The sequence below is a fragment of the Sorex fumeus genome, unplaced genomic scaffold (genome assembly GCF_029834395.1).
Source record: "Sorex fumeus unplaced genomic scaffold, SorFum_2.1 ptg000109l, whole genome shotgun sequence".
Taxonomy (NCBI): domain Eukaryota; kingdom Metazoa; phylum Chordata; class Mammalia; order Eulipotyphla; family Soricidae; genus Sorex; species Sorex fumeus.
The window spans coordinates 3,536,202-3,608,130 of NW_026606166.1; the positions used below are offsets into that span (position 1 = coordinate 3,536,202).

Here is a 71,929-nt window from a genome sequence, read left to right on the forward strand (position 1 = left end):
TGCCACCCAGACAGTGCTCCACCTGGTCACACATGGGTACTGCCCCAGACACAGTACTCCACCCAGTCACACACGGGTACTGCTGCCCCAGACACAGTGCTCCACCCAGCTCACACACAGGCACTGCCCCAGACACAGTGCTCCACCGAGTCACACACGGGCACTGCCGCCCAGTCAAAGTGTTCCACCCAGTCACACATGGACACTGACACCCCAGACACAGTGCTCCACCCAGTCACACACGGGTACTGACACCCCAGACTCAGTGCTCCACCCAGTCTCACACGGGTACTGTTGCCCAGATACAGTGCTCCACCCACCTCACACACGGGTACTGCCCCAGACATAGTGCTCCACCCAGTCACGCATGGGTACTGCCATCCCAGACACAGTGCTCCACCTGGCTAACACACGAGTACTGATGCCCCAGACACAGTGTTCCCCAGCTCATACAGAAGGTGCAACTTCCCCAGACATAGTGCTCTACCCGGCTCAGACACAGTTGCTTATCTCCCTGAAACAGTGCTCCACTGAGCTCACACATGGGTACTCATCTCTCCAGATACAGTGCTCCGCCTGAGCCCACACTCAGGATACTTCTCTCCCTGGACACAATGCTCTACCCAAACCACACAGAGAGCAGTACCACCCTTCTTTCATCGCTCAGAACCTTTGTTTTAATCAGTTCCATCTAGGTAATACTATCACTTTCTTTTAGAAATGAGGAGTTCTCACAGCCAGATGCCACAGTCTCAGGGTAAGCCTGATCCAGGAATGAATATGTTCAAAAACCCAGGTATGCGTGCTTTGTGACCAAAATCTCCAGACTTTCACGGAGTCAGGGATGGGCGACTTCCCCCCATCTCCCTGTTCTTCTGGGAGCCTTGCAGTCATGCCAGCTTGTGCCAAACTGTCGCTTTTTGCCTGGCTCAGTCTGGGGAGATGTTGCAGAGCTGACCCACCCACTCAGTGGTCATCAGGCTGCTGGTGGTTGAGTTTTGCTGGAAACTTCATCAAATTTCTATCTAAGAGGGTGGCCGTGGCACTCCTCATTCCCTCCCTCTCCCAATGGGTCCTTTTCCCCTGCGTCAGGTATAATGTCGCCATAAAACAGAAGGAGCAGTCAGCCAACAGCTAAATAGCACTTCATCGGGGAATTATCTCAACCCAGATGGTAGCAAATACTTAGAGGGGCAGCAGGAGGGAATCCTGGGAGGAAGATTGTCACGGAGAGGGTGAAGACTCAGCCGAAGGCCTTAAGGAAGGGACCAGGCATGGAGGCCATCTGGAGTGCCAGCAGAGGGACACCGTGTAAGAGAGTCACAAGGATAGGGAGGCCCTGAGATGCGTCTGTTCCAGACCTAGTCCTACTCCCAACTGGGCTTCACTGGACTCCTGTCTCCCCACCCCTCTGGGTGCATGAGGAGAGGGAGGGGTGGGAGTGCCAGGGGGAGGGTACAGGGACCCTACTTCTGCCACCAACCCAGACCGTTTTTTGTTGTTGTTGTTGTTTTTTTCTTTTTGGGTCACACCCGGCGATGCACAGGGGTTACTCCTGGCTCCGCACTCAGGAATTACTCCTGGCGGTGCTCAGGGGACCACCTGGGATGCTGGGAATCAAACCTGGGTCGGCTGCGTGCAAGGCAAACGCCCTACCCGCTGTGCTATCACTCCAGCCTGTGAGTCTTAGCTCTTTTCACTCATCTAATCAGTAATCAGTAAAAGTGGCTCTTCCTAATTAGGCAGGGTGTTTCTGACCCCCAAACCACACCCAGTCTGAAGCTTTCCTTTCCTTCTTGTGTGTTTCCCTGGCTTTCAGCTATCACTCTATTTTTGAAGGTTTTTTCCTTAAAAGAAAATATCAGTGGTGGCCCTTGTCTGGCCCTTTGAGGTACCTGGCTGGCCCAGAGGACCTTTTGTCCCCGTTCCCCTGGGACCTCTTAACCAGCTTAGGAGATAAGACCCAGGCACTTTCCTAAAGGGAAGTGCTGGGTACATTGATGGGGCTGAATAAATAATAATAAAAATTAATGCTGAGCCATTCACTGCAAAAGTAATCTATATGGCTGCCATAGGATTTCTGGATAAACAACATTTTGAATCTAATAAATAAGTGGTTATTTAAAAAAATAACAACGGGGTATGGTGCCGCCAGCAGGTCAATCTGTACCTGTGAGGCGAGTGCATCAGCAGCCTGATGGCGCCTTCAGACTTCCAGAAACCCCAAAATTGCTGCTGTGCCTTTGGCCAGACCCCTGAAACTTGGGGCAAGGTTTACCAAGAAAGTAAATGGCCAAAAGTTAGGTATGTGGGAAACACACCCACAAACCACCTCCAGCTCAGCTATATAACTGGAGGCATGGCCTCTTCTGGTTCCTGATTGAACTGCTTAATGGCCATGATCCCAGAGACTCAGAAACAAATCTTGAAACCCAATGGCTTTTGGCAGAAATGCATCCAGTCTCTGCAGTAGGTTACCGGTGCTGGGCCAACCAAGGTGGGAATAGGTTTTGTGCCTTGGCCTGCTCCCCCTGACGGCTTGGTGGCCGCCATCCTCCAGAGGCCACTGGACAGTCAGGTTTGGGCCCACAGTGACGAGACATTTTGGGCCTCACGGGATGGGAGTGAAGCTGGTCCTGTCCTCCCAAACCCAACTAGACCCCAAGTAATAGCCCATGAATGGCCTCTCTGGCTTCTGATCAAGCTGCTTAACGACCATGATCCCAGAGACTCAGAAACAAATCTCGAAACCCAGTGGCTTTTGGCAGAAATGCGTCCAGACCCCATAGTAGGTTACTGACGCAGGGCCACTCCAGGGGGGAAACAGTGTTGTCACTCCGCCTGCTCCACCTTGGCGGCTCGGTGGCTGTCATCCTCCAGAGGCCATTGGACAGTCAGGCTTGGGCCCACAGTGATGAAACTTGTTGGGCCTCATGGGATAGGGGTGGAGCCGGTCCTGTCCTCCCCATCCCAACGAGACCCCAAGTCATCACCCACGAACGGCCTCTCTGGCTCCTGATCAAGCTGCTTAATGGCCATGATCCCAGAGACTCAGAAGCAAATTTCGAAACCCAGTGGCCTTTGGCAGAAATCCCTCCAGATTTAAGTGTTAAAATTTTGGAATTTCAAAATCGCATGGCCACTACTGCAGCCACGTGACATCATATGTTATTCATAACCAGCAATAGAAAACAAATTGTCTACTGTTGCCTTTTCAGCAGATCTGAGTGTTGGGGTAAAATCTCAAATAATAATGGTGGGTCTGGTGTCAAAATATTGAATGTGATCAAAGTAGAGAAAGAGTAATCTGGAAATCATCTGCCCCACAGGTAGAGGGAGGGTGTGGGATGGGGGCATACTGGGGTTGTTGGGGGTGGAGAATCGTCACTGGTGAAGGTATGGGTTTTTCATTATATGACCGAGACTTAGACCCGAAAGCTTTGTAACTGCTCTCACGGTGATTCATTAAATAAAATTATTTAAAAAATGAAAAAATAAAGTAAGATGGAGTTCATGCACAATTCAATCAGCTAATCAGTGGCCTGAATAAATAGCAGTACTCCTACATGAAAAAAAATAAATAAAAATAAAAAAATAAAAAGCAGCACACAGTGACCTTTCTGTAAATCCCAGTCATGCCCTTATTTGTAGCCTAATGGCGCTCTCAGCGCTGCTTTCTGGTTCATCTCAACTTCATTTCTTCCCTGTAGCTGTTGCTCAGCTATGATACAGTAATGAGGAGACTGTCCTTGAAGTCAAATGCTGAGAGCTCAGAGACACTTACGCAGGAGATGAGCTGGAAGATACCATACACGTGGGCCACAGACTGCTGGTCATTTAACAAATTTTATTTGAGGACAAAAATGGTTACGTAGGGGCAAAAGGAATGTATTATGTGTGGAACAGGAGATGGGAAGAGGAAGGTGATCTCAACAGTGACATGGGCTGTATGGGACAGAGACGGGATGTCACAGGGCCTCTGTGATCTAATGCAGAGGTGGAACAGTACGTTTTACAGATATCACAGCTCCACCATCTCAAGTTCCGGCCATCAACAATTGCAAGCCATGAGGCTGTACTAATCATCAAGGAATGTCAGAACTCCTGGCACCAGCTCAACCTTATCAAGTCCAGGTCCCAGAACCTTCCTGCATAGATAATCAGGGAGCTATACCAGGGTAACTCCAATTCTCTCTCTCTCTCTCTCTCTCTCTCTCTCTCTCTCTCTCTCTCTCTCTCTCTCGTCCTTCTGAAAAGTCCCGGGGGGGGGGAGGGGGTGGCGCACTGGGGGTAGCTCACATGGAATGTCTGATGCTGCTTTTCAAGAAAAATGGAGCAGAGAGACAGAGACAGAGGCAGAGGCAGACAGAGACAGAGACAGAGAGAGAAATAGAGAAAGAGAGAGAGAGAGAGAGACGTACCTGCCACAAGGGCAGGCTCAGGAGGTGGGGTCAACTTGGGGGATGCGGGGACATTGGTGCTGGGCAATGTACACTGGTGGAGGGATGAGTATTGGAACACTGTAAGACTAAAGCCAAACCACCAACAGCTTTGTAAGGGTCTATCTAATGGTGATTCAATTAAAAAAAATTTAATAGGGCCTGGGCCAAACTTGTCCATGCCCAGCTTCTCTCCATCCCTCACAAGGCCCCCACAAAAGCCAAGAGAATGGGGGGCACATGAGAGGAACCCCTGGGGAAGACAGGGACAGGCTAGAAGCCCAGGAAATCGGGGTGCAAGGTCAGTTCTCCCAGGCATGCCTGGTGGCCTCAGTCTGCAGGCTATGTCTGCACATTGTGTCTGCACACCCATCAGTCAGGGTGACTGTGGGGAGGCAGGGGGAGGGGATGACAGGCAGTGGGTACTCTGGGGGACATGGAGGGCCTGTGACATGCCCTTTAAAATCACTGGACACTCCTTAGCCCCACTCAAGTGAGAACCTTGGGGAATTATGAGAAGGGAAGAGGGGGCTCTTGGTGACAGGGAGTCCCTCTCACTGATCCCGGAGCAGACCCCTTCTGTGGACACAGCCCAGTTGGTGCCCAGATGGAAGACAGACCATGGAAGAGCCTCTTTCCTCAGTCACCGCGGAGTCTATTCCACTGCAGAGCCCTGTCCTCAGGGGACGAGGAGCAAGGCCCAGAGCAGGAGGGATGGGTGGGACCAGCTCTAAAACCACAAGGTTCCTGTTCACATGTTCCAGCTCTGAGAGGCCATGAAGACCAGCAGGACCTCTGTGGGGGCTCTCGAGTGTAACTGCCCAGGACCCATAGCAGGAAATAAACACCCCTGAGGTGGGACAGTCACGGAACCCAGACTCCAGGAATGTGTGGCTCCCGGGCAGGTGATTTCAGAGAGCCCAGGCACGTCCTAGGCGGTAGGGGTCTCTAAATCCACATAATATAGCATTTCCTGCTACTGACCCCTCTGGGGCCACCATGAGGGTCCCCTTCTGTTCAGTGCTCAGACAGAACAGTTCCTAGTCAGAGGATCTAGGCCACTGTGTCAGAGCTAGGCCAGGGAACAGTGGCCACGTATATAGTGCCGCTCTGGGGAGCCATCCAGAGGCCTTGGAGGCAACCCAACAGAGCAGACGTCACGGACTAAGGCCATCTAAGGCCCTGAGGGTGGTTCATGGGGACTGGAATAGTGTAATGGTGATACCAGCAGTGAAAGAGAAAGCCTCAGTTTCCCCTTGCCTGCAGCTGGAGCAGTTCCATTGTAGTTATCTTTACTCCACACCCTAAACTCTCTGCAAAATTCTGAGCTCTTCCTGAGGAAAATTAGTGATTTCCCAAGACCATAAATTCTGCCCTAGACCTTAGGCTCACCAAAGACTAAGTGATAACGAGCAATACCTAAGACCAAATAGATCAATCAAAAGAGCTGAAGACAATACCTCTATAGCAACTCACAACACCCAAAAGGAGAGAGAGAGAGTGCAAAAAGGGAATGCTCTGCCACAGAGGTGGGGCAGGGTGATGGGGGATGGGGTGGGGTTGATGGGAGGAATATTGGGCTCATTGATGATGGAAAATGGGCACTGGTGGAGAAATGGGCACTCAACCATTGTATGACTGAAATGCAAACACAGAAGTTTGTAAGTGGGGGTATGGTGCCACCAGCAGGTCAATCTGTACCTGTGAGGCGAGTGCATCAGCAACCTGATTGCCCCTTCAGACTTCCAGATACCCAAAATTGCTGTTGTGCCTTTGGCCAGACCCCAACAATTTGAGCCAAGTTTATCAAGAAAGTAAACGGCCAAAAGTTAGGTGTGTGGGAGACACACCCACAAACCACCTCCAGCTCAGCTATATAATTGGAGGCAATGCCTCTCTCGTTTCCTGATCGAACGTCTTAATGGCCATGATCCCAGAGACTCAGAAACAAATCTCAAAACCCAGCGGCTTTTGGCAGAAATGCATCTGGTCCCTGCAGTAGGTTATAGGTGTCGGGCCACCCCAGGGAGGAAAAGGTTTTGTGCCTTGGACTGTTCCCCCTGGTGGCTCCGTGGCCTCCATCCTCCAGAAGCGATTGGATGGTCAGGTTTTGGCCCGCAGTGACGAGACACACGGGGACTCACAGGATGGGGGTGGAGCCGGGCTTGTCCTCCCCACCCCAACGAGACCCCAAGTCATCGCCCACAAATGGCCTCTCTGGCTCCTGATCAAGCTGCTTAATGGCCACAATCCCAGAGACTCAGAAACAAATCTCGAAACCCAGCGGCTTTTGGCAGAAATGCGTTCGAACCCCACAGTAGGTTACTGTCACCAGGCCACCCCAGGGGGGAAAAGGTGCTGTCCCTCCGCCTGCTCCCCCTTGGTGGCTCGGTGGCCGCCATCCTTCAGAGGCCACTGGACAGTCAGGTTTGGGCATGCAGTGATGAGACACACAGAGCTTCATGGGATGGGGGTGGAGCCAGCTCTTTCCTCCCTGCCCCAATGAGACCTTGAGTCACCACCCACGAACGGCCTCTCTGGCTCCTGATCAACCTGCTTAATGGCCATGATCCCAGAGACTCAGAAACAAATCTTGGAACCCAGCAAGTTTGGGCAGAAATCCCTCCATATTTAATTGTCAAAATTTTGGAATTCCAAAATCTCACTGCCATTACTGAAGCCACACGACATCATATGTTATTCATAACTAACAATAGAAAACAAATTGTCTAGTGTTGCCTTTTCAGCAGATCTGAGTGTTGGGGTAAAATCCCAAATAATAATGGTGGGTTTGGTGTCAAAATATTGAATGTAATCAAAGTAGAGAGAGAGAGTAATGTGGAAATCATCTGCCCCACAGGTAGCAGGAGGGTTTGGGATGGGGGGTATACTGGGGTTTTTAGTGGTGGAAAATGGGCACTGGTGAAGGTATGGGTGTTTCATTGTATGACCGAGACTTAGACCCGAAAGCTTTGTAACTGCTCTCACGATGATTCAGTAAATAAAATTATAAAAAAGGAAAAAAAGAGAAAGGTGAGTTCATACCCAATTCAATCAGCCTAACCAATGGCTGAATAAATAGCAATACTCCTACATAAAAAAAAAAGTTTGTAAGTCTATAACTGTACCTCAAGTTGATTCACTAATAAAAATAAATAAATAAATAAATAAATAAATAAATAAAAAGAGCTGGGGAGTTTCTTCCTCTTCTACTTACTTTCCAGTAAACATCCCTGGTTTCTAACTCTGAGTGGCTGAAGAAGAAGAAATTGGTAAGCGTTGATGGCAAGAGACCCCTGTCCCCACTCCTGTGTCATTTCTGGGGCTCATTGAGGAGAACATACACAGCAGAAGAGCAGGAAGTGTTGCCAGGCTCAGATCTGTTACTGGATACCTGGCCTTATAGCTCGACGGGGGAGAAGGTGGCACCGGTCCTCCAGTGCCAGGTGACAAGCACCGCATGCATTTCCTTCAGGAGGATGTAAGATCCTTCCAGCTTTCTCTGAGACCCTCACTTTCCCCTGGAAAGCGGAACACCAGAGTTGAGGGGGTCGGCTTCTTTCCTGGGAAGCCACAAAGGGCTGCCTCTCCTTCCTTGTATCTCAGAGCCCAGGAGAAGCACAAGTCCTAACGTCAGCAGCAGCCCTGCAACAGCCCTACCTCAGATTAGAGGCCAACGTCAAGCCCTCCAGCACATGCCCTGAGCCACCTTTCCTCATAATCTCCTCTCTGTTGCCCATCAGGATGCTCCTCCCTGACTTTGTAATTCTCTGCAGATTCCTGTCGCCTTCTCCTTGAGCTGCCCTTGGATGCCAGCTGTGCCCCCGGAGAGACCCAGAGGCCTATCCGCTGGGCCAGGATCAGCCTGTGCCCATACTCATGGCTCCTGTGCCATAGGCAGGGCAGCCTGTCCCGTGGAGGCAGCAAACGCAGAGGGTCAGCCTGGTCCTGCATCTGCATATGGACCCATAAACTGCCTGCGGCTGGTGAACCAGAGAGCCAATGTCCCTTTCCTCACACCTCTTGGCCTTCCTCTTCCAAGCTGTTCTATCTCTCTCCCTGAGGCCATTCACAATCTCTGTGTTCAGGAAGTAGGCAGCAGGCCCTGTCTATGTACCACTATCACCACCAGGGCCAGAATCTGTTTTTGTTGTTGTTGGTGGTGGTGGTTTATTTGTTTGCTTTTGGGGTCACACCTGGCGATGCATAGGGATTACTCCTGGTTCTGCACTCAGGAATCACCCCTAGCAGTGCTCAGGGGACCATATGGGATGCTGGGAATCGAACCCGGGTCAGCCGCATGCAAAGCAAACGTCCTACCCGCTGTGCTATTGCTCCAGCACCGGCCAGAGTCTGTTTTAAGGCCTATTTATTTCAGACCCTGGAGAGATAGCACAGCAGTAGGGCATTTGCCTTGCGCCCAGCCAGTCTGGCCAAGCGGGGTTCGATTCCTCCGCCCCTCTCAGAGAGTCCAGCAAGCTACTGAGAGTATCTCACCCACACGGCAATGCCTGGCAAGCTACCCGTGATGTATTCAATATGCCAAACACAGTACCAACAAGTCTCACAATGGAGACGTAACTGGGCCGGCCCAAGCAAATCGATGAACAACGGGAGGACAGTGCTACGGTGCGGTGCTATTTCAGACCCCTAGACAGGGTGCAACTACTGCGGCTGAGTGTCAGGGGTTCTTCTCTCCTGGTTACCTGATACAAGGGAAGGCCAAAGGCAACTTTATTGACGATGTTCAGACTTTACTCCTGGCACAACACCGAGGAGTCGCTGTGGGGGCACCACGACCCCCAGCAGAAGTCGGTAGGGCAGGCGCTGGGTGGGTCCGGGAAGCGCTGGTCGCCCCCACCCTCAGCCCCGCCTGCAGCGCCTCTCCAGACCCCTCCGCAGCGCGCCACCAGCGCCACCTGCTGGCAGACGCCGGACCACCCGCCCGGGGAGCCAGTCAACACCACCCCACCCGGCTCCGGAGGCAAAACGGACCTCGCACACGTCCGCACCAGATCACTGCCACCGGCCCCAGGGACGGCACCGCGACAACGGGACCGATGCGACTACGACTCGGACCTTCTGGAAAGCAGCCCGGGCCGAGCAACCGAATCGCCGCATCACCCCAGCCGCTATACAGAGGTGGCCGCCAGGAGGCGCCCGAGCACCGCTGGCGGGACCAGCGCGACCCGAGGGGGACTTGGGGCTTCACGGCGCCCCTCACCCAGGAACAGACGGACTCCCGGCAGGACCATCCCCAACCCTAAAGCCACACCCCACCTCTCAGCGGGTGTGCCTGTGCGTGTGTCTGCCTGTCCGCTTGCTTGGTTCTGTTTGGTTCTGTTCTGGGGCCGCAGACCCAGCCCGCACTCCCTGGCTGCGCGGTCAGGAAATACTGCAGCAAAGCTCAGGACTCTGGAGGTGGGGGGTGGGGGGTCTGGGGAGGGAGGGGACGGGAGCCGAACTCGGGTGGGGGCGGGTGCAACCCAATGCAAGCCCCCACCCACTGCACTGTTTTCTCCAGCACCCACTCCCACCATTCATTTTAGGTTTTCGTTTGATTTTGTTGCTTGAGGACCATACCCCCAGTGACGCGCAGGGATTACTCCTAATTCTGCACTGAACTCAGGGATTACTCCTGGGGCTCTCTGTCTCTCTCTGTCTCTCTCTGTCTCTGTCTGTCTGTCTGTCTGACTGTCTGTCTGTCCGTCTCTCCCCCCCCCCCCCACTTTCTCCCCACTCCAGTCCCCACCACTCAGTTTATAACAGACTTAGGTACTCTGTTACTGTGTGAGACAGAAGGAAATTAGTGGTATACAGAATGAAATCAAGCCGTTTTATTTGTGATGGTAAAATGGAAGAGGAGGAGGAGAAGGCGGAGAGGAGGTAAATCTATATCTATCACTGCTACTTCAGGGGACCATGCAATGCCAAGCATCCAACCTAGGGGTCCAGAGAGTCGTGGGGACATGACTACCTAGGCCACTGTTTGGGAGTCACCCCATGGATGAAAACTTCTAGATCATCTGTTAAAATTAGGATGTGAATTAGAAAAATAACTCAACAGACTAAGTTCACCAGGCCTCCTGGCGCACTAAGAAAGTCTGGAGGCAATAAGTGAGCCTCCTGGATCATTCTGAAGGCCTGTGAATGACAGTCACACTTCCTGGGGCACCCTGAAAGTCTAGGACAACAAAATGGACTCCTAGAGCACTCTGAATGTCCAAGAATGATGAAATGGATCCCTTGGCATCCCAAATATGTGCGGACAACAAATGGGCCTCTTGGAGCACCCTGACAGCCTGGGGATGATAAAATGACCTGCTGGGCCACCCCCGGAGCTGAGGACAACAAAATGATTTACTGCATCACCCTGAGGTCTGGGGGTGACAGGATGGCCTCTGGGAGCACCATGAAAGTCTGGGGATAACAAATTGGCTCCTAGAGTGCTCTGAAGCTCCAACAATGACAAATGGGCCTCCTGGAGGACCCTGGAGGTCCAGAGATGACAAAAGGACCTTCTGGAGCACCTTGAGGTTCTGGGGGTGACAGATGTGACTCCTGGAACATAGTGAAGGTCTGAGTATGACAAACATGACTCCTGGAGCACCGTGAAAGTCTGGGAGCCACAAATGGGTATCCTGGTATCCACCGAAGTTCTGGAGATGTAACAGGAGGCTCCTGGCACACTCTGATCCTCTGGAGGCAACAAGCAGGCTTCTTGGAGCGCTCTGACTGTCTGGGGCCACCAAACGGCCTCCAAGGGCACCTGAAGGTCTGTGGACATCAAACAGCACCCTGAAGGTCTGGGGGTGACAAATAGGCTGCCTGGATCACCCTGAAGGTAACAATCATGTCTCCTGGAGTAACCTGAAGGTCTGGAGGTGACAAAGTGTCCTCCAGGGGCACTGTGAAGATATGGGGGTGATAATCAGGACCCTGGAGGTCTGTAGAAAACTAATGGGCCTCCTGGAGCACTCTGAAGCTCTGGGGATGAGATGACAAACGTGCCTCCAGGGGAGAGATGAAGGCTGGGGACATCAAACAGGCCTTCTGCACACTCTGAATGCCTGGAGGCACAAACGGAATTCTAGAGCCTTCTGAAGGTCTGGGGAACAAGAAAAAAAGAAGAGCCTCCTGTAGCACCCTAAAGGTGCTAGGAAGAAATTGTGCTCCAGGAAAACACTGAAAGTCTGAGAACAATCAAATGGCCTCCGGAGAGCCGGATGGCCTGGGCACCCCAACCTGGCCTCCTGGAGCATGCTGAAAGTCTGGAGGAGAGAAACATGTCTCTTGGAGCAGCCTTAAGGTCTGGAGACAACAAGATGGCCTCCAGGAGGACCCTAAATGTCTGGGGCTTCCATGTGTACCTGGAAGGTGTGGGGACAAAGTTGAGAATCCTGGAGCACCCTGAGGTCTGTGGGTACCTAACAGGCCTTCTGGAGCTCTCTGAAAATCTAGGGACAAAAAACAAGCCTCCTAGAGCACCCTGAAGTTGTGGGGACAAAAAGCAAGCCTCCTGAAGCACCCTGAAAGCCTGGGGATAAGAAATCAGCATCCTATAGTACTCTAGGTCTGAGGATGACAACATGGCCTCCAAAGCACCCCAAATGTCTGAGTATAATAAAATGGCCTTCTGTATATACCGAAATGTCTGAGTATGGCGAATTGACCTCCTGGAGCACCCTGCTGGTCAGGGAATGACCACATGGCATCCAGGAACACCCTGAAGGTCTATGGAGCTGTTGAGCCTCCTGGACCATGCTGAGAGTCAGGCGGTAAAAGCCAGGCCTCCCGAATGCTCAGAATTTCTGGAGATGACAATCGGGCATCCTGGACAATCATGAAGTCTGATGAGGACAAATGGGTATCCAGGAAGACTGAAATTCTGGAGATGACAAATGAGTTTTGTGGAGCACTATGAAGTTATTTGGTGACAAATGAGCTTCCCAGAGAACTCCGAGTGTCTGGTTATGACAAACAGGCCTCCAGGGGAACCTTGAACTTCTGGGAATGACAAACATAACTCCTAGAAAAATCTTGATGTCCTGGGTGAGACGAAAGTGCCTCCCTAACAGTCTGGGGACAACAAATGACCACCTTGGGATACTCTGAAGGTCTGGGATGTAAACAGACTCTCTGGCACACCCTGAACATCTGAAGGCAATAAACGGGCTTCTGAAGCACACTAAAGGTCTGGGGTGACCAAATGGCCTCCATCAGCATCCTGAAGGTCTGGGGATAATAAGTGGGCAGCAGTCCTAATTTTTGGAGATGAAATCAGGTCTTAGCCAGTTGTCGCCCCCAATGTGCCAATCTAATTTTTCAAACCAGGTGTGTGGACACCAGGGGCCTGCGATGCCTATCCCTTCACCCAAGCTCCAGCCCCTCACCCAAAGGGAAGCTCCGACTCTCAGCAACTCACCCAGGAACTTCCCTCCCCTGGCAGCTGTCTCCCCCAATATGCCGATCTAACTTCTCAAAACCAGTGTGTGGACCCCCAGCATCGCCCCCGGATCTACCCCTCACAGCATACCTTGAAAATCTCTGACCACAAAAAGTTACTTCATCTCCATCCTACATTTGGGATATTAGTTAACCCAGGCCTCATATTTCTTTACCTATGCATAATCCACAGTAACACACAAAGACAGTCCACTGCAGGGGCCAAAGCATACAACATGCAGCTGAAAAACTACAAAACACAAAAATCATAATGGTAAAACAACGCAGAAACTCATCAGGCTTAGTGAGTGAAATCACTGGTCTGGATGAATCAAACAGTAATAATGAACTACATAACCTCTCAGATAAGGATTTTTGAATGGAGCTGTTAATGATGGAGCTCAAAGAATCTCAAAGGAGCTCAAAGAATCTCAAAGGAGCTCAAAGAATCTCAAAGTTCAAGGGGAATCAAAGAATCAATGGAACACACTGCTGATAAAACACAAGAGGAGGGGGCTGGAGTGATAGCAAAGCAGGTAGGGAGTTTGCCTTGCATGTGGCCAACCCGGGTTCGATTCCCAGCATCCCACATGGTCCCCCGAGCACCGCCAGGAGTAATACCTGAGTGCATGAACCAGGTAATCCCTGTGCATCGCCAGGTGTGACCCCCCCTCCCCAGAAAAAGGATATGAGAACAGAAGTGAGAAAAATGGAAAAGAAAAGACAAGCAAAAATGACAGACCTAAAAAACTTGGTGGGCCAAGAAAAAAAAACTCAGTGGAAGATCTCAGCATCGGAGTAACAGCTGCTGAGGACAGAATCAGTGAGCTCTAAAATGAGGTGCAGAGAATCTCCAGACAAGAGCAGAAAATGGAAAAGAGCCTCAAAATAAACCAACAGTTATCAAGAGAAAACCGGGATCAAGACAAGAGGAATAACATAAGAATCATTGGAGTCCCAGAGGGACAGGAAGAAAACCCAGATGAAGAAGGAACTCTCAAGGACATCATTGCTGAAACAGTCCAAGAGCTGGAGAGTGCATGCACACAGATTCAGGAGGCCTGAAGGGTACCAATGAAAAGAAATCTACATAAAAATACTCCAAGACACATCCTTAGCAGAATGGGGAAAAACACAGATAGAGATAAAATTCTGAAAGCAGCAAGATCAAAAAAGAAAATTTCTGATAAAGGTGCATCCTTGGTGTTCCCTTCTCTATCTGAGCTGTGTTTTCCCCCAGCATGTGCTGACAGCTTCCAATCTGTGGAGCAGACCTCCTGGTACTTATCTCAACTATTCTTGGGTGTTCATCTACCATTCTGTTACTTCATATTCCCCAGATGAGTGCAGTCTTTCTATGTCTGTCCCTCTCTTTCTGACTCATTTCACTTAAAATGATACTTTCCATGTAGAACCACTTGTTTGAAAATTTCATGACTTATCCTTTCTAACTGCTGCATAGTATTCCATTGTGTAGATGTACCAAAGTTTCTTTAACCAGTCATCTGTTCTTGGGCACTCAGGTTTTTTCTAGATTTTGGCTACTGTTGACAGTGCAGCAATGAACATACAAGTGCAGATGCCATTTCGACTATACTTTTTTGTTCCTCTGGGATATATTCCCAGGAGTGGTATTGCTGGGTCAAATGGGAGCTCAATTTCTAGTTTTCTGAGAATCGTCCATACTGTTTTCCAAAAGGGCTGAACCAGTCAGCATTCCCACCAGCAGTGAAGGAGGGTCCCTTTCTCGCCACATCTGTGCCAACACCGGTTGATTTTGTTCTTCTGGATGTGGGCCAGTCTCTGTGGTGGGGCGGGGTGCTGGGGGGGTAGGAGGGCAACTGGGTTCATTGGTGGTGGAGAATGGGCACTGGTGAAGGGATGGGTACTTGATCATTGTATAACTGAAACCCAAACACTAAAGTTTGTAAGTCTACAACTGTACCTCATGGTGTCTCACTAATAAAATAATAATAATAATAATAATAATAAATTTTTAAAAAGGTGCATCCTTAAGATTTACAGCAGACTTATCTGATGAAACTCTCCAGGTGCAAAGACAGTGGGGGGGATATAGTAAAAAAAAACTCAATGAAATGAATGCCTCACCAAGAATACTATACCCAGCTAGACTTTCATACTTGAAGGAACAACACAGAGCTTCGCAGACAAACAACATCTGAGAAACTTCATAAACTCAAAACCATGGCTGCAGGAAAAACTAAATGGGCTACTTTAAGACTAGACAAGCCCCCCAAACACACAAAACTGCTACAGAAAAGTGGGATAAAGTCGTCAACAATAATCTCTCTCAGTATCAATGGGCTAACCAGACCAATTAAAAGACACAGAGTGACAAGATGAATTCGAAAATTGAACCCAACATTCTGCTGCCTGAAACTCAGAAATGCATCTGAACAGTCAGAGCAAACACAGACTCATTGCTTTCAAAGGATGGAAAGCAATTCCACAAGCAAACAACTCCCTCAAAAAAGCTGGGGTGGTTATACTATTATCAGACCACATAGATATCAGACTGAAGGTTACAAGAGACAGTAAGGTAATTTCTTAATGCTCAAAGGATCTGTACATCAGGAAGAACTCACACTCCTAAATATATATGCACCTCATGAGGTACCAGAAAAATACTTAAAACAACTGCTCATAGACTTGAAGAAAGACATTGATAGAAACACAATAATAGTTGGTGATTTCATTCTCAATAGATCAACCAGACTCAAACTCAGCAAGGACATACTTTATCTGAGGGAAGAAATGGAAGACAGAGGTTTAGCAGATTTCATCCAAAAAGTCGCAAGGTTTAGACATTTCATCCAAAAAAGCTGAATACACATTCTTCTATATATAGGATATTTTCCAAGATAGACCACATTCTGGGCCACAAAACATACCTCCATAAAATTAAGAGGATTAAAATTGTATCAATGATCTTTTCAGACTATGATGCACTGGAAATAGAAGTGAATCACACAGAGAAACAGAAATTCAAATCAAACACCTGGAAACTAAGCAGCTCACTACTGAACAACCAGTATCTTAGAGAGGAAATAATAAAAACTCCTGGAAACAAATGAGAATGAAAACATGAATTACCAGAATTTATGGAACATGGCAAAAGCATGTTAAGAGGGAAGTTTGTAGCTCTACAAGTTTATTCCTCAGGAAGGAATGAGTAACTTAACCTCATGAGAAACTTAACCTCACAGTTTAGGATCTTGAAAAGTGACCAACAAAAGGAGTCCAAACAAGGTAGAAGAAAGAAATAATAAAACTTAGAGCAGAAATTAATGACTTGGAAACCCAAAAAACAATCCAAAAGATCAATGAAACCAAGAGCTGTTTCTTTGAGAAATGTTTTTCTCATCAGTAAATCACTGGCAAGACTCGGGGAAGGGGGAGGAGGGAGAGAGAGAGAGAGAGAGAGAGAGAGAGAGAGAGAGAGAGAGAGAGAGAGAGAGAGAGAGAGACTCTAAACAGATTCACAAATGAAAAGGGGACATCACAACAGAAACCACAGAAATTCAAAGGATAATCAGAGATTACTTTGAGAATCTTTATGCCAAGAAATAAGAGACCTCTAAGAAATGAATAAATTCCTGGACTCCTATAATCTCTCAAAGCTCATCCCAAGAAGACTTGGAATATCTGAACAAACCTATCACTATCAAAGAAATTGATATAGTAATCAAAAGTCTCCAAAAAAAAAAAAAAAAGGCCCTGGCCCATATGGATTCAGTAGTGAATTCTTCCAAACCTTTAAAGAGGACCTACTCCTAATCCTGTTCAAGCTTTTCCAGGAAATTGAAGAAAAAGAAACTTCCAAACAGTTTCTATGATAGAAGTATCACCCTAATATCAAAAGCAGACAGAAACACCACGAGAGAGAGAGAGAGCGAGAGAGACAGAGAGAGAGACAGAGAGAGAGTGCGCGCGCCATATCACCCAGCAATACCACTTCTGGGAATATATCTCGGAGATGCAAAAAAAAAAAAACAGTAGAAATGACATCTGCACCTGTATGTTCATTGCAGCACTGTTCACAATAGCCAGAATCTGGAAACAACTTGAGTGTCTGAGAACAGATGACTGGTTAAAGAAACCATGGTGCATCTATACAGTGAAATACTATGCAACTGTTAGAAAAGATGAAGTAATGAAATTTGCTTAGAAGTGGATGGACATGGAAAGTATCAGGTTAATCAGAAAAAGAGGGACAGACATAGAATGCACTCATTTATGGAATACAAAGTAGGATAATTATGAGACTAACATCGAAGGACAGTAGAGACAAGGGCCAGGAGGATCGCTCCACGGTTTGGAAGCCTGCCTCATGAGCTGGTGGAAAAGGCAGCTGGGATAGACACGGGACCACTAAGTTAATGATGGTTGGAGGGATCGCTCTGGATGGGAGATGATCATCTGGATGTCCCCATCTATGGAGGATCCTGGAGTACTGTCTGGGAACGAAGTAACAAGTCACCTGGAGCAGTCTGGAGGCAAAAATCAGTCCTCTTCGAGCAACTGGAAGGTCTCTGGATGATTATCCCCTCGCTTGGAATACTATGAAGCTCTAGGGACCACTACTCTTGGCTCAGTGTCCTGGGACAGGGGTGAGGGCAGAACTGAGACCCAGGGGTGGGGCCAGAGAGGACAGGGTGTGCCTACGTGTCGAGGGGCAGGGATAAGAGCAGGGCTGAGGTCAGACTCCAATAGGCACAGGACCCTGATGCTGTTGGTTCACATCCTGTTGGCGGGCTCTGATGCCCCAGAGTCCAGGAAGAGTCCAAAGGCTACCTGGTGAGTGGGGGCGCCGTGTACCTGTCCCCAGGTTCGGCGGGTCAGGGTCTTGGCTGACCCCGTCTGTATCGTGGAGATGCAGGAGGATCCCGGAGGAAGCTCAGGCCAAAAATGCTCCTGCAATTATTCCGAGTACAGGTGTGGTGCGGCGGGCACAGACACACGCTGTCCAGGTGCTACTGCGATTTCTACACGCTGCACCAGTGGGTGAGACGCCCAGGAACCCCGAGACCCCGACTGGCTCCTGGCCGAAGCACAGGGACACCCTGGCCCCACACCCTCCCACAGTCCTGAGGCTTGGGGAGGGAGTGGGTATGTTCCAGCCTGACCTATCCTTGCCCCCCCTCCCCACCCACTGGCCACCTGTCCCCTGCCCCCACCCCCTAGCACTTGCAGGGGTGTCTGATCGGGCCCTCCTGGCAGACCAAGAAACTGTACCAAGTGCCTGACTTTCCCTCCAAACGCCTGCCTGGCTGGAGAACCAGAGGGCTGGAGCAGCAGTGGCTGGGCCTGGAGGCCTATGTGCAGGTGCGGGCAGGTACCTGGGGGCCTACGTGCAGGTGTGTGGGGTACCTGGGGTCCTACTTGCAGGTGTGGGGGGTTAACTGAGGGCCTACGTGCAGGTGTGAGGGATACCTGGGGACCTACGTGCAGGCACAGGGGATTCCTGGGGGGGGGGGGGGGGGGGGGCTCATGTGCAGGTGTGGGGGGTACCCAGGGACCTACGTGCAGATGCGGGGGTACCTGGGGTCCTATGTGTAGGTATGGAGGATACCTATGGGCCTACGTGCAGGTGTGTGGGGGGGGGGTGAGTACCTGGGAACCTAAACTAAGGTGCGGGGATACCTGGGGGCCCACGTTCAGGTACTGTGGGGGATGTCACTGCAGGGGCGTGGGCAGGATGTGGGGATGGGGGTGGGGCAAGTCACTCACTGCCCTCAGTGTCTTTGCTGGAGTGAAATGGGCCTGAAAATCCTGAGTTGCCGAGATTGCGGCGCAGGGCAGGTGCAGGATAGTCCAAGTTGGCCTCATGTCAGATAAGAGTCTCAGGAAGGCGGATGCACAAAGTCCCTGAGCTGGATTCCGTGCTCTTGTCCTGGAGACCTCGGATCCTTGTAGGGTTTGGGGTCACAACCAGCTGTGCCCAGGGGCTACTCCTGGCCCTGTGCTGGGCACGGACCCGCCTCCTGCTTCGGCAGCATCTGCTCCCCCACCTGGCCTCTCTGCTGAGGAGCTCTGGAAGGCCCCTGGTGTGAAACGGCCCAGCTGACTGGTGACTCTGTCCTCCAGGGCATCCTGCACTTGAACCAGGAAGTGCCCAAGGAGCTTCTGGAATTCCTGGGCCTTCTGCACTCCCCCGCAGACCCCAAGACCAGCAGCTGGGGGTGAGTGCCTTTTGGGACCATGGCTTGGCAGAGGGACCAAGTGTTGGGGGTGGCAGGCTAGGGGCGATTACCTGCTTCCCAGACCTGGGCCTGTCCCTGATAAATCAGCAGCCCTTAGAGGTGGTTCCAGACCACTTAGTCTTGCCCCTTTCTTGACACCCCCCTCCCCCACCACATCCCCAGGAGCTTATTGCTTCTCCCTTTGGCTCTCTGGGGAAATTTCTGCCTGGTGACAGCTGGCGCTGTGACCTACACCTGGCTGCTGCTGCCCTCTGGTGGCCATCCGGGAAGGCTTGTCCTTTGCTGGTCACAACTTTCCTGTCCCCATTTCCTGAGTGGGTCCCTGGTCTGGTCATCCAGAGTCCACCAACAGGAGGCCTGACCCCACCCTCTGCTCCATGACTCATGGTTTCTTGCCTTCCTAGCCCACAGCCATGCCATCAGCCTGTACTAGGCTTTGGCCTGGATCCCTATGTCCGCATCCCTGTTCCAGGTGAGTAGCTGACCTCGGTATCTTATTTTAGAATCCAGGTGCATGGAGGAGGGGAGCCTTACATTTTCGAGAACCCAGCCCTCACATAGGGTTTAGTTTTAGTTTTTTTTTTTAAAAAAAAAAACCCACCTTTTATTATTTGTACTTTGCAGCATTGGTAAGAATTTGTTATAAAACCGAGCCTGGTGGGTGGGTGGCCGGGCAAGTGGATGTGGGTGGGGTCCGCTCCCTGGACGCCAGCACCCCTGGTAAAACATGGCGCGGAGGCAGTCTCTGCCTTCGGAGGACCCTGCTGGCTGCAGACACGTGCTCACAGGAAGTGCTCCCTGCAGCTCTATTCCTTGGCGATGGCAAACGGCTTCTCCACCTCGATCTTGCCACAGTCCGCAATGGTCACGTCCTTCAGGGGCCGGTCCCGCCCGTCTGTCTTGGTGCTCTCCACCTTGCGCACGACCTCCTGTAAGGTGAAGCAGAAGATGAGGGAGGGTGAGGAGACTCTGAGCACAGGGAGATGGAGGCCCTGGGGTCCAGCGCCACTGTGGGCTGCAGCGTTTGGGAGGGTCCCCTAAGGCACAGGCCAGGCTGGGCCGCGCAGGGATGGACACAGGCCCTGGGGGTGCTCAGAAGTTGGGGTGTACTGGGAAGCTGGCTCGTTCTTCCAGACCCCTCAGGTTTCTGCCATGTGCTGGGTCTGAGTGTGGGGTTGCTTTGCGCGACCAACTTTGGTGCTGCCAGGGCCTGAGCGCAGCCCCCTGAGCAGCACCCCACCGAGCGCCACCCCCACCCCAACTCACCATGCCCTCAATAACTTTCCCGAACACCACGTGCTTGCCATCCAGCCAGGCAGTCTTGACCGTAGTGATGAAGAACTGGGAGCCGTTGGTGTCTTTGCCCGCGTTGGCCATGCTCACCCAGCCCGGACCGTAGTGCTTCAGCTTGAAGTTCTCATCAGGGAAGCGTTCGCCATAGATGCTCTTACCTGGGAGGAGAGATCGGGGGAGTTTCATTCCCTGGACAAGCAATAGCCGGGGTCTCAGTCTGAGCTGTCCTCAGCAGCCAGGTGGGGCGTGAGGGCCACACACACCTCTGTCCCTCCCCTCTGGTTTAGACGCCAGAGCACAGATGGACACAGTCTAGGGCAAGGGCTGCTTGAACTTTGCCTTCAGCCATCCCTGTGCCCTGGAAGCTCTCACACAGCCCGGGTACATGAGGACACAAATCAAAACACCTGTGGGACACAGGGACAATGGTGAAGGGAAGCGACACTCAGGGAGAGGGCGGTGCTGGGATGTTCCTGAAGAATCCCCCAAGAGCAATACTGTAAATCATGGTGCCTAAAGTAACATTTAAATAAAATGAAGTATCTCCTGATCATGGGCTGGAGCGATAGCACAGCGGGTAGGGCGTTTGCCTTGCATGCAGCCAACATGGCCGACCCGAGTTCAATTCCTCCGCCCCTCTCGGAGAGCCCGGCAAGCTACCGAGAGTATCTCGCCCGCACGGCAGAGCCTGGCAAGCTCCCCGTGACGTATTCGATATGCCAAACACAGTAACAACAAAGTCTCCAATGGAGACGTTACTGGGCCCGCTCGAGCAAATCGATGATGAACGGGAGGGCCTTTACCTTTTTACCTATCTCCTGACCATAAACCATACTTATTTAGAAGCCAGAGTTCATACACAGCTCCTCTGACGGCAGGACTGTGATGGCCTCTAAGGAAGGGTCACGCGGGTACTTGCATGCTGAGTGAGTCTGCATCCCCAGTACCACACACTGTCCCCCCCTAAGAAGAGAGAGAATTGGTGGGGGGAGGGGGCAGAGGGGGATGTTAGGGGCTGTTATTTGTGTCCCAGAAAGCCAAGCACCTCTTACCTAAGAACGAGCAGAAAGCGAAAGCTGTAGGGCAGAAGACAGTCCAGCGGGGAAGGCGCTTGCCTTGAGTGCAGCTGACCAGAGTTCAATCACCAACACCCCATAGGGTCCCCCAAACCCACCTTCTACAGGGGGGAAGCTGAGACAGACTCAGACCAGGCCCGCCCAGAGTACTCACCGGAAGCACCCAATCAGAGTGGTCGTAACCAAGGTGGACTCCACTCTCGGGTTTCCTGAGTAAGCCCACAACCTATGCCTGCGCGCAAGCCTTCCCCAGAGACAGGGTAAACACCTAAATGGGCTCAATCTTTGCTGGGCTCGGGGCTGCACACAGCTGCATGTCCTGTCCAGAGACACGCCCCAGGCACTAATTCTTATTTCGTTTTTATCTTTCGCTTTTTTGGGTCACACCTGGCAATGCTTAGGGGTTACTCCTAGGTCTGCACTCTGGAATTAGTCCTGGTGGTGCTCCTCTGCACTCTGGAATTATCCTGGTGGGATACCAGGGCGCAAACCTGGGTTGGCTGCATACAAGGCGCATGCCCTGCCAACTGTATTATCACCCTGGTCCCTTCTCACTCCCTCTTTAGGAGGTTTTGGGATCACACTTCAGTGCTCAGAAGCTGCTGGAGGACAACACAATCCCAGCACTCAAACTGGGGTCGGTTCCATGCAAGGTGAGAGTCTGCACACCCCACTAACTCTTGGGCCCATGACTCCTCACTGTGACCTCCACGCTCTCCGATCTCTGTTGGAACTGAGGCACTGTGATTACCGGCGCACAGATGGTAGGCTGGGGTGTGCACCAAGCATCACACTCCAACCCTGTGAGGCAGGAGTTGAACACCCAATTCCAAGCTGAGGCAGAGGCCGGGTGCTGGAAAACGGCACAGCAGGGACTCCACACCCAGGGGCCTGGCTCTGGGATCTCTGCTTCTCCTTCCACGAGACCCTCTCTGGGCACCACACAAACATGTCCAGCCCTGCCATCACCCCAGACATCCCCAGGCCTAGTGGAATGTAGCTCAGGAGGACAAGGCCCTGGTCCGGTTCCAGGGGCTCCATTTCCAGGCCTCCTGAACCCCACTCTTTCCTTAAGGGACGGAAGGATCAGGTGGTGGCAGGGTCAATCCCAGGGCCTCCCATGGGTGCCAGTCCACTGGGCTCAGCCCTGGCTCACACCTTGACCTTGCCGCTCCTTTGCCCACAAGGCCCCCCCGGCCAGGCCGGCTCATCCCTCTCCCTGCCTTGGCCTGAGGCGTGCCCTGCAGGCACCTGACCTATACCTGACCTATACTCGGGCACCCACAGCCCCAAGCACTGTCCAGGAGAGTGAGTGAGCTCAGAGGACTCAGCTCAGACGTGCTGGGTCCAGTTCTCAAACTCGTTAGACATGGGACGTGTCCACCCTCTGCACTGATCTAAGTGCGACCTTCCAGAGTCCCCCCAGGGTTTCCAAAGGAGAGGATGAAAAACCAGCAAACAGGCTGGAGGGACAGTCTCACGGGGAGGCACTTGACCCGGGCTCAATCCCAGCACCCCATAAGGGCCCCCCGGATTGATCTCAAAGTGCAAAGACAGGAGTAACACCACCAGGGGGGCCCCAAACCAAACCAAATATGAGTTTGAACCTTAATTATCTCCTTGGGGCCCATCTGGGTCTCCGGTTCGGAAGGAAACGCATCTGCTGTGCCAGGGCTGCTGTGCCCTCAGCAGGAACCCGAGTCCGGCCTGCCATGCCAAGACAGGGTGGGGCAGCTAAGGGCCCTCAAGCTCTTGGCGGAGCAAAATTGCGCATCCCCGCACCCCTGTCCCGAGGGTGCCAGAGCCGCAAAGGTCAGACGGGGTGCTGGGAACGGGCCCAGGAGGGAGAGTCCAGTGAGCAGGCCACTCACACTGCATGTGGCCAACTTGGGTTCGGGTCCCCAGCTCCACATACGGTCCCGAGCCCCACCAGGAGCGATGGGTTTGCGGAGGCCTGAGCGAGAGCGCAGCTGGCAGGGCATGTGTCTTGCACAAGTCTGACTCAGGTTTGATACCAGCACCCCATATACGGCTCCCCAAGCACCGCCAGGACTGATTGCTGAGTGCAGAGTCAGGACTGATCCCTGAGCACCACTGGGTGTGGACCTACACCCCTCCCCTGACACCCCCGAAACTAAGTTATTTGGCAGAGAGGCGTAAGGCTGGGGAAAGTGGTCCCCTCTAACACTCTGACCCTCAACTGGCCCGTCCCTGGTGCACCCGAGACAGGCCACCCTGGATCAGACCTGGGCCAGCAGTGATTAGGCAGGTAAGGCCACATCTGCCAACATGGGCCCCTGTCCCCCCTGACTGTTGCAGCTGGGGCAGGGGGAGTCTCACCCCTCGACCCGCGCCTGCCCTCTGCCCACATTACCTCCAGTGCCGTCGCCACGGGTGAAGTCTCCACCCTGGATCATGAAGTCCTTGATCACCCGGTGGAACTTGCTGTTTTTGTAGCCAAATCCTTTCTTGAAAGAAAAAAGGGGGAAAAAGAGGGCAGGTGAGGAGGCAGCATGGGCTTCTGGGGGCAGGCAGGCACACAGCGCCAACACAGTGGGCTTCTCGGCTACCAGCTACACCATGCGCCCATCCTCCACCTTCTCCCGACAAGCAGCGTCAACAGGAACAGATGCAAGAAAGGCAGGACAGAGCCATAGCACAGGGCAGGGTGCTGGCCTTGCAGGCAGTCCACCCAGGCTTCATCTCCAGCATGCACATGGTCCCGGAGCCCGTCAGGTGTGACCCCTGAATGCAGAACCAAAGAGTAAGTCCTGAACACTGCCAAGTGTGGCCCCCAAGCAAAAACCAGAAGAGTGACCCTGCAGAATAATGGTTTGCCCTTTCTCCCTGGCCCTTGGGAACTTGTGTTTGCTGACTGCCCCCCAACCTGTCAATTATCTTTGTCTCCTGATCAGACTTTGACTTGTAAATATTGTCTTTCTCTTCTCCTTACTGTCCTTCGCATGGTTAGTTATTTCAGAGCAAGTGCTTTTTGTATGAATACAGGAAGACAGTTAGAAAGACTCCCAACCCCAAGTCTGTGGGTTGGGAGTTGACTGACTCCAGCTAATATACCTCCTGGACATCTGCTCTTTCGACTAAAGCCTCAGCAGCCCTTACCTCCAAAAGCAGGGTCCCGACCAGGGACTGGATGAACTCAGGGCAAGTGGTGAGTTAGCTAACCTGGCATCAAAATGGGCCTGGCCAAAGTTCCCTAATGTTTAACTATAAGAGCTTGGTCATGGACAAATTCTGTCATGATCCCAAAGTAATAACTAGATTTGGACCCTGCTCAGGTGAGGAATGATTGACCGGGCCTGAGCACTGTAGTCTGGGTCTGTAGCAAGAAGTCCCCAGGAGAGCCACCCTACAAGTCTAAAAGTGTATATTACAGAATGGAAAATATTAGGAAGGAGAATTAAAGATATTAACCAAGTTGCAGGTCTAAAGAGAGGAGAAACACACCGTAAGGGCTGTTTTGCCCTCGTGGGCTGCAGGTGGTCGGGAAGTCTGGAAAAACACTTTTACTACGCTTCCCATGGGGAGGTTGGAGAGGGGTCACGGAGAGCACTGTAGAGCGAGTCAGAGAGGGGGTGGAGAGAGCTGGGAGAGACGAGAGACTGAATAAACGGCAGCTATCAGCAACCAGCGTGGCCCTCGTTTTTCCTTCATCCGCCCAAGGCAAGAGCCGTCCCAGGTGGAGAAGCCGCCTGAGAGCACAGAAGGCAGGTGGCGCGAGAGAGCCACATGTCATCCCCGAGCGAAGGGCTTAGACAGCCTGAGTGGGAATTCACACGTGACCCCAAAATGGGGCCAGACACAGGTCAGAAAGACATTATGTAAGTCATTCCTGCCTTGCATAGGGCTAACCCTGGCTCACTCCCCAGCATCACAGAGGGTCCTTCAAGAAAGACCAGGGGTCAATACCGAGAACAGCCCCCTCTCCCACCTCCAGCCCCACAAAACAAAATGTGGCCAAATAGTTCAGGGACTAAACCCTCCTCAGATGAGGTTGACATGTGGCCCAAGTAGGAACTTGCAACAGACTCTCCTATACAGGTGCTCCTTTCTTAGGGCCTAGGATGCTCTGGGCCTCTGGCTCTTTAAGACTATGTTCATAGGAGCCAGGAAGATAGTCCAGCAAGCAGGGAACATGCTCTTCATATGGATGACACAGGTTCAAATCCTCAGTGCCACATATGGCCCCCAATCCCCACCTGGAGTGATGGGTTTGTGGAGGCCAGAGCAATTGCAGTGGGCAGGGCATTCATCTTGCACTAACTTGACCCAGGTTTGATACCGAGCACCCCATATAATCCCCTGCACACCATGAAGAATGCTCCTCAGAGCTAAGCAAGAGTGATACCTGGGCACCGCCAGGTGTGGCCCAAACACCTCGTACACACACCCTACTCAGTCACCAAGATAAAAAGAGTCAAGTTCTCGGGCAGAGAGAGAGAGTACAGTGAGGAAGGTGTTTGTGCTACATGCGGCTGACCTGGGCTCCACATATGGTTCCCTGAGCTCTACCGGAGTGACAGGAGTGATCCCAGAGCTCCAGAGCCAGGAGGGTAAGACTTGAGCCCACTGGGTATGTCCCCCAAACCAAAAGGAATAAGCTGTGTGATGTGTGTGTACATGGCACAGGGGGAAGATGACAACAAAGAATGAGCTTGTGCAGATATCTTGCATGTGCAAGTTCGACCCCCAGGCACCACCGGGCTGAGGAGTGGGCATCTCTCCTTTGGGCAGACCTCAGGCAGACACTGCTGGCCCTGAGCCCTCTCAGCACACGTGGAGACCCTGTGCTCTCAAAAAAAAAAAAGAACATGAGCGCTGGTGCTCACATCACTAGTTTTTTTTTTCTTTTTATTTTTTGAGGGGCATGGGGGTTGGGGGGTGGAGGGGTGCACATCTGGCGGTGCATAGGGCTGACTTCTGATGAGGCTCGGAAAACCATATGCATTGCTGGCAGTGGAACGGGGTTGGCCACATGCAAGGCAAGCACCCGCCCTGCTGTAATAACGTGCTGGCCACACGCAGGCTCCAGCCCCTGTATTTTCATTTTGGTTTTGGGGCCACACCTGGCAGTTAGCAGGGCTTACTCCTGGTCCTGTGCTCAGGGATCAGTCCTGATGGGCTCTGGAGACCATACGGGATGCCAGAGATGGAGCCTGGGCTGGCTGCATGGAAAGCAAATGCCCTCTCCACTGTGCCACAGCTCCAGCCCCAAGTGTTTTCTTTACAGGAGTGTCTATGGGGACAGAGGATCCACATCTTTCGGTGCTCAAGGAACCCTGCAGTGATGTGATGCCCAGCACGGCTGCATGCCAGGCGAGCGACAGTGCCCTGCACCATCTCTTGAGCCCTCCATAGATGTTTCCTTTGGTCGGTAAATTCTCTTCAAGGTGAAAGGTGGAAGCAGAAGAGATAGGACAGTGGTAGGCGCTTGACTTGCACTTGGCTGACCAGGGTTTGATCCCTGGTATCCCATATGATACCCCAAGCACCAGCAGGAGTAATTCCAGAGCCAGGAGTAACCCCTGAGCACCACTAAGTGTGGCCCAAAAACAATGGGGGGGGGGAGGGGAGGAAGAAAGAGTAAGGGGGGGGAGCAAAAGAAAGGACAGGCATCCAGGGAGACAGCTCTGTGGGCTCCGCACACAAATGGTCCAGGCCTTGGTCCAAAAGCTTCACTGGCATGAGCTGACCGCCACTCATCTCTCACGGCCACTTACCTCTCCTGTGGCTAAAGCCACGAAATTATCCACTGTCTTGGGCACAGTCTTCCCGAAGAGACCGATGACCACCCGGCCAATGTCCTCATCGCCCACGCGCAGATCGAAGTACACCTGGGGGGACAGGAGTGAGTGCCTGGCCCTGAAGAGGGGTCTCGCTAGAAGGGGGCTGAGAAGGGGGGAGAAAATGGGCAGGTTCGGGGTTCGGGCAGGGGTGGGGGGGGGCTGGAGCGGCTTTGGGGAGGTCAGGCCAGCTCAGCCCTCCTGAACGGCACTGCCCGTGGGCCCAGGGTCTATCTACCAGCTGCTCCATCAAACGCATCAAACCCAAGGAAGCGGGCCTGAGCTCGCCGCAGTTTGGGGTTTTGTTCCTTTCTGGCTTCCCGGTTCCGGGCCGGGCCCATTGCAGCGCGTCTAGACTCACTCGCAGGGCCCTGCGCGGCGGGGGAGGCTGCGGGGGGCGCGGGGAGGGCATCGAGGGGTCCGGGGCTGCGGGGTCCGGGGCGCGCGGGGAGGCACCGCGGGGGGGGCGCGGGGAGGGCATCGAGGGGTCCAGGGCTGCGGGGTCCGGGGCGCGCGCGGAGGCACCGCGGGGTCCGGGGCGCGGGCGTACCTTGACGGTGACTTTGGGCCCCTTTTTCTTCTCGTCGGCCGCGGAGGGTCCCGGCAGCAGCAGGAAGACGACGGAGCCCACGACGAGCGCGGCGACCAACAGCACCTTCATGTTCCTGCCCGACAAGCGCAGCATCCACAGGCGAGGGGCGCGGGCGCGGCGCGGCCGGAAGCGGTGGGGAGCGGCGGCGCGGCCGGCGCGGCCACGGGGCGCGGGCGCGGGGGGGAACGCGGGGCCCCGGCCCGGCTCGGCGCTCGCAGGAGCCGCGGGATTCCCCCCCCCCGGCCGGCTCCGGGTAGTAGAGTCCCGCGGGGCGGGGCCTGGCGCCGGCGCGGCGGGCGGAGACGCGGGCTCGCGCCCGGCCGCCACGTTGCTGCGGCCTCATTGGCTCGCGCCGCTGGCCACGCCCACGCAGGGCCACGCCCACGGCCGCGGGAGGGAGCCGGGTTCCACTGCGGAAGTGGCGCCCGGAGGCGTGCGCCGCTGGATGCTGGATGCTGAAGGTCCTGGGCATTCGCAGGCTAGACCCGGGATTGCGGGGCGGCAGCGGCGCGATCGGCGTGATCCCTTAGTGTGTTGTCCATAGGTGTCCGCAGGTTAAGTACGTGCATTTTATACTATGTGCACCGAGAGTGGCTTGGGCCGTGTCCTGCAGTGTTCAGGGGCTGCCCTACCCCGCGTTGGGGTCGCTCCTACAAGCAGCGGGACCTTGGGGTGCAGGATGGGCTGCAGTCAGCCTTCGAGCTTGCCCTGTTATCTCGCTTTTACAGAAATCCTCAGGAAGTTCAGGACTAGTTTTCTTATGTCACAGCATGATTTCACAGGTTCACACCCACAGCCGGTGATGCTTTGTTGCAGGAGGCTACACATGGCTTCCAACACTATGGAGCTATGGTACTATTAAACTCTTTACAACTTTTTTTTTTCTGGTTTTGGGCGACACCCATCAGTGCTCAGGGCTTACACCTGACTCTGCATTCAGGATTCACTCCTGGCAGGCCTTGGGGAACCATGTGGGGATGCCAAGGATCTAATCCGGGGTCTGCCGCGTGCAAGACAAGAACCCTGCCCATAGTAATATTGCTTCAGCCCCATCTTATAATTATTTTGGTCCACTATATGAAAGTTTATAATAAAGCTCAGTAGGTCGTACCAAACTGCCTGGGTGGGTACCAGGATCAAACAGAAACCTGGATTTTTTTAAATCTGGAAACCTGGACTCCTGATAAACACTAGAACATGGAGTAAATTATTTCATCTTTCATATTTTCTTCCCTTGACTTTACAATAGAGTGCCGATGCCTCTCAGTGTTTGGTGATAACCGAGAGACTACGCTTGAGGACATGAGGATTCGAAATAGACTCTGAACGAACGTATTTTCCTAGCGAGAAAGCTGCACTAGAAACCATGTCACTCTCCCACCAGTGAGTGTAAGAAAATATGTGCTCACCTATTAGACAAAGCACCAATATCGTCTTTTTAACAATTTGCAGAACTTAGGGGACAGAGTGATAGTTCCACGGAGTGGGCATTTTACCTTGCATGTGGCCCACCTGGGTTCAGTTTCCAGCAAAAGCTAAATAGACATTTCCTCAAATAAGACATACATGATATATGAAAAAGTGCTCGGAGTGGGGGGGAACTGAGAGATATTACCAAGGATAAAGTGGTAGTATCCTTGCACCTGGCAAGCCCTGATTTGATCATTGGCACCACAAATGGCCCCCTCAGCATTGCCAGGTGTGGACAGATCCTGCACTCCCCACTCCAAAGGGCTCTTCATGGACTGGAGAGATAGTACAAGGATTAAGAGACTTACCTTACATGTGGCTAACCCTAATTTGAATCCTGGGCACTACTTATGGTCCCCCAAGCACTGCCAGGAATAGTGCCTAGATCCCAACAACAAAAGACAAAAAAGCACTCTCCAAAACTTCCCAGAGAAATGCAAATCCAAAGGAGAGCTGGAACCTCATACCAGTGAGAATGGGCACTTCCAAGAATGGAACCAACCAGTGCTAGAGGGAGGTGGTGAGACAAGAACCTCCCCCCCCTCCCCCCTCCCCCCCCCCCCCCCCCCCCCGTCATTGTTGGTGAGGTCATCATCTGACTCAGCCCCCAATGGGAAACACTACAGCAGAGCCTCTCTCAAAAATTAAGAATTAGACTTCCAGGTCTGGACACGGAGTTTAATGGTACGCACAGAATGATCTCCTGAGTACAACTGGCGGAAAAATCCAAGTGAGGAGTAGCCACCCCCCCCCCCAACAACCACCACTCCACCACCAGAATATGGCTCCAAACAAAAATAACTGGATGAAACATGACCCAGTTCTTTCACTCCTTAGCATCTACCAGCAAAACACTAATAAGAAAAGACATTTGGACTCTAAAGTTCTTTTGCAGCTAGGATTCATAATAGCCACGATCTGGAAACTACCAGAGTGTCAAAGAACAGGTGACTGAATAAAGAAATTGTGGTGCTTATAGCTAATAGCATGTGTGTGTGTGTGTGTGTGTGTGTGTGTGTGTGTGTGTGTGAGATGAAATACTATTTGTTTATAGAGAAAGATGAAATCTTGCACTTCACTGCAACTTGGATGGAATGGCAGTTATCATGGTAAGCAAAGTGACTCAAAGAAAGGACTAAGATGAATGATCTCTCCTGTGTGGGGAATAGAGCAACCAACTGTAAGACTGCTTACAGGACAGAACAGTCTGAACAGAACTGAGTTGACAAAGGGCAAGTTGACAAAGGAGCAGTGGGTGTGAGAGGGGAGAGGGGAGCTGGAGACCTGGGTGGAGGGAGGCTGATACTTGGGTGGTGGGCGTGGGGTAGTATCAATATATTCCTAAAATAGTGATATCATAAGTACTGTAAATCATGGTGTCTGAAAAAAATAAACAAGCCCCCAAATAATTTAAGATCATTTTTTGTTTGGGGGTCACTCCTGTGTCTACACTCAGAGATAAATCCTGGCAGGGTTTGGGGGACCATATGGGGTTCCAGAATTGAACCAGAGTCAGCCATATGCAAGGCAAGTGCCTTAATCTGTCTAACATTTATCTGGTCTCATTTTCTAACTAAATTGTTCATTAATTTTTATTTTCATTCCACTAAGAAGATAATGTTTTATCCTACTGATTTACTCATCTGTTAATAGATTCATATGAAATGCTAGGACCCTATGCTTACCCAGTTTCCTCTTTGATAAGAACATAGTCATTTTGGGTATGATGCCCTTTGAATTTTAACATTACCTGACATGTGGATGTTGGGATATAAAACATGGGTAGAGACAGAGAGATTTACGGTGGTAAGTGCTTGCCTTGTGGTGTCAGTGAACCTGGATTCGATCCCAAGCATCCCATGTGTGATGCTACAATCCCCACCAGGAAGGATGCCTGAGTACAGAGACACGAGTAAGCTGTGAGGACAGCAGGTGTGGCCCAAATACAATAAATAAACAGGAATTAGTGGTTAGACTATTATGTATATAATCTAGAATTGCTTTAAAAGTATATTTTGTATTTGACCCCAAAACAAAGGTAAAAAGTAAAGTTACTCAAATGAAACTATACCAAACTTAAAAGAAGGTGTATAGAATGAGCATCCCTCTACTAATAAAAGGACATATTAAAAAAGAATATTTGTAATTCACTTATCTGATAAGAATTAGTACCCAATATTTAAGCTCACTCATGACTTTTAATAGTTAACCAAAAAAAGTAACAAAATTGGCAGTGGATTCTTTGAAGGGGAGAGATAGTACTACTGATAGTGTGCTTGGCTTTCATGAACTAACCTGATTTCAATCACTGGCATTCTATGTGGTTCTCTGGCACCACCAGGGTTCATTCCTGAGTGCAGAGACAGGATTAACCCCTAAAAATCACTGGTTATGTTCCAACCCCCCCCCACCATAAATTGCCAGTGGATTTTAATGAAAAAGTAAAGAGTATATAAAAATGAACAATAAGTGAAGGAGTCTTTGAAGCTCTCTAACCTCCAGGAAAATACAAAGAGAAAACTGACAATATAATAAAGACTTGGTCCTCTTTACAGAGAGCAAACTCTAAGCACAGCTGAAATGAAAACGCCCAAAAATTTAACAATAAAATTGTTATTTGCAGGCAGTGTAGCCCCCAAACCAAAAACAAACATACTAAAACTCAGCACAAAAAAAAATACAGTGATAGGCACAGAAGATGCCTCAGGGTTCCACCGAGGGTCTTGAGGTGGTGCCAGGACCTGGAGTAAATATCCATAGGGTGTCCATTATTTTTTGGGGGGGGGATTATTGGTTTTTGGGCACACCTGGCAATGCTCAGGGATTACTCCAGGCTCTGGACTCAGGAATCACTCCTGGCAATGCTCTGAGAACCATATAGGATGCAGGGATCAAACCCAGGTGATTCTGGTGCAAGGCAAGTGCATTGCCCGCAGTTCTGCCATCGGGACCTTTGTCACACTTTCTGAAGTAGACCCTCATGCTCCAGGGTCCAGTTAGGGGTCCCGGAAGCTGCAGGCAGATCTGGTATGGCAGCATTTGGAGCTATGCCATTGTTAGAATTCATCATTGAGCTATTTTTGGGTTCCCAGAAAATGCTAGGCAAAAATGGACAAATATCTGGATGAAAACATTCCAGAAAGAAACTTACTGGCACAATAACCAAGGAGGCGTTCAAGAAAGTACATTTCCCCAGCAGCCTTTCCTTAGACAAAGGGGTGACTGCATAAAAATACCTGTGTTAACAAAACCCACTGATACTCTAGAAGGTCCAGGCTGTGGTCAACAGATTTTCTTTTGTTCAGAGAAATAAACTCAGTAGCCTGTGAAAATTTTGCTACCTTATTTACTGAATAAATATGGTAGTTTTTTTTTCCTTTTATCAATCTTTTTCTAATGAACTGCAACTGGAACCCTCAGTCAGGTTCATGAGGAAACATATTTTCTTGGCTGCAGTTGTTAGTCTTGAACCAGGATAGAAGTTTTCACTTTTTCTGAGAGCTATAATTTTTTAAAAAATAATAATCCAGGGGTCAGAGAGGTATTACAGTGTGTATTCTCCTTGCCTGGCAAGATGTCAAACAGGTTTGATCATTCACCTTCCAGCTTTCCCTGGTCACACTCCTACAGCCACATCAGGATCTAACCTAGCTAGCTGTACAGCAGCCACCTCATCTCTAAAATGATGACCTTTTTAGAGACACCATAAGCCATCTATACATAAAATGTTTCTACATGTACTAGAAATTGAACTCCCATTTGACCCAGCAATACCACTACTGGGAATATACCCTGGGGGACCAAAAACACACAGCTAAATCACCATCTGTACTTCTATTTCATTGCAGCACTATTAATAATAGATCTGGAAACAACCTGAGTGCCCAATAACAGACGACAGGATAAAGAAAATATGGCACATCTAAACAATGGAATGCTACCCAGCTGTTAGGAAAAAGGAAGTCATGAAATTTTCCAATAAATTAATAGATATGGAAAGCATCATGCTGAGTAAAATGAGTCGAAAGGAGAGGGACAGATACAGAATGACTGCATTCATTTTATGAGACTAATATCCAAGGCCAAGGAAAACAGGGGCCAGGAGGACTGGTCAATTGTTGGAATCTACCACAAATTTATGAGGGAAGGAGGGTAGGTAAGATAGAGAAGGGACCAGTATGACAATAATAGTTAGAAATTATCACACTGGATAAGAACTGTGTATTGAAAGTAGGTAATGTGATATACATGATAACCTTTCAGTATCTGTATTGAAAACCATAATGCCCAAAGAGGGGATGGAGGGAGAGACAGAGAGACAGAGAGAGAGAGATACACACACACACACAGAGAGAGAGAGAGAGAGGTGCCTTCCCATGGTGGGGAGGGAGTTGGGGAATGATGGGAGGAAACCTGGAGACATTGGTGCTGAAAAATGTACACTGGTGGAGGGATGGATGTTGGAACACTGTATGACGGAAGTCCAATTATGAACAGCTTTACAATGGCTATCTCATAGTGATTCAATTAAAAAAATGTTTTTTAAATGTTTCTAGATAGGCCAGTGCTGGTAGGGTGCCTGCTCAGCATACAGTCAACCTGGGTTCAATCCCCGGGCACCCTGGAGAGTCCCCAGAGCCCACCAGGAGTGAACTCTGAGTGCAGAACCAGGAATGAATAACTCCTGAATACCACTGAATGTGGCCCTCAAACCAAAAAAAAATGTTTATAAAAAGGGCTGCTGTTTGTTTATAGGAGAAGACATGCAGTTTCCAAATAAGCACATACAAAAATATTTAACTTCACCAACTGTTAAGGAAATAAAAATGAAATCCACCAGGATATAGTACTAGTAAATACTATGTGAAGGGAATGAGATCCCAGTCTCTGGGATATCCTAATTCTTTTATATATAATCCAGTTCTTGGGTTTCTGTGACATATACAAGCATAACATTTCCAGAACTCTGTGGGTAAGGAAAGATAAAAGAAATAAATAAAATATTTAAAAAATATTATTACAGGGGCTGGAGCAATAGCACAGCAGGTAGGGCGTTTGCTTTGCATGCAGCCAACCTAGGTTCTATTCCCAGCATCCCATATGGTCCCCTGAGCACCGCCAGGAGTAATTCCTGAGTGCATGAACCAGGAGTAACTTCTGTGCATCGCCGGGTATGACCCAAAAAGCAAAAAAAAAAAAAATGTATTACAGCAAAGGAATGCCCACAAATGGTGCATGGGTCTTCAATCAGAGAAGTAAAAAGACTTATTCTTCATTATGTAGGATTGTATGTTCTCCTTTGTCTTTGTCAGAGGAGTAAAAGTCTCTTGTTACTCATCGATTCAGACTATCTGTTCTCCTTTGTGCGAGATCTCACTGGTTGTTTCCATTTTCCCACACTTGGAGATCCCCAAATGGCATCTGAGGCAGCAAATGTTGCTAATAGGTGGAAGTCACAAGCCTGCGTGTTGCTCTGCAGGAACTCTGTCCTCTGAAGCAATCAGCATGCCTGTTCCGTGTTCCCTCTATGGGTTCAGTGCCCCCAAGTGGAAGTTCACAGGGGGGTTAGGTGCATACATAGTTGGGGGAAATTTTCATGAACTGGGTGGCTCTGATGTGTGAACTATTGAAGTTTAGGCATTCTAAGTCTTTAGCATTCTTTGCTCATAAATTGTTAGGGCCTTCTTGAACCTTTTCAAGCTCAAGGATCTCTAGGGCATACTTTCTTTTGGATACTAGAGTGTTTTGTTAGTTGCACCCTGTGGTGCTCAGGGCTTACCTCTGGCTCTGTGTTCAGGGATCACTCGTGGTGATACTTAGGGGACCTTATGTGATACTGGGGACTGAACCAGGGTTGGCTGTGCACATGGCAACTGCCTTAACCCCTGTACTATCTCTCTGGTCTGGGGAGATTCTTTTGGACTCCTTCACCAAGGTAGGTCCCTTCTTCTGACTCCTTATTATGGTTCTATGTTTGTTTACTAATGTCTTTTCTGTTTTCCTAAATTTCAGTACTCTGTTCTTCTGAATGCTATCATGCTCGGGACTGTTTTTGTTATGACATACTCAAGGCTCTCCCCACTAAGAACCTGATTATTTCAAATTTCTAATAATTTTGAGCTCCTAATTCCTAAAATTGTGTGAATGTGTGTAATCTCAATCACACACATGGTACTGGTGAGAGTGGGAAAAGAAAACAGTGTCTTATAACTTGATTCTGTACACAAATATGAGAACTAAACCTAGCAATTTCATTCATGCAAATTTTGACAATAACAATAAAGGTTTATTTTCATACCAAACCCAGTACACAATAATGTATACAAGTTTTACTGAAACAACTCTAAACAAATTCCCCAATGTTTAAAACTGATACATCAATATTATGGAATACTACTCTAAGTAGTAACTATTAAGAACCTACAATAAATGAGAAATAGTTCCCAATAATCACTTAATCACTTAACTTCCCGTTAGTCGTCGATTTGCTCGAGCGGGCGCCAGTAACGTCTCCATTTGTCCCTGTCGCGTGCTAGTGTAGCCCAATGGCATCTGTTCGCTCCGGGAACATGAAGGGCCTCAAACCGATCGTTCATGATCTTGACGAAGAAGTCTGACCATCTGGTAGGTGGGCGGCCACGCGGTCTCTTGACATCCCGTGGAATCCAATCAGTAACAGCTCTAGTCCAAAGGTCATCTTTAAATCTCATTACGTGACCAGCCCATCTGATTTTCGACACCTTGGCAAATGAGACAGCGTCCCTGATCCTTGATCGTCGACGGATGTCAGAACTCCGGATTCGTTCTCTCATTTGAGTGAAACGTGATATTCCAAGCATAGCTCTTTCTATTCTTCTTTGGGAGACCTGAATGGCGTTCTCATCTTGTTTGCGTAGGGCCCAGGTCTCTGAGGCATATGTTAATGCAGGAAGAACAGTGGAATCAAAGAGATGTGCCCGGAGCCGGAGGTTCTTCCTCTTAGCTATTTCTTCGACGTTCTTGAAGGCGTTCCAAGCCGCTCTCTTCCTCCTGCCCAGCTCGGGTGCCAGGTCATTTGTCATGTTGACCTCTCGACCTAGGTAGACATAGCTGTTGCATTCGGAGATGGTCGTTCCATTGAGAGCGAATGGGGCATCAGGAACAAGGCTGTTTCTCATAAACATTGTCTTCGTAAGATTCAGCTGTAGTCCTACCTTTCCACACTCACGGTCAAAGTCGGCCAGCATTTGTGCCGCTTGGCTGATGTTTGGTGTTATTAAAACAATGTCATCAGCAAAGCGGAGGTGGTGTAGTTGCCGACCATCTATCTTCACTCCCATTCCTTCCCATTCCAGTCGTCGCATGATGTTCTCGAGGGTGGCACTGAAGAGTTTCGGTGAAATGGTATCACCCTGCCGCACCCCTCTCTTGACATCAACGATCACTTCTTTGTAGAATGGTGACATCCTGGTAGTGAATCCGCAATAGAGCTCATGGAGGATCCTGATGTACTGGGCTTGAATGCCCTGATTGGCTAGGGCTTCAATGACCGCTTCCATCTCAACAGAATCAAAGGCCTTCTTTAAATCAATGAACGTTAAGCAGAGCGGCATCTTGAACTCCCGAGAAACCTCAATGAGCTTGGTTATTGTGTGGATATGGTCGATGGTGCTGAATCCTTTGCGGAACCCTGCTTGCTCGCATGGTTGTCCTTCATCTAATGTTCTGCCAATCCTATTCAGGATGACTCGAGTGAACAACTTGTAGATGACAGACAATAGGCAGATCGGGCGATAGTTGCCAATGTCATGGATGTCTCCCTTCTTGAACAGTAGTACGGTCCTGCTGGTTTTCCATTGGGACGGAACCTTGCATTCAGACAGGTAGCGAGTGAAGAGCCGAGCCAGTGTATTGATGAGTACTGACGGCAGGTTCTTCAGGTGTTCAGGTCTGACCTTGTCTGGGCCGGGTGCTGTTTGTTTCTTTACCAACGAAATGGCGTGTCGGATTTCGGAGGGGAGAACGTTGGGAACAACATACCCATCCTGTGGAATTTGGTATGTCGGCAAGTGGACATGGCTATCGAAGAGATTTGAGTAGAAGTCATGGATAATCTTCTCCATTGCCATCCTGGAGGATGTGATGGATCCATCAGGACGTCGGAGGGCAGTCATCTATCAGTTCCCAATAATGTGTTGGGTTAATAACTAGGAAAAATTCATACAGGTTTTATACTATATAGTCCCCACTAAGTAGCATTATTAAACTGGGAAAATTATATAAATGAAGAATAGATTAGTAATTGTCAGAGGTGGAAGAATTGTGTTAGGTGGGAAGGCAATTTAGACAGTTATAAATGGTAAAGCTTTACTGTGGTGTTGAAAATAATTTGTATCTTGATTCTAGCAATGTTAATGCCCTAGTTATAATATAGTATGGTTTTGAGAAATATTTTATTTGAGAAAAAAGAAATGAGTGCATGCTAATCTAATTTTAGTTTGCTCTAGGGCCATGCCTGGCTTGCTCAGGGCTTACTATTGGCTCTGCACTTAGGGATCACTTCTGCTGGTGCTGGCGGGTGAGAATGAGAATCTCAATCAAACACCTTACCCATTATTTTTTTTGGACACACCTAGTAATGCTCAGGAATTACTCCTGACTCTGCACTCAGGGATTACTCATGGAAGTTATGGGGGAACAGTATAGGGTGCCAGAAATAGCACCTGGCTTGGCCACATGCAAGGCAAGCATCTCATCCCCTGTACTATCACTCCAGTCACTGCAATAAATCTAATTTTTAAAGTGAGAACATTAATTTTTGAAATCAGAAGATTCAGGCCATAATAACCTGTTTAAGGGAAGCAAGAATGTAAATTTGACAGATCACAAGCCTTAGAATGTTGGCATCATAATGGTTGGTGGTCTTAACTGCTGCAGCACCTCTGGCTTCAAAATTTTGTTTGTGGTGGTTTTCTGAGAGCAGAAGAGAGTTAAGTTTCCATGTCAATAATGGAAGAAAAAGGAATGTCTTCATCAGCCCCAAAGTGTTTCAAACTTTCGTTGCATAAGATGACCATTTAGTATAGAATTTTGTCATCTGCATAAATAGTCAGGCACAGCAGATTAATATCTTGATGAGGTCCGTCCTGAGATGGTGGAGTCCAGCTGGGGGCATGGTGGTGATTTTGGATTGTGGGAGCAAATCGATACCAGGGCCTCTGCTTGGGCAGGCATTGGCAGACCCATCCACCTCCGATGCACACCATTTGTACAGCCTTGCATGGTTCCAAGATTAATTGTGGCTTCTGATCTCTTTTGAGATTCATTTATGGGTTTCTGAAGCAAGGCCAATAAACGAGCTTGTATGACTGAGCCGAAGGCAGTTTGTGGGCATGGCTCCCACATACCTAACTATGGAAGTTTAATTTCTCCAGAAAATTGGTTCCTGAATTGTTGGAGTCTAGCCAGAGGCACGGCAGCAATTTGGAGTGTCAGTAAATTCGGGGACACCATCATGCTGCTGATGCACTTGCTCTGAGAGTCCAGACCTGCTGGCTGCACTGTGACCCTTGGGCCCTAGTAACAACAGTAGCAGTGGACCCAGCAGGGGTCAGAACCGAGTCCAGAACTGCTACAGTATGTGGCTTGGCTACTCTGGGTGGGCTTCAGCTACCAGTCCAGCAGAACCTGTCCAGGGAGCATATCCCCCAATCGTTGGTCTCCAGACAGTTGGTGCTCAGGGAGGTTTGTCAGCCTGACTTTGATCTTCAACACCCTAGATGGTTCCTGAGCACTCCCAGAAGTGACTCCTGAGCACAGAGCCAGGAGTAAACCCCGAGTATTTCCAGGTGTGGGTCGACTCCTGCCCATCTGCAAACTGTTAAATGTATAAATTAAGTGATAGTATAGTGAGTTGAACACAGCTGACCATAGTTTGATGCTTGACACCACATACGGTACCCTAAACTTCCAGGAGAGATCCCTGAGCACAGAGGCAGGGGTAACACCTGAGCAATCTCAGGAAAGTCAGTGTGTGTGTGTGGGGGGGGGACAGTCAGTGTGAGGGACAGTCTCAGTGTAGGGTGTACGTGGCACCAAATCATTAAAAAATAACAACATAAATATGTATACTAACATTGATCATAAATTTCCATTTGACCTTACTCCTGTTATTTACTACAGTTTAGATGCATATGCAGTATTTAGGTGTAGACTTGCCTTATCCTAGGTCTCACAAAGTAACTTAAATATTCAGAACCCTCAGCATGTCTCTGCTTTTCATCAATTCAGCTACTATTTGAGAGTCAGTTCTTTGCTATATGTTAAGGTTTAAAAATGTACAAATGGTCATACCCCAAGCCAGGCTGTCTTCACCGGAGCAACTCAGAGGGGAGCAGGTTGAGTTCCCCTCCCCACCCCAACAGAGTCCTGGCAGCCAAAACCTCCAGAACTCAATCGCCGCCATGCTCACGGCCACTCTTGACACTCTCTCTGATGAGCCTCACCCATGAGTGAATCTGCAGAAAAACTCAGGTATGTGGGACCCATGAATGAAATGTCCAAGCTCGCTCGGAGCGGAAATGTGCCTCCTCCCTGCATCTCCCAAGTTTACTAGTAGCTTGGCAGTCACATCCACAAACGGTCTCTGGCACCATATAATCTTATTAACAGCCATGATCGAGACTCAGGAATAAAGCTCTCAGAAGAGAGCAACATGTGCCTCACCCATGAGTGAATCTGTTGTATAATCGTATTCTAAATTTTAGAATTCCTGGACCGCAACCACAAATGCTCTATACCATTGATGTACCAAGAGTAGCACATAACATCTGATGGGCTTAAACAGAAATGTTAGTAATCTCTTATACAAGGGCTTAATGGCTCCAGGATGAAATACAACAATCTCCACACACTTTCCTCTAAGGAAACTTTATTAGACCATTTTTAGTGAATTACTCATAACAAGCAATACAAAATTAATTGTTTTGGTTCTACTTTGGGGGACATGGTTTGGGATTTGGGGTGGAAGCATTCAAAGATGGTGGTGAGAAGGTGCAATGGTGGTGGGATTGGTGTTTGAATATTAAATGTAATGAATTATTGTGAACAGCTTTATAAAATTAAAATTTTTAAAAAATGAAAAAAAGAACTATACAAATATTATCAAATACTTGAACAAATTATTTTTTCTCTTTTTTTTTTTTTTGGCTACAACTGGCAGTGTGTGGAGGAAGACTCCCAGATTGCCATTATAAAAAGAAAAGATTTTATAAAATCTCTATATAAATTTATACATTGATACATTCCTGTTGATTACCCTTCAAAGAGTCAAGAAAATACTGGACATTTTGCTATGCTTTACACATCTTTTGAAAAAGTAGAAGGGAATCAACAAAATGACTCAGCAAATATCACTCTTACACAAACATTAAATGAAATATTTATTTTCAGAAGGCAGCATCTGACATACCTGCTGAATAAACATTACCAACCTTAGGATGCTGTCACAGACCAGCTAAATCTCTGATGCTTGGCAAACATCCCTGAGACATTTGTAAGACTGGTTGGAACTCTAGAACAGGAAGTGAAAAACAATGTCTGTGGTTTCTCTTCTTTTTTGGTTTTAGGGCTATACATGAATGTACTCAAGGCTTACTCCTGTGCTCAGAGATGACTCCTTATGGTGCTCAGGGGACCACACAGAGTGCTGGGGATCAAATCTGGGTTGGTCACATGCAAGGTAAGAATTTACCTGCTGTGCTATATCTTCTGTTCAAAATCATTATTTCTTTCTCTCTCTTTTTTTTTTTTTTTTTGCTTTTTGGGTCACACCTGGCAATGCTGGCAATGCTCAGGGATTACTCCTGGCTCTACATTCAGGAATTACTCCTGGCGGTGCTCAGGGGACCATCTGGGATGCTGGGGATCAAACCCGGGTCGGCCGTATGCAAGGCAAACACCCTCCCCACTGTGCTATCACTCCAGCCCCAAGTCATTGTTTCTTAAAGCAATGTTTAATTATTCTAATCCAACTTTGAGTTTCTATGGATTTTTTTATGCAAACAGTATGTAATAAAAGCATTAGAAACTTAAAATTACAGAAAAAATATGTATATAAAGCAATATATATTTCTCATGTTATATCCAGTTAACGTTGAGACATTTATTATATGGAGCAACTTTATATTTTTTTATGCAGAATCATTAATATGGTAGGACTCTCGTATTAGACACTTGAACTTTTTGTTGTTGTACTTGTACAACACTTGGTGATGCTCAGGCCTCGGGGATCACTCCTGACAGGGCCCAGGGACCATATGGGATACTAGGGATCAATCAAGGTCAGCCACATGCAAGGTAAGTGCCTACAGTTCATTAAAATGATCTCTCTTACAATTTATTGTGTGAATTGAATTGTTTTCCTTTTTGTTTTGAGGACACACCTGGTAGTGTTCAGGCTTACTCCTGGTCATGCTTGGGGGATGTTATGGGATGCCAGACATTGAACCCAGGTGGACTCTATGTAAGGCATCTGCCCTAAGCACTCCAGCCCAGAATTGACTATTTTATCAGAGCGCGCTCTCTCTCTCTCTTTCTCTCTCTCTCTCTCTCTCTCTCTCTCTCTCTCTCTCTCTCTCTCTCTCTCTCTTCTTGTGCCTTTATAAAGTTGATTTGTTTCTTAATGGCTTTGGGGTGACACTTGGCAATGCTCATTGCTTACTCCTGACTCCAAACTAAGGATCACTACTGGTGGTGCTGCTCAGGGAATATATGGGACGGCAGGAACTATCTGCCGTATTATCTCTCTGACCCCTCCAGGACTATTTGACTGTGCTCAGGAGTGACCTTGACAGTACCAGGCATTTGAACCAGAGTCTGCAGAATGCAAAGCAACCCTCTTATCTCCTGTAGTACTGTTACAGCCGGCACAGTATTCAGGTTCTTGCCTTCAAGCAGTCGAGATTCAAAGCCAGGGACTGGACTGCAAATGTCTGAATTCAGAGAAGATTTTCTTTAAAGCACTATAAAGGAAGGGAAAGAAGGCAAGGATTATGGGAGAGTCTCCCAAAGGATTCCAGAGAAAGGCAAACATCTTTCCTTGTTTATACCTTTTTAGCAAAAGGGATTAGGTGAGAATTTCTTTATTGAGTTTAAAGCTGGCTGAATGTGGAGGGTCTTTAAAATGATAACCTCAGGCTGAAGCAATAGTGCAAAAAACAAAAACAAACCAAAATAAAGAAATGATAACCTCCTGGTGTCTGCTCATCTGGATTGTTGGGTCTCCCAGTTATCAGGTAGCTATGTCATTCAGGTTATTTATTAGACACCTCTTAGGCCCACCCTTGTGATATTCCTCACCAATAATTCATTTCTTTTTTTTTTCTTTTTGGGTCACACCCAGCAATGCACAGGGGTTGCTCCTGGCTCATGCACTCAGGAATTACCCCTGGCAGTGCTCGGAGGACCATATGGGATGCTAGGGATCAAATTGGGTGGGCCACGTGCAAGACAAACGCCCTACCCGCTGTGCTACCGCTCCATCCCAATAATTTGTTTCTTAAGGACATGTTCCTAATTCTCATGCTTATTCCCCTGCTTGTTCCCCTTTGTATCTATCATTCCCCCTCTTCAGCAGAGACTTATAACTGCGACAAGGGAATAGGAATAGGGACCAAGCGGATAGGGTGTTTGCCTTGCATGCAGCCAATCCAGGTTTGATCCCCATCATCCCATAGGTCCCACAAGCACCGTCAGGAGTAATTCCTGAGCATAGAACCAGGAGTAACCCCTGAGCATCGCTGGTGTGACCCAAAAAGAAAAAAAAAATGGGCCCTCTGTGGAAGTCCGATGGAATATCCCATGTGGGCTGCACCAGCATCTATAATTTAAAGGTCTCTGAAGAAGAGACAAGTTTAGTTGTTTAATAAATATGGAACAAGTATCTTAATGAGGGTAAGAAACAGAAATGGAAAGACTCAGAAGTTTTGTTTTGTTTTGTTTTTTGCTTTTTGGGTCACACCTGGCGATGCTCAGGGGTTAATTCTGACTTTGAACTCGGGAATTACTCCTGGCAGTGTTTGGGGAATTACATGGGATGCGGGGATTGAACCTGGGTGCGTAGCGTGCAAGGCAGATGTCCTACCCGTTGTGCTATCGCTCCCGCCCCAGACTCAGAACTTCTTGAAGGGCTAAATCTCCGTCTGCAAAAAACTTCATTTGGTCCCTTAATTAGTGGGATCAGACCAATAGTCGAGAGTTTTTATTCCCTTATAATGTGACTTATGATGGGGGGGGCGGGCAAATGTGTGGATATCTATTTAGAAGAAACAGAAAAGAAGGGGATATGAGACATTGGAGGCTATTTGAGGATATCTTATAGAGGAGTCTTTTTCAGAGAGACCTATGTAGATAAGGATTACAGTTCCAAGACCTTAGCAGGACCTAGAACCTAACCCACTGTATTCTTTAAAAGGTGTGGCTGATACTACTTTGGATTTTAACTGTAAATATTATTATGCCTCACTCCACTGGACTAGAATTTGATTTTTACACAAAGAAAGATGTCCTTGAGGACAGTTTCCGCTCTACTTTACAATTAAAGTAATAGTATACTAAAAGTGGCAGATGGTTTTTGTATAGATGCAGTAAGAACAGGAGTAGAAACTTGTAACTTTAGATTTAATTAAATTAAAGCACAGCAGCTTTCCCCAGGATTTGGTCATATTTTCCAACTACAGACCTCAGCCAGTCTGTTTTGTTGTTGTTGTTGTTGATTTTCCAGTCCAACATCAGAGGGTCTTTCTAGGTCTTGGAGGAGATAAAAATGCCATTTTCTGTTTAGAGGCTGTCTCCTTTAGACATCGCCCTAATACCAATGTACTTTTTGAGCCCTTGGGCTCTCCCATGTCATAAATAGGTGGACTGGTACAAAGTCTGCTCCCGGTCCATCAGGTTCCTCAGTGGAACTTTTACTTGGGGGCCCTAAGAACTAAGATCAATCTTAGGGCAACTGAAGCTTAAGTTTAGCCAACAAGAGATATGTCCAGGGTGCAGAGCCATATTGCAGCAGCTAAGTCACTTGCCTTGCATTGTATCCAACCCAGATTCCATCCCTGGAATCACATCTGGTCCCCTGAGCACTGCCAGAAGTGATTCCTGCATTCAGGGCCAGGAGTGACCCCTGAGCACCTCAGGGTCTATCCCGAAAACAAAAAAGGAAAACAAAAGAAATATGGCCAGGATTCTCTAAGATCCACCAGCAGCATTTGTATTTGGGAGGTTATCACAGCCTAAGGAGATTTCAAAATATCCACTGGCTACTTTGCTACCCTGTTTATGGAATGGAACTTTTTACAAAGCTTTAGTAACATCTGCCATTTTCCCCTGTATATTCAACCAAAAAAAATAAAATACTACTGAAGTTAAAAAGTTATTGGGCCAAGAATGCTAGTGCAGAGGATAGAGTGTTTATCTTGCCAATCCTGGCACCACATACTGGCCTCAAGTCCTTCCAAGAATGATTCCTGGGTGCAGAGCCAGGAATAAGCCCAAAGCACCTCTGAGTATAAACCCAAAACTAAAAGCTTTTAAGAAAAGCAAGCACTTCATTCTTTTTTTTTTTTATTTATTTTTTTACAGTTGTAGATTTACAATTTTTTTTGTGCTTGGGTTTCAATTATACAATGATCAGATACCCATCCCTCCACCAGTGCCCGTTTTTCACCACCATGGATAATATCCCTCCCACCCCCATCCCCCCATCCCCCCCGCCTCTGTGGCAGGACAATCCCCTGTGTTCTCTCTCTCCGTTTGGGTGTAAGCACTTCATTCTTAAACGATGCGGTTTACTCATTGGCTATGGGCCATATATCAGAGGGATAATTATTAAAATTTGTAAAACATAACTGGTTCTAGCAATAAAACTCTATGCTTTAGTTAGTTTCATATAGAAAATGTCTTTGGGGGGCATTTTATTTTTTTGGGGGTGGGGGACACCCAGCAGTGCTTGGGCTTTACTCTTGGCTTTGTGATCAAGAATAATTCCTAGAAGGGCTGGGGGTACATGTGGGATGCTGTGGATTAAACCCAGGTAGACCCTGTGCAAGCAAGTTCTCTACCTACTATATTATCTGTCTGTCCCTGTTTATCTTTACTGTGTCCAATTTTTCTAAGAGTATGACATATAGTTCTATGAGAAGAATATACTCTGGACTACCTAAAAACCTTTTTCCATAGACTTATCAAAAATTTTGTTAGAACAATTGCAGATAGAATTTAAAGATTTCCTTATAAAAATCCTGTTTGACCACAGTTTCTTTCCAAAAATACAACCCTTAAATCTTCTACATATTTCTTTACATTCTTTGTGTCTTCAATTTTCCATCATTCTATGTTCATAGATATTATGAGATAAAGTACAGAGAAAACAGATTATCAAATAGTGAATTCCACAGAAGTTACAAGAATAATATTACTGGACATAACTAAATTATTAAATAATGAGTGAATTATAATTAAAAAATAAAAGTCAACTTCTTACCTCTACAATGGAAATAAACTTAATTATATTTATGTTGCCAATGTCATGGATGTCTCCCTTCTTGAACAGTAGTACGGTCCTGCTGGTTTTCCATTGGGACGGAACCTTGCATTCAGACAGGTAGCGAGTGAAGAGCCGAGCCAGTGTATTGATGAGTACTGACGGCAGGTTCTTCAGGTGTTCAGGTCTGACCTTGTCTGGGCCGGGTGCTGTTTGCTTCTTTACTGACGAAATGGCGTGTCGGATTTTGGAAGGGAGAACGTTAGGAACGACATACCCATCCTGTGGAATTTGGTATGTCGGCAAGTGGACATGGCTATCGAAGAGATTTGAGTAGAAGTCATGGATAATCTTCTCCATTGCCGTTCTGGAGGATGTGATGGATCCATCAGGACGTCGGAGGGCAACTATCGCCCGATCTGCCTATTGTCTGTCATCTACAAGCTGTTCACTCGAGTCATCCTGAATAGGATTGGCAGAACACTAGATGAAGGACAACCATGCGAGCAAGCAGGGTTCCGCAAAGGATTCAGCACCATCGACCATATCCACACGGTAACCAAGCTCATTGAGGTTTCTCGGGAGTTCAAGATGCCGCTCTGCTTAACGTTCATTGATTTAAAGAAGGCCTTTGATTCTGTTGAGACGGAAGCGGTCATTGAAGCCCTAGCCAATCAGGGCATTCAAGCCCAATACATCAGGATCCTCCGTGAGCTGTATTGCGGATTCACTACCAGGATCTCACCATTCTACAAAGAAGTGATCGTTGATGTCAAGAGAGGGGTGCGGCAGGGTGATACCATTTCACCGAAACTCTTCAGTGCCACCCTCGAGAACATCATGCGACGACTGGAATGGGAAGGAATGGGAGTGAAGATAGATGGTCGGCAACTACACCACCTCCGCTTTGCTGATGACATTGTTTTAATAACACCAAACATCAGCCAAGCGGCACAAATGCTGGCCGACTTTGACCGTGAGTGTGGAAAGGTAGGACTACAGCTGAATCTTACGAAGACAATGTTTATGAGAAACAGCCTTGTTCCTGATGCCCCATTCGCTCTCAATGGAACGACCATCTCCGAATGCAACAGCTATGTGTACCTAGGTCGAGAGGTCAACATGACAAATGACCTGGCACCCGAGCTGCGCAGGAGGAAGAGAGCGGCTTGGAACGCCTTCAAGAACGTCGAAGAAATAGCTAAGAGGACGAAGAACCTCCGGCTCCGGGCACATCTCTTTGATTCCACTGTTCTTCCTGCATTAACATATGCCTCAGAGACCTGGGCCCTACGCAAACAAGATGAGAACGCCATTCAGGTCTCCCAAAGAAGAATAGAAAGAGCTATGCTTGGAATAACACGTTTCACTCAAATGAGAGAACGAATCCGGAGTTCTGACATCCGTCGACGATCAAGGATCAGGGACGCTGTCTCATATGCCAAGGTGTCGAAAATCAGATGGGCTGGTCACGTAATGAGATTTAAAGACGACCGTTGGACTAGAGCTGTTACTGATTGGATTCCACGGGATGTCAAGAGACCGCGTGGCCGCCCACCTACCAGATGGTCAGACTTCTTTGTCAAGATCATGAACGATCGGTTTGAGGCCCTCCATGTTCCCGGAGCGAAGAGATGCCATTGGGCTACACTAGCACGCGACAGGGACAAATGGAGACGTTACTGGCGCCCGCTCGAGCAAATCGACGACTAACGGGAAGTTAAGTGATTAAGTGATATTTATGTTATAAATAGATGTTTAAATGCTTAGACATTTCATCCAAGGATGCAAGGATGGTTTAACATTCACAAGTCAATCAAAATAATTCATCATATCAATAAAAGAAATAATAAAAACCATATGATCATAGCAATAGACGCAGAGAAAGCATTTGACTAGATCTAACACGCGTTTATGATGAAAACTCTCCACAAAATGGGCATCAAAGGAACTTTTCTTAATATAGTCAAAGCCATCTACCACAAGTCCACAGCAAGCATCATTCTCAATGGGGAAAAACTAAAAGTCTTCCCTCTAAGATCGGGCACAAGTCAAGGTTGCCCGCTTTCACCACTGCTATTCAATATAGTACTGGAAGTACTGGCCATACCAGTTAGGCAATAAAAATATATCAAGGGCATACAGATAGGAATGGAAGAGGTCAAGTGATCACTATTTGCAGATGGTATGATACTATACTTAGAAAACCCTAAAGACTCTCCAGAAAAGCTCCTAGAAACAACAGGTCACTATAGTAATGTGGCAGGCTACAAAATCAACACCCAAAAGTCCATGGCTTCCTTATATACAAATAACTAAAGAGAAGAAAGAGACATTAAAAAAACAATCCCGTTCACAATAGTACCTCATAAAATCAAGTACCTCGGAATCAGCCTAAGCAAAGAGGTAAAGGACTTATACAAGGAAAATTACAAAACACTACTTCAAGAAATAAAAGACACCGGAAATGGAGACACATTCCCTGCTCGTGGATAGGGAGGATTAACATTATCAAAATGGCAAGACTCCCCAAAGCACTATACAAATTTAGTGCGGTCACTATCAGGATATCCATGACATTCTTCAAAGAAATAGACAAAACACTTCTGAAATTCATATGGAACAATAAACCCCCACGAATAGCTAAAGCAATCCTTGAGAAAAAAGAAGATGGGTGGTATCACCTTCCCCAATTTCAAACTACTACAAAGCAGTAGTAATTAAAACAACATGATATTGGACTAGAAACAGACCTACAGACCAATGGAACAGAGTTGAATATTCTGCCACAGACTCCCGAATATATGTCCACTTAATCTTTGACAAAGGAGCAAGAAATGTGAAGTGGAACAAGGAAAGTCTCTTCAACAAGTGGTGCTGGGAAAACTGGATAGCTACCTACAAAAATGAACTCTGACCTCTGTCTAATGCCAGGCACAAAAGTCATATCACAGTGGATTAAAGCCCTCAGTACGTATGTATCAGGTACAGAGAGGAAAATGTAGGCAGAATCCTCCATGACATTGAAGCTAAAAGCATCTTTAAGGATGAAACAGCACTGTCCAAGCAAATAGAAGCAAACATAAACAAATGGGGCTACAACAAACTAAGAAGCTCCTGCACTTCAAAAGAAACAGACAGCTTCTGCACTTCAAAAGAGGCAGGGTGGGATGGGGGTGGGGGGATGGGGAGTTGGAGGGATACTGGGATCCGTGGTGGTGGGAAATGGGCACTGGTGGAGGGATGGGTATTTGATCATTGTATAATTGAAACCCAAGCACAAAATTTGTAAGTCTACAACTGTACCTCATGGTGCCTCACTAATAAAAAAAAGTAATAAGACAAAAAAAAAATAAGAAGCTTCTGCACTTCAAAATACAGAGAGAGCCCACAGAATGGGAAAGAATATTGATCCAATACCCATATGATAAGGGATATACAAGACACTAGTTGAATTGTACAAAAAAAAAAAACCTCCAACCCCATCAAAAAATGGGGAGAAGAAATGAACAGAAGCTTCCTCAAAAAAGAAATACAAATAGCCAAAGGCACCTGAAAAAAATGCTCCACCTCTTAGTCATCAGGGAGATGCAAATCAAAACAATGAGATATCATCTCATACCACAGAGACTGTCAAACAATCAAAAGAACAAAAGCAACCAATGCTGGTGTGGATGTGTGTGGGGGGGGGGGAGGGGGAGGGACGCTCTTTCACTGTTGGTAAGAGTGCGACTGGTCCAGTCTTTCTGGAAAACAGTATGGACAGTCCTTCAAAAACTAGAAATTGAGCTTCCATATGACCCCACAATACCACTTCTGGGAATATTTCGCAAGGGTGCAAAAAAGCACAGTAGAAATGACATCTGTACCTTTATGTACATTGCAGCACTGTTCACAATAGCCAAAATCTGGAAACAACCCGAGTGCCTGAGAACAGACGACTGATTAAAAAAACTTTAGTACATCTACACAATGTAATAGTATGCAGCTCTTAGGAGAGATGACGTCATGAAATTTGCTTATAAGTGGGTAGTCATGTAGAATATCATGCTAAGTGAAATGAGTCAGGAAGAGAGGGACAGATATAAAAGGACTGCACTCAGTTGTGGAATATAAAATAACTTAATATGAGGCGGGCACCCAAGGACAGTAGATACAAGGGCCAGGAAGATTGTTCCATAGTTGGAAGCCTGCCTCATCAGCAGGGTGGGGCTGGGGGGGTGGTGGGAGAAGGAAGCTGGAATAAAGAAGGGATCACTAAGAAAATGATGGTTGGAGGGATCTGTTGGGATGGGAGATGTGTGCTGAAAGTATAGAAAGGACCAAACATGATAGCCTCTCAGTATCTGTATTGCAAACCATAATGCCCAAAAGTAGAGAGAGAGTAGGGGGAATATTGTCTGCCATGGAGGCAGTGGGAAAGTGGGCAAGGGGGTGGGGGTATACTGGGGATATTGCTCGTGGGGAATGTGCACTAGTGGAGGGATGGGTGTTTGATCACTGTGTTATTGTAACTCAAACATGAAAGCTTGCAACTATCTCACAGTGTAAAAGTAAAGTAAGTAGTAAGTATCGTAAGTAAAGTAAAGTAAGTAGTAAGTATCGCTGGAGCGATAGCACAGCGGGTAGGGCGTTCGCCTTATAAGCTGCCAACATGGCCGACCCGAGTTCGATTCCTCCGCCCCTCTCGGAGAGCCCGGCAAGCTACCGAGAGTATTCGATATGCCAGACACAGTAACAACAAAGTCTCCAATGGAGACGTTACTGGGCCCGCTCGAGCAAATCGACGATCAACGGGAGGGCCTTTACTTTACTTACTTTACTTTATCTCACAGTGATTAAATAAAATTTTAACAAAAATGCTTAGACACGACATGCTTGGATTTGCTTCCTAATGTGAATAGATGCTTTGTTGTTCTTGCTGCTCACACCTGGTGGTACTCAGGGTTTTTGCCTGGCTCTGTACGCAGGAATCAATCCTGGCTGGCTTGGGGACCACACATGGTGCTACAGGTCTAAACCAGGGCAGCCCCGTGGAAGGCAAGCAATCTACCCACTCTACTATCTCTGACTATTTTATTTTAAATAGTCAGCCCAGAGGATAATTCTCATTCATAGAGTTTTTCTCCTGTGTGATTTGTCTTATGTTTAGTGAGGCTTGACTTGCAGTAAAAAGCCTTCCTACATACTTTACATTTCTAAGGTTTATCTTCATTGCAGCAGTTAATGCAACAGCCAGGCTATGGAAATAATCTGAAATTCCAATTAAACATGAGAGGATAAAGACATTGCATTATATGTACACAAGGCAGTTCTACAATACGATTAAACCATGCGATTGGCTGTAGTATGGATGGAATTGTTGCAGACAAACAAAGTAAGCCAAGGAGAAAAAAAATCATATGATCTCTCTCTCTCTGAAATAGAGATCAAACTTGAGTATTGTGGGTACTGAACAATTACAAAACCTTGACTTTGGATAACACAATTATTGAAAAACAGTGGGTTGATGGCTGTGGAGTTCATGCCCAATTCAATCAACTTAATCAATTGCTGAATAAATAAAAATACTCCTATATTAAAAAAAAACTCTTCACAGGCGTGAAAAAGAACAAACAAATACTGGGACCAAAGCAATAGTACAGTAGGTAGGGCATTTGCCTTCTATGCAGTCACCTTGGTTTGATTCCCAGAATCCCATATGGTTTCCTGAGCACTACTACCAGGAGTAATTTCTGAGTGCAGACCAGAAATAACCCCTGAACACTGCTGGGTAAGGTTCCAAAACAAACAAATGAAAGAACAAATAAATACTACTGTGCCGTTCATACTACATTTTACTGAAGTCAGAAAGATGTTTATTTCTTTCACGTGGACAAATTTTGTTTGTTTTTGAGTGACACGGCTTACTCATCACTCTGCACTCAGGAATCACTTCTGGCAGGGCTCAGGAGACCATATGTGGTGCCAGGAATGGAATCCATGTCAGCCAAGTGCAAGAAAAGCAGTCTATCGGCCATACTATCCCTCCAGCCACTGACCCACATATTTTTAATGAATATGAAGTAATAACAAAATGTAACAAGTGACGGCATAACAAGCATCACAATTTCAGGGAAATGCAAATAACTCATTCTCATGGTAATTATTCTGTTCTCCGATGAAAAATGAAGACAGCATATATGTTTAAGGAACTAATTACAAACATTCTTGCCTTTATACGTGTGACTGTGTGTACACACATACATACAACCTAATGGCAGTACGCAAACATTAAAAAAATTTTATTAGCAAATCACCTTGAGGTACAGTTACAGACTTACAAACTTTCGTGCTTGCATTTCAGTCATCTAATGATGGAGTACCCATCCATCCACCAGTGCCCGTTTTCCACCACCAATGGTCCCAGCATCCCTCCCACCACCCTCATCCCGTCCCCTCCACCCCACCCCGCCTCTGTGGCAGAATATTCCATTTTGCTCTCTCTCTCCTTTTGGGTGTTGTGGTTAGTATGCAAACATTTTAATGTAGGGGCCGAACCAATAGGAAAGTGGGTATTTTCCTTGAATGCACTGACCTGGGTTTGAGTCCTGGCACCCCATACAGACGTAAGCCCACTAAGAATGATCCCTGAGTGCAGAGCCAGGAATTAGCCCTGATTTCTGCCGGGTATGGTCCATATACCAAAAGTCAAACAAATATTTTTATGTAACCACCAATTTGGGGGGATTTTATCTCCTGAATAGATCTCATGGGCCGGGAGCAGGGTGGGCGGGAGAAGAAGGGACCAGGGTACATCCCCAGTGATACAGATTGGCTTTACATGTCTGATGGTTCAGTGAGTAGGTCTAGGAAAATGTTGTGAGGACACCAATTCAACCTTCAGCCCTTATTTATGGGACAACCTGGGAATGTTCAGGGTGACGCATTGTGACATGGATCAAATTCACCACTTCGTGCATGGAGGCACGTGGCTCATCTCTTTAACCTGCCTCCTGGGCTGTCAGATCACTGTGTACTACACTAATCTCACAGTATGCAGGTGTGCAATGTAATACTACGTGCCTGTTCCTTGAAAGATTACATGTCTCTCTTAAACTGAACACTGCCATTTCCTAAGTCAAGGGTGAGAATTATCAGGGCCGAGGAAGGAGGTATGTTACATGATGAGATTTTCATTTTAAACAGGATGGCGAGAAGATTCCTGGATAGTCAAGACAATTAAGTGGGGACATAGATGAGGTAACAAAAGAAAGACCGTAAAGAACACAGACTTAACCTGAAAACAGAAAAAGGGAAAACAAAATTCTGTCTTCCTCAGAGGACAGAAGTCAGATTTTATTCTTAGGCTTCTGCCTAAGAGACGAGCTGAGTAGATGCTGGCGATGTAAAGTGAAATTGGGGAAATGCAAAAAGAATATATACATAAGTTAGAAAGGTCTTGAAGGGGCCAGAGAAAGTAGAGTGGGTAAGGCACTCTACTCTCTGCACTATTACTCTGACCAGTATTTGATTTATGATTTATTTATTTTTATTTATTTTTAAGGTAGTAAATAAAGCTTGTGAGGGTTTTTGGGCAGGGGACTACACCCAGCAGTGCTCACAGCTTAATCCTGGCTAGCTCAGAAGGCCACATGGGGTAACAGAGATCAAACAAATTATCTTCTACAATCAAGTGCCCTAATTGTACTATCACTCCAGCCCAAACAACTAATAAATCTGCTTGACGAGGTGCATCTTAAATGGTAATACACCAAAGTTCCCAGCATAAATATTTTGGCTTTTTTTCTATAAAAATTTTAAAACCCATGCCCCACCATCACCACCATGTAAGCTCACCTACTGGCCTTGTTCCAGAAACTCATAAATAAATCTTGAAAGAGATAAATCAGCCACCAGAAAAGTTTTGGATACGCTTTCTGGGATGAGACCTCTGAAGCAATCTTGGGAGCAAAGTGGGCCAATTTCCTGCCCTACCAAAGCCCCCACAGCCACAGTCAAGACCCAAAGCCACTGCCATGCTCCAACCAAATTCTACCACCTCACAAATGAGCTCAAAGTCAAAGTGGGTGTAAGTCAGAGGAACGCCACAGAAATCCTGACTTAATGAAATTTCAGATACTTGGTGTTTTTCTGGCTGAAATCACCAGACCTTCTCAGAAAAGTGGCATCCGTAAGGGAGATACCTACACACTGGGGATAGACTTGGACCCCTTGAACTGTACAATAAACAATAAATTCCATCTTCTTAAGATTCTAAGTTTTGTATGCAAATCTTTCATACAATACTCAGGAACCCAGAAGAAATTTCTGGGGCTTTTGGGGCGGCCTCTAATCTCCTTTACAGGTGTTCCCAGTCTACTGAATGCAATGCAAGTTTTTAGTCAACTGGCATATTATAACAATTCGCACATTGACAAACACGCACCTGCCTGTGTCTCTGAGCAGCACCTAGGAGATCTGTGGCCTCAGGTTGATATCCCTGAGGTGGATGGAGTGCGCCCAGAGGTTGTTGAGCAGCTGGCAGAGCAGGACCCTATTGCGGAGGGTCTGTGCCAGGTCAAACATCTGCACCGAGCCCCAGGTCACCCGGTGGTTGGCTGACAGCACCCTGAAGTGGATGAGATGGGAGAATGGGCACTGGTGGAGGGATGATCAGTCTCCCTAATTAAAAACCCCGAGGTTGGGCAAAGAGTTTAAGTCTTAGAATATATTGGGCTGCAGATGTGCACACAAGTAGGATTTGAAAAGTAGGAAATTACAGACAATGAACACATGAAAGCTGTAAATGTGCACCCAGGGGAAAAAAAGAGAGTAATATAGTTTAGGATCTCTTAGATGTAGAGGGCAACACAGGCAAAACATAGAAAATAAAATTGACACATGACTCTTCTGTATGAGTGACCAACTGGCTGTGCAAAAAACAGCCTCTGGTCTTGTCTACAACTCTTTAATGTTCATGTACTTACTCCATGCCCTTAGTGTCTCAACCAACTTACACAATGTTGGGGAGATATTGTATCAAATAAATAATAAACAAGTGCCCCTGAATCTACTGAGGGTTGCTCAAGGAACTATGAAAGCATGGACAGTGCTTGTGTGTGAATTTGCTTATCTCCTTCTCTGTAATCAGCCCAGTGAGACTAGGTGGGCAAGATTCACCACAATCCGTAGCCAGAGTTTGGACTTCCAGAATGAGTAAGACAGTACCTTTCCAGTTGCGTTCAGTCTTCCCAACCCTCTTCCCAAATGGCCCCACTCCAATTCTGTAAGCCAGACCTCCAACTCTAATGATGAAAGTTTTCCTTTTTTTTGTTTTGGGTCACACCCAGCGATGCTCAGGGGTTACTCCTGGTTCATACACTCAGGAACTACTCCTGGCCGTGCTCAGGGGACCATGTGGGATGCTGGGGATCGAACCCGGGTCGGGCCACATGCAAGGCAAACACCCTACCCGCTGTGCTATCACTCCAGCCCCAAATGATGGAAGTTTTCTTGAAGAATTTTTGTAGATTTATGTTTGCACTATTTTTAGCTAGCTGTTTCTGTCCATAAATTATATATATATATCTGTACTTTTTCCTGTATAATTTTTCTATATCAATATTTGAAATAAAACGTCTATACCAAACTGAACAAATGGTCTTACAACAATGGAATGGTAATGCTTTAGACAGATCATTCCTGAAAGAGCTCAACAATAATGAACTTTCTCTGAATTATCATATTGAGGTTAACTTAAAAAAATTAACCCCAATTAATCATACCAGTCTAAATGCATGCTGTCGTCTTATGAATTACAGGGCAAGTCTGGGTCTCTACTACTCTCTAGGACCACCATACAAAAAATTAGGGGACGAACAATGTCACCTTTATTACAGTGACATTTAAGAAAGTAACAGCAATTCTTTTAAAAAAAATTTTTTTAAAGTTTTAATGAATCACCATGAGACAGTTATAGACTTACAAACTTGCACGATTACATTTCGGTCATACAGTATGCGAGTACTCAGCCCTCCACCAGTGCACATTCTCTACCACCAATGTTTCCAGTATCCCTCCCACCACCCCCACCCGTTCCCACCCTTTCCACTCCTTCTGTGGAAAGGTACATTCCCTCTTACACTCTCTCTCCTTTTGGGTGTTATGGTTTGCAATACAGGTACTAAGCGGCCATCATGTTTGGTCCATAGTCTACTTTCAGAATGCATCCACCATCCCGAGTCAGCCCTCCAACCATCCTTTACTTAGTGGTCCCTTCTCTATCACAGCTGCCTTTTCCCCCAGCACATGAGATCAGCTTCCACGACGTGGAGCAATCCTCCTGGTCCTTATCTCTCCTATCCTTAGCTGTTAGTCTCCTATTATGTTACTATATATTTCACAAATGAGTGCAGTCATTCTATATCTGTCCATCTCTTTCTGACCCATTTAACTTAGCATGATACTCTACATATCCATTCACTGGTATGCAGATTTCATCTTTTCTAACAGCTGCATGATATTCCGTTGTGTGCAAAAACCAAAGTTTCTTTAACCAGTCATCTGTTCTTGGGCACTCGGGTTTTTTCCAGATTCTGTTTACTGTAAATAGTGAGTAAACGCCATTCTTATATTCCTATTTTCCATCGTAACAGCTCAACAGGTCAGACATACAGTCAATAGAGAAGGAAAGGTGCAGAATACCTGTTTTTCAAAAGAAAAGATGGTTTTAGTAAAAGTAGTCTGTTTCTACAATTTTGATTTACATTAATGAATTACTTAAATATTTTGAGATTTTATTCTAGTCAGCTTTTCTGTTTCTCTGTGTGAATTCTCTCAGGTTTGTAAGACTTCTAAAATATTTTTCCTACATTCTGAACATTCAGAGGGTTCTCTCCCGAGTGAATTCTGTCATGTTTAATGAGGTTTGTCTTCTCTGAGAAAATTTTGTTACATTCTTTACATTCATAGGCTTTCATTCCCGTGTGATTCTCTCATGTTCTGTGAGTTGTGACACACAGAAGATAAAGTTTTCCCATATTCTTTACAATCACAGGGTTTCACTCCTGTGTGATTCTCTCATGTTCTGTGAGTTGTGACACACAGAAGATAAAGTTTTCCCATATTCTTTACAATCACAGGGTTTCACTCCTGTGTGAAGTCTCTCATGTGCTGTGAGTTGTGACTTTCTTAGGAATTTTTTCCTACATTCTTTACATTCATAAGGTTTCACTCCTGTGTGAATTCTCTCATGTCTAGTGAGGTATGCCTTCATTGAGAAAGTTTTCCAACATTCTTTACATTCATAGGGTTTCAGTCCTGTGTGAAGTCTCTCATGTTGATTGCGAGATGAAATTCTTGAGAAACTTTTCATACATTCCTTACATTCATAGGGTTTGACTCCTGTGTGTATTCTCTCATGTGCTATGAGATGTGCCTTTGTTGGGAAACTTTTTGTACATTCTTTACATTCATAGGGTTTGACTCCTGAATGAATTCTCTCATGTCTAGTGAGGTTTGACTGTTTTGAGAAAGTTTTACTACATTTTTTACATTCAAAGGGTTTCACTCCTGTGTGAATTCTCTCATGTTGAGTGAGTTGTGACTTTGTTGGGAAACTTTTCATACATTCTTTACATTCATGGGGTTTGATTCCTGTGTGAACTCTCTCATGTGATGTGAGTTGTGACTTTCGTAAGAACGTTTTTCTACATTCTTTACATTCATAGGGTTTCACTCCTGTGTGAATTTTCCCATGTTTAGTGAGATCTGCCTTCATTGAGAAAGTTTTCCTACATTCTTTACATTCATAGGGTTTCACTCCTGTGTGAATTCTCTCATGTGCTCTGAGTTGTGACTTTGTTGAGAAATTTTTCATACATTCTTTACATTCATAAGGTTTGACTCCTGTGTGAATTCTCTCATGTTCTATGAGATGTGACTTTGTTGCAAAGTTTCTCATACATTCTTTACATTCATAGGGTTTGACTCCTGTGTGAAATCTCTCATGTCTAGTGAGGTATGCCTTCATTGAGTAAGTTTTACTACATACTTTACATTGATAGGGTTTCAGTCCTGTGTGATTTCTCTCGTGTGCTATGAGTTGGAACTTTGTTGAGAAACGTTTCATACATTCTTTACATTCATAAGGTTTCACTCCTGTGTGAATTCTTTCATGTATATTGAGATATGCCTTTGTTGAGAAAGTTTTCCTACATTCTTTACACTCAAAGTCTTTCTTCCCTGTGTAAATTGTCTTATGGTGAGTGAAGTGTGACTCCTGTGACAAAATTGTCCTATACTCTTTACAGTCATAGGATTTTTCTCCTTTGCAAAGTCTTTGGTGCTGAATGAGATCTAGCTTCCCTGAAAAAGGTTTTCGACATTCTTTACATTCATAGGATTCCTTTCCTGTGGGAATTCTTTGATGTTCAATAAGTCTTTGGTGTTTGAATAAAGTTTTGCCATATTCCTTACAGACATACCTTTTTGCTAAAAGTTGTGTTCTTTCATAGTTATGGAACTCTGAAAGCTGCCTGTCTGTTTGAAATTCATGATGTTTTCCTCTTGCACGCTTTTCTGGATGTTTAGTGATATTAGTTATTTTAAATAGACTTTTGTGGTCCTCATGTTTCTGTACAGGGTATAACTCAGCATGCTCAATAGGCAGAGGTATGTCCTTATTACCACGAGGCTTCTCAGACGCCAGGGCAGAATACATTCCCTTACTCATCACTGCCTTTGACATTGAGGTACTGCTGAAATTAGAAGTATTCTTGAAGTCCATCCGCTTTGTTGTTTCTTTCCTCTTGGTCTTTACCCCTTGCCAGTAGTATCTACTCTGATGTTTCCGATTATGTTCAATCAAATCATCCTCTGGCTGAATACCTAAAAGTAGAGATATGTTATAAAGACTATCTAAGCATGTATTTTGGATTGACAGAGTAGTTATAAAGAAGTAACTTTCAACATCAAAGTATGTTTATAAGAGTGTTCATTTTTAAACCATTGTTTTTTTCTCCCCTCAGGAATTAAAATGTTTAATAGTCTGATTTGGGGAGCACGCTATACTCCACCAATGCCAGGGTTATTCCTGGCTCTGCACTCAGGAATTACTCGAGGTAATGCTTGATATAATGGGAATTGAACCCAAGTCAGCTGTGTGCAAGCAAAGAACCTTACCTGCTGTTGCTCTGGCTCCAAAGTATTTCATAGTCTAATGTAAAACCATGAGCTTTCCCTTTTCATATGATCTTTCTCGATCATTAGAATATATTTGGCCATATTATTTATGTAATCTTGATAATTTAGCAAATTTTTTTTTTTGCTTTTTGGGTCACACCCAGCGATGCTCAGGGGTTACTCCTTGCTCATGCACTCAGGAATTGCTCCTGGCAATGCTCAGGGGACCATATGGGATGCTGGGAATCGAACCTGTGTCAGCCATGTTGGCTGCGTGCAAGGCAAACACCCTACCCGCTGTGCTATCGTTCCAGCCCCTAGCAAAATTTTTAACTTAAAATTTTATTTATTTTTCTGTATTGCATCTGACGATAACTAGAAAATCTTTTGTTTAACTCCTTTTCAGAATAATACCTTGTTTTAAAGTGGTGGGATTTTTTTTTGTTTGCTAAAAATGGATGCAGTGGAACACTACATACAGTCTTTACAGAGACACTACAGGGACAGGAATTTTGTGTCTGTATTTATATGGATTTCCTTAAAATACCTAACTAGAGGTATCTTTGGTTTATTCAAGACCCAATATCTTATTTTCCATGTTAGACAGGTCCCCTATAGACATTTCACAGGGACTTGATGACTGATTTTTCCTTAATTTTTTAACAATGACTTATACAACTTAAGATGAAGATTTTAACTTCAAAATACACTTTGGATAGCAGATCCTTCACCCTCAGGAACCCTTTGTTCTATGACTCATGACATTCAAAAGCTCATATGTCTCCTGAGATGTCCCAGACAGCACAGTTAAATGAGGAACAATTAACAAGGTACTCTGCATATTAAAAATTTCTGATGCTTTTTGACCAGACCAGTCCCTGAGCCTTCTTTTCCACAATTAGTAACACACCCAGGTCTCCCCTAAAACACAATACTTAACAATTTGCTAATTAGCATCCCTATATTATACGCACCTTCTACACACAGTGTATCTGGACCTGAAAAGTATACATATAGCTTAAACAATCATTTTCAAATTGGATTCTCCTAAAGTTCCTTCTGGGTTTTTTTTTTTTTAGCTATATCTGAGAACTTTTCTATTTACCTGAATAACACCTTACATTTTTTCTCTCCAGGTGAAAAACCGTCTCTGTGGATCTTACCTTACTATTAAACATACATATTCATGTAAATTATTCCCCTTCGCATAATAAGTTCTGTTAGAGTTCCTAGTGGCAAGCCTCTGAACCCAACTGGACTGACTGAAATGCAAGAAGGCTCCAGAACCTGGACAGGCGCTGATGCAGTGGCGCCCAGGGGAATGATATTTTCTGGGAATGCGTATATATTAATGGTTGGCAAGTACAGGTGGCCGTGTTTGGAATGTGGGACACTGACACGATGGAATACAGAGAAATTTTTTTTTCCAGCTTATACCAGTCTTCCCCATGTAACCATTAATTTAACCTTTCTCCTTCCACTTGCCACCTGCCCTCATGCCGCACGTATTGCATTCTATCGTCCACAATGCAGTCAGCCAGTAGCCGGCCGTCTATCAGCCCTCAGTCGTAGACTGCATTGGAATCGGCTCTATGTACCCAGGTCACTGAATACTGCCAGACAGCATCAAAGTAAAGTATCAAAAGGCATTTGAGTCAGGGACCTGAAGGATGTTGGAAATTGCTACAGTGGACACCCCCATGCTGTGGCAAGCGGGAATACAGGACAAATTCAGTGACAAGCTAAGCCCTTTATCAACAAGGTTCAATGGAATAGGGCAAGGGATATTATATTTAAGTCTCTGAAGCAGAACAAGAAAATCAGAGACCTTGCAAAGAGTCTTCCTTAGCTGCCAGATGGCAATGGTCATGGTCATGGTCCTCCCATTGTTCATCGATTTGCTTGAGCGGGCCCAGTAACGTCTCCATCATGAGACTTGTTGTTACTGTATTTGGCATATCGAGTGTGTCACGGGTAGCTTGCCAGGCTCTGTCGTGCGGGCGAGATACTCTCGATAGCTTGCCAGGCTCTCAGAGAGGGACGGAGGAATCGAACTCGAGTTGGCCATGTTGGCTGCGTGCAAGGCAAACGCCCTACCGCTGTGCTATCGCTCCAGACCGCCAGATGGCAACATAGAATTCAAATCCTAGTCTGTAGCTGCGGGAGAGCTACAAAATGGGCCCTGGAAGGAGCAGCTTTGGAAGAAAAAATGAGGAATAAAACAGATCTCTCTATGTAAGTATGACCTAGACCAGGAAGGCTTAGGGAGGGCTAAAAAGAAAATTAAAAAATTTTTCCACCTTAGGACTTAGAAGCTGCTGTGCCCCCTCCCACTTCCTAACACACTTCAAAGAGATGTTACCCAGTCGCAGGTAAGTCCCGTGTAAAGTCTGATGGGAAGAAGAAAAAGTGATGCTCACGAATGGCTTAGAGCCTGAGAAAACCTGCTTCAGATCATCACACGTCCTCTCTGTCATCTGATCGTCATGTGTGACATCCTGCTGAGACAGATGAACTCACAGCAGACTCGGATTCAGACTCTCCCTCGAAGAGCTTCTGAAGGCCAAGGACACGCCTGCTAGAAACATGCAGCTGTGTCCCTTGTCAGCCCTCAGCGGCCTCTCCCGCTGCATGCCAGGGGCTGTCAACAGGCTGGGAGACTGATGACATCTCCTACACTAACAAGTGTGCCTGTTAGGAGCCCGTGGTTAGATAGGAAAATGTTAATTCCAGGGGCTGGAGCGATGCTACAGTGGGTAGGGTGTTTGGCTTGCACACAGCAGACCAAGGTTGTTCCCCAGCATCCCATTTGGTCGTCAAAGCACCGCCTTGAGTAACTCCTGAGTGCAGAGTCCGGAAAACCCTTGAACATCACTGGCGTGACCAAAAAACAGCCCCCCAAATCAAAACATTAAAAAACAGAAAGGAAAATATTAGGTTGGAGCAATAGCACAGGGGCTGGAGCGATAGCACAGTGGTAGGGCGTTCGCCTTACACACGGCCAACATGGCCGACCCGAGTTCGATTCCTCCGCCCCTCTCGGAGAGCCCGGCAAGCTACCGAGAGTATTCGATATGCCAGACACAGTAACAACAAAGTCTCCAATGGAGACGTTACTGGGCCCGCTCGAGCAAATCGACGATCAACGGGAGGGCCTTTTACCAGAGAATAAGGAAAAATTAAAATGGTAATGTCTCACTGTCTTAGGTTTCCAGTGATTTGGCCATGATTTCACTTGCCAGCTTAATCCCAGAAGAGCTCTTGGTCTCCTTCCCTGAGAAATAGACCAGGAGCAGCAGTGTCTGAGGGTCAGAAAACACTGGGAGGTCTCAATCGCTGATAGGGTTTAATCCGCCCTGAAAACAGCCTGTCTCCCTTAACCCACCTCTGCTGCCATCCTGTCACCCTTAGGGGGTGGGGACCAGAAAAACAGCAAATTGATGGCTCGGGCTTGTATGCATGGTGTATGTGTGGTGGCCACCTCTATGTTTGTAGTCAATTCCTCTGAGTGTGGAACAGTGGACATTCAGGCTACAGAGGGATCGAAATTCTCAGTCTAAATTTCTTATGGAATAGATTAAGTGACACCTTACACCTGAGTGGTTCTGAAACTTCAGAACCTGTTTTATTCAGGGAGGACCTTGGAGCTGGAGCCAGAAGGTAAGGGCTCCGTGGCATTGTCATTTCAAATATTTTCTTATGCTGGTATATAACAGTTTAGTAAAAATCAAGGACTTCTGTGTCTGAATGTATATGTGTGTTTTGTTTCTGCGTGAAATTGTTAGAATATTAGATCCAGAAAATTTATTATTTTAAATAGTTGTGGTAAAATAAAAAACTGGTTCAAAGGGTAATAATTTAGTCTAAGATGTAGATTTCTAAGGTTATAAAATTGGATTAAAACTTTAATCCTACCAATGCTTTAGGATAAGAATTACTTGCAGCCATTTAAACAGGGAATTGAATCAGTCTTTCAAGATTCTTGACTAGTGCAAAGATAAAATATATTTTTTATTTATTTATTTTTTAATAATATAGGAGGACTACTATTTATTCAGCCAGTGATTTAAGCTGATTTAATTGGGCATGAATTCCACATTACTTTTTCTTCTCTTATTCAGAATGTTAACTTTATTTTACTATTTATTATTTTCCCTCACCCCTTTTTTTGATTCACCGTGAGAAACAGTTACACAGCTTTCGTGTTTGAGTTCAGTCATACAGTCATTAAACACCCATCCCTTCACCAGTGCACCTTTTTCACCACCAAAATCCCCAGTATTCTGCCTCACCCACCCCGTTCCAACCCTTCCCCTACCTATGTGGTAGACAATTTCCCCCATACTGTCTCTCTACTATGGTTACATTTGATATTTCAACACCAGTCTTAACACCACTCAAACTTGCTGAAAAGGCAGTGTTAGACAATTTGTTTTGTATTGTTTGTTATGGATAGAATATAATATCCAGGAAATTCTGTGTCGTTCTCTTCCAGGAGATTTAGTTTATAGTCTCTTGGTCTTGGCCTTTGATGAGATTACATGGTGCCAGGGGCGGTTTGTGAGTGTGACTACCAAGCTACTGGAAAACTGGGGATCTGGGGGGAGGAGAGGCCCAGATCCAAGCAGGCTTGGAGATCTCAGTCATGTGTTCCCACCTACCTGGATTTTCCAGCTAGTCTGCTCTCCACTGAGGTTCATCCCATCTTGAGTGAGGCTCATCCCCTCTAAGGAGAGGTCATCTAAGCGTGTGGAGAGTGGCCTTGTACATGGTGGTGGTTGGGTTCTGGAGGTTTTCGGCTGCCAGGGTTCTGCTTGGGGTGGGGAGGGAGAGTCAACCCGCCCCACTCTGAGGTGCCCCAGTGAAGATAGCCTGGCTCAGGATCAGGACATTCTGTGGCACTCTCTTCCAGGAGCTTTAGTTTACAGTCTCTGGGGCTTGGCCATTGATGAGATTGCATGGTACCAGGGGTATTCTGTGGATGTGACTATCAAGCTACTGAAAAACTGGGGAACCAGGGGAAAGAGGCCCAGTCCTGATCCAAGCGGGCCTGGAGATCTCAGTCACAGACTCTCACCTACCTCCGCACTACAGGCCCTAAATGCATCTTCTGATCTCTTTGGAGATTTATGGGTCTCTGAAATAAGGCCAATAAGTGGGCTTATATAGATGAGCCAAAGGTGGTTTGTGGGTATGCCTCCCACATACCTAATTTCTGGCCATTTAATTTCGTGGAAAACTTGGCCCCAAGTTGTAGGCACAGCAGCAATTTTGAGATATCTGGAAGCCTGAGGCCAACATCAGGTAGCTGATGCACTCACCCTGCAGGTACAGGTTGACAAGCTGGCGGAACCATACCCCCAAAATAAAGTTATTTGTAGAAACTACTTGTAAATTTGGTTAACTTTTTTGGAAGGCAATCATGAATAAATGAAAATTAACATCTCCAGATATTCGATCACTGAAACTTTGGTAATTTTATTTATTCATTTATTCATTCATTTGGGCTGGAGTGATAGCACAGCAGTAGGGCATTTGCCTTGCACGCAGCCAGCCTGGCTGAGCCAGGTTCGATTCCTCCGCCCCTCTTGGAGAGCCTGGCAAAATACGAGAGTATTCAATACGCCAAACACAGTAACAAGAAGTCTCACAATGGAGATGTTACTGGGCCCGTTCGAGCAAATTGATGAATAACAAGAGGACAGTGACAGTGACAGTGATTCATTCATTTATCTATTTTGCTTTTTTGGTCATTCCCAGCAATGCACAGGGGTTACTCTTGGCTGATGCACCCAGGAATTACTCCTGGTGGTGCTCAGGAGACCATATGGAACGCTGGGAATAGAATCCGGGTTGGCCGTATGAAAGACAAATTTCTCACCCACTGTGCTATAGCTTGAGCCCCGGTAATTTTATTTTTTTTCTTCTTATATTTATTTATTAAATCATTGTAGGAAAAGTTACAAAGTTTTCCGGTTTAAGTCTCGGTCATACAATGATCAAACACCTTTCCCTTCACCAGTACTCATTTTTCACCACCAAGAACCCCAATATATCTATCACCCTCCCACCCCTCCCAATACCTGTGAGGCAGATGATTTCTAATTAACTTTTCTCTACATTGATTACATTCATTATTTTGACATAAGATGCACCATTATTGTTTAGAATTTTCCCCCCAACAATCAGAATTGCTGAAAAGGCATTGTAAAATACTTTGTTTTCTATAGCTGGTTATGAGAATCATATGATGATTTTGGATTTCTATAAACAGCCAGATAATTATGAGATTGGTTTCTGTGTGTCTGGTGTTATGGCTGTGCTGTAAAGCCACTCGTGAGAGGCAACTTGTGAGCTTGGTAGGGCGTGAAGGATGAGCCGGTACTGCCCCCCTTCTCATGAGACTGCAGTTTCCCTGTCACCACTGGCTCATATCTGGCTTTCCTATAAGCTCTGAGGAGGTGGCCACCTTGCTGTCGGGGGGGGGGGGGGGGGAAGGTGGAAGGGAGCAACACCCTTTCCCTCCCAAGGAGGCATGGCGCCGTAGTTTAATGCATGGTCCATTCATTTTTCTGCCACAAGCTGCTGGGCTCTGGATTAAATCCTTTTGCCTCTGGAGCCATGGCCGTGCCAGAGAGCTGCTTGTGGTGGGAAACTCGTGACCTCGATAGGGCATGAAGGACGAGCCGTTACTGCCCCCCTTCCCATGAGACTGCAGTCACCGCCAGCTCATACCTGGCTTTCCTGTAAGCTCTGAGGTGGCAGCCACCTTGCTGTTGGGGGGAAAAAGGCGGAAGGGAGCAACACCCTTTCAGCAACACCCTTTCCATCCCAGGGAGGCATGGCGCCATAGTTTGACACATGGTCCATTCACTTTTCTGCCGCAAGCTGCCGGGTTCTAGATTAAGTCCTTTTGCCTTTGGAGCCATGGCCATGCCAGAGCCGCTTGTGGGGGGTAAACTTGTAACCTCAATAGGGCATGAAGAACGAGCCAGTACCGTCCCCCTTCCCATGAGAGTGCAGTTGTCCCATCACCACCAGCTCATACCTGGCTTTCCAATAAGCTCTGAGGCGGCGGCCACCCTGCTGCCGGGGTTGGGAGGTGGGGGAAAGGCAGAAGGGAGCAACACCCTTTCTCTCCCGGGGAGGTATGGCACCATAGTTTAACGCATGGTCCATTCACTTTTCTGCCGCAAGCTGCAGGGTTCTGGATTAAGTCCTTTTGCCTCTGTAGCCATGGCCATGCTGGAGAGTCACTCGTGGGGAGCAACTCGTGACCTCGGTAGGGTGTGAAAGACGAGCCGGTACCGCCCTCCTTCCCATGAGACTGCAGTTGCCCTGTCACTGACGACTCAGACCTGGCTTTCCTATAAGCTCTGAGGTGGCGGCCACCTTGTATGCGGTCCAGATGTATTTATGCCAAAAGCTGCTGGGTTTCGAGATTTGTTTCTGAGTCTCTGGGATCATGGCCATTAATCAGTTTGATCAGGTGCCAGAGAGGCCGTTTGTAGGCAGCGACTCGGGGTCCCGTTGGGATGGAGAGGAAGGGTCAGTTCCACCCTCATCTGGTGAGGCCCCGCGTGTCTCATCACTGCTGGCCCAAACCTGACTGTCCAGTAGTCTCTGGAGGATGGCGGTCACCGGGCTGCCAGGGGGAACAGACCAATGCATGAAAACTATTCCCACCTGGAGTGACCCAGTGCCAATAACCTACTGCAGGAACAGGACACATTTCTGTCAAAAGCCTTTGGATTCTGAGATTCGTTTCTGAGTCTCTGGGATCATGGCCATTAAGCAGTTCGATCAGGAACCAGAGAGGCCATGCTTCCAATTATATAGCTGAGACGGAGATGGTTTGTGGGTTTGTCTCCCACATACCTAACTTTTGGCCATTACTTTCTTGGTAAACTTTGGCCCAAGTTTTTGGGTCTGACCAAAGGCACAGCAGCAATTTTGGGGTATCTGAAAGTCTGATGGTGCCATCAGGCTGCTGATGCACTCACCTCACAGGTACAGATTAACCTGCTGGCAGCACCATACCCCCTGGTAATTTAAATTTTTTAAGTATCTTAGCACAGCGGGTAGGGCGTTTGCCTTGCACGCAGCCAACATGGTCGACCAGAGTTCGATTCCTCCGCCCCTCTCGGAGAGCCCGACAAGCTACCGAGAGTATTCGATATGCCAGACACAGTAACAACAAAGTCTCCAATGGAGACATTACTGGGCCCGCTCGAGCAAATCGATGATCAACGGGAGGGCCTTTACTTTTTTTTTACTTAGTAAAAGGTATGTTTAAACAAATTGGCCATTTCAAAGGCCAGAGCTCCATTTGTTATTCCTTATGATACAAGCTCCCAGACTGGAGGAAAAAAAAAAGAAACAAGCTTTTAAAACTCGGTCCTTGCTACAAAGAGCTGCTTCTTCTTAGAATGGAAAACTGTTTTTACAAATGTGTTAAATGAAATTATACACATTAGAGTCTCTGGGTATTGAACAGCTATCGTAATACACATATAAATTACTACAGTAACAGCACTGTAGCACTGTCCTCCCATTGTTTATAGATTTGCTTGAGTAAACACCAGTAATGTCTCCATTGTGAGACTTGTTGTTACTGTTTTCGGTATATCAAATATGCCACGGGGAGCTTGCCAGCTCTGCCATGCGGGTGGGATACTCTTGGTAGCTTGCCGGGCTCTCCGAGAGGGGCAGAGGAATCAAACCTGGGTTGGCCACGTGCAAGGCAAATGCCCTATCTGCTGTAGTATCATTCAAGTCCCCATGTGTATTTTTTGTTGTAGCTATTCAAAAGAAATTAGGAAAATTATTGATTTATGCAAAGTTGAAGACAGCATGATGTCCATGGGGACACTTCAACCAGGAATTCTGTCCGCAGTTGCTAGATTGACCCGATATAGTTACTGATTTTTTTTTTTGCTTTTTGGGTCACACATGGTGATGCACAGGGGTTACTCCTGGCTCTGCACTCAGGAGTTACTCCTGGCAGTTTTCAGGGGGCCATTTGGGATGCTGGGAATCGAACCCGGGTGGCCGCATGCAAGGCAACGCCCTACCCGCTGTGCTATTGCTCCAGCCCCAGTATAGTTACTGATTTAAAAGGTTGTTTTTATACTAGCCCTATTCACCCTGATGATCATAAATGCTCTGCTTTCTCATTCCCTCCCTTAATAATCACATTCCAGTGCATCAACACCAATGGTCTGTACTGATCCAGGAGTGACTAATTCCTCAACCATGTGCCAGGTCTTTTTGATTTGATCTAGCATGTAATTCACCAAGTCTTTCCTAAGACCTATGTTATACATTACCTGAATGATATAATATTGGCTCCTTTATCTGATGTTGATCTCCAGAAGCCTTACAAAGAGGCTGTGATGTGTTTTACTGCAGCCTGATTACAACTGGCTTCAGAAAAAGTTCAGACTTCATCTCCTTATGAAATTTTAGGATATTGAATTGCAGTGCTATATGCCCCCAAAAGTTTAGTGTCCTAATAGATAAGCTGGCTTCTTTAAATGGTTTTCAAAAGCCGATGAGAGATATAAATTGGACCTGTCCTGCCTTAGGAATTCCCAACTCTTCTTTACAAAATCTCTTTAACATACGAGAGGGAGACAAGGCTCCCAGGAGTCCTCAATCTCTCAGCCCTGAAGCATCTGAAGAGTTAGAGTTCTTTATGGACAAACTCCAAAAGGCTTGGAACAGCTATGGTTACTGACATTTGTGCATGCGTGCGCGCGCACACACACACACACACACACACACACACACACAGAGCATTCCCACAATGCCACTCTGGCATAATTCTTAGCCAGTGAAAGTGGATTTATCTCCATAATAAGCAACCCCTCACTGAAGTCCCCAATTTAGAACTTGTTGCCTCTCTAATTGTTTAAGGGGGGGTCAGGGCGAGGACTTGGCTTGAAGCCACCAAAGTAAACCTTCCTCAACACCAACACCCACCTGGGGACGGTGAAAGTACTACAGCCAAAGGGGAAGGAATTTCTAAATCAACCATACCCATATCATGGCTGAAAATATTTTTGTGACTAGATTTGCAGTTCTATCCTATAGCCCAGATATAAATATATAAGCTTGCCTTAAGTGCATGTGCATGTGTGCGTGTGTGTGTGCGTGTGTGTGTGTGTGTGTGTGTGTGTGTAAGAAGGTACGGAGGCACAATGGGGATGTTCTATTAGGACAGAGAAGGAAGCACTATGACAATAATTGGAAATGACCATTCTGGACAAGCACTGAGTGCTTAAAGGAGGGAGGAAGGGGAGGGTGACAGGGAGAGAAACTGTCCTCCATACTGGCAGGCTGGTGAGTGGGCAGAAGGGAAACTGGGGACACAGGTAGTGGGGAAATATCGACTGATGAAAGGATGTATGACACATCTTGTCTATATTCCTCACCCACCTTTATTACAAGTTGTAGACTGGACCATGTCAGGACTCAAATCTGGATCGATGATCCGACTCATCGACACTCCTTGGAATTGTAAATTACCTCAGTTTCCTGAGTAAGGTACCTCTTTTAACTTTACTCTAGGATATTCTCTTGCATATGACCTATCTGCATAGGTCCACTGCCTTGTCTGAGCCTCCCTGATCAAGGATGGCTTTACGTTCCTCTCCCAATCTGGACTCCCTCTTTCTTCCAACATAATATCTTTGCTTTCCTTAAAATGTGTTCCCCTGACAATTCTTGTTCTGATGTTGCAGATATTTGGAGTCCTGATGTTCCTGTCTGTGATAACATCTCCACTAAGCATTGGACACCCACCTCTCCCCACTGAAAGGAATGTTATTCCCTCCTAGGAAAGATTTTACCTAGATCTGATTTTAGTACATTGATTGGGGGCCCCATGGGAGATTTGTTCTTGGTTGCTCTGATGATGATACTTTTATTCTTTGTCATTCTTTCCCTGATCCTTGCTGGGATTTCACCTCTCCCAGTCATTTGTTTTCATTAGGCAGATGGAATTACGGGGTGGCATGATGGAAAATGGAGGATCCACCACAGCTCAGGGCTGCTAAAAATAAAACCCTACACACTGAGAACAGGGATTTATGGAAGACAGATGCAGCTTTGTACCCTGGAGACTTCTGGCTAGGAAATTTTTCTAAAAACAAACATGGTCCATCCCTCTAGGAAATTTATCTTAATGAAACATTTTCCCTCAGAGCTTCTGTGAAAACTGCCTGTGTTTTTTGCTCATGGAACTTCTATTTCTAATGAGAAATTGAACATCATTACATATGATTGTGCCCTATATACATATATACATATATTGTGCCCTATATACACATGTGTGTATATGTATGTGTATATGTATACACACACACACACACACATATATACACAGACATATATATACGCCTCTCGGAGAGCCCAGCAAGCTACGGAGAGTATCCGGCACACACTGGCAGAGCATGGTAAGTTCCCCGTGGTGTATTCGATATGCGAAAACCAGTAACTATAACAGGTCTCATTCCCCTGACCCTGAAAGAGCCTCCAATCATTGGGAAAGATGAGTAAGGAGAGGCTGCTAAATCTCAGGGCAGGATGAATAGAGACGTTACTGGCTCAAGTAAATCAATGAGCAACGGGATGACAGTGATACAGTAATATGCATATAGAGCTTATATATGTACATACAGAACATATAGATATATGCATACATTCCTCTCTGTATTCTGTATTCAATGCACATACTATTGTACTGTTATGAGCACAATCCCATGTGTGGTTGGTTGCCTGTGAAATTGAAAAGGAATGACAATGTTCCCCTGAAGAAGGACTCCTTGTAGATGTCCTATTCAAACTTTGAGATGTCCTCGCACACTGATGTAATTTTGATTACTGCCGTTATTGGATTTATCTCTAGAACAGCCCCAGCAGGAGTTTCTGGAACTGCCCTGCAGACATCCATCCAGATGGACAATTCTATTGAGCTCTGGCAAAATGATTCCCACCACCTATGGACCCTCCAATCTGTCAGCAACCAAGATGTAGAACAGCAGTTTGATACCCTGCAGGCGTTGCTTTAGGTGCAGGGAGGGATTAATGTATTAGAATAAAGCCAGTCTTCCCTGTGACTAGAATAGCTCCGCTATTTGTGCGACCCCTGAGTAATGCAATGCATCACTCGAGTCGCAGAAAGCACTGGAGTATTACTGATAATAGTACTTGTGTTATTATTCTTAGGATTCTGCCTCTTGAGACCACTATATCAGATAGTCCACGATAGCACAGGACTCCCACTTGAAAAACTCTATCGGCCTGCTTCAGCTACAAAAGGAAAAAGGGGAGATGGAGTTCCTGCTGGCAAAGTTCTGCAACCAACTGGACCGGTTGAACTGTGAGAATGTTCCTAGGACCCGAATTGGGCTGACAGGCTGGTGAAATAACATATCCTGGAGATCAGTATATATTGATCACTTGATATCCCGTTACTCATTAATTTGCTCGAGCGGGCTCCAGTAACGTCTCCATTCATTCCTGTTGCGTGCTAGTGTAGCCCAATGGCATCTGCTCGTTCTAGGAACATGAAGAGCCTCAAACCGATCATTCAGGGTCTTTGCAAAGAAGTCTGACCATCTTGTAGGTGGGTAGCCATGCGATCTTTTGATGTCCCGTGGAATCCAGTTGGTAATGGTTCTAGTCCAGCGGTCATCTCTAAATCTGATTATGTGTCCAGCCCATCTGATTTTTGATGCCTTGCAAACGAGACAGCGTCCCTGATTCTTGAGGGTTGGCGGAGGTCGGAATTCCAGATTCTTTCTCTCATTTGAGTGAAGCGACATACTCCAAGCATAGCTCCTTCAATTCCTCTTTGAGAGACCCGAATAGCGTTCTCATCCTGTTTTCATAGGGCCCAGG

General features: G+C 46.9%; 2 protein-coding genes across 2 annotated transcripts; one reads left to right on the top strand and one right to left on the bottom strand.

The window, feature by feature from the left end:
* Nucleotides 1-17,813: 17,813 nt before the first annotated feature.
* Nucleotides 17,814-19,588, top strand: LOC130042758 (sorting nexin-22-like). Its single transcript, XM_056134951.1, has 4 exons — nt 17,814-17,909; nt 18,126-18,230; nt 18,993-19,087; nt 19,513-19,588. The coding sequence occupies exons 1-4, from the start codon at nt 17,814-17,816 to the stop codon at nt 19,586-19,588; spliced, it is 372 nt and encodes a 123-aa protein (XP_055990926.1).
* Nucleotides 19,589-19,699: 111 nt separating this feature from the next.
* Nucleotides 19,700-28,009, bottom strand: PPIB (peptidylprolyl isomerase B). The gene is made up of 5 exons (XM_056134937.1): nt 27,829-28,009; nt 27,216-27,329; nt 23,852-23,945; nt 20,375-20,559; nt 19,700-20,037 (listed from the first exon to the last, which is right to left on the bottom strand). The coding sequence occupies exons 1-5, from the start codon at nt 27,961-27,963 to the stop codon at nt 19,915-19,917; spliced, it is 651 nt and encodes a 216-aa protein (XP_055990912.1). The 5' UTR covers nt 27,964-28,009; the 3' UTR covers nt 19,700-19,914.
* Nucleotides 28,010-71,929: the final 43,920 nt, after the last annotated feature.

What these genes read in the sequence shown, in the direction of transcription:
- LOC130042758 (XM_056134951.1), top strand. Translation starts at nt 17,814, where the DNA reads ATGCTCCTGCAATTATTCCGAGTACAGGTGTGGTGCGGCGGGCACAGA. An exon ending in TCTACACGCTGCACCAGTGG is followed by an intron (nt 17,910 to 18,125) that starts GTGAGACGCCCA and finishes CCCTCCTGGCAG; the next exon opens with ACCAAGAAACTGTACCAAGT. An exon ending in CCCAAGACCAGCAGCTGGGG is followed by an intron (nt 19,088 to 19,512) that starts GTGAGTGCCTTT and finishes TTGCCTTCCTAG; the next exon opens with CCCACAGCCATGCCATCAGC.
- PPIB (XM_056134937.1), bottom strand. Translation starts at nt 27,963, where the DNA reads ATGCTGCGCTTGTCGGGCAGGAACATGAAGGTGCTGTTGGTCGCCGCG. An exon ending in GGCCCAAAGTCACCGTCAAG is followed by an intron (nt 27,330 to 27,828) that starts GTACGCCCGCGC and finishes CTGTCCCCCCAG; the next exon opens with GTGTACTTCGATCTGCGCGT. An exon ending in TGGCTTTAGCCACAGGAGAG is followed by an intron (nt 23,946 to 27,215) that starts GTAAGTGGCCGT and finishes TTTTCTTTCAAG; the next exon opens with AAAGGATTTGGCTACAAAAA.